Source organism: Vulpes lagopus, chromosome 18, assembly GCF_018345385.1.
Source record: "Vulpes lagopus strain Blue_001 chromosome 18, ASM1834538v1, whole genome shotgun sequence".
Taxonomy (NCBI): domain Eukaryota; kingdom Metazoa; phylum Chordata; class Mammalia; order Carnivora; family Canidae; genus Vulpes; species Vulpes lagopus.
In genome coordinates this window covers 7,658,379-7,730,467 of record NC_054841.1, presented here as the reverse complement: position 1 = coordinate 7,730,467, position 72,089 = coordinate 7,658,379, and the positions used below count along the sequence as shown (strand labels likewise).

The window sequence follows — 72,089 nt, the reverse complement described above, 5'->3', positions numbered from 1 at the left end:
CTCTGCATTTCTAAAGAGATGCTGAATTTTTGTTTGTCCCTCTTGGACACATTGAGCATGCTCCCATTGTTCTGTCTGCCTTGCCATACGTTGTTTGCCATTCCCCCAATTAAGACTTAAACATAATAAAGCAGAAGAAATCTTGCAGTTAGGGTGAAGCTGCCAGGCCGGTGACAGATTTAAATGTCAGTACCTCCAATCAGAATCAGTGAGATCTTCCTCCCTCCGTGCTAGTCTGGAAAACCTTTCGCTACACATTACTAGCCAGTATCAGATGAAATCAGAACTCAGTGTACTGATACAGTTCCTTTCAGACTTATAATGGATTTAGTCAGGGTAATTTTTGGAATGATCTGTAGGCTGCCAATGAATGAATGACGCAGTGCAAATGATATGACTTGAGCTTGTTTATCAATGTGTCAGAACATCAACACATTGCATTGTAAATCTGACATTCATAGGCGAAATCTCTGCCATCCACTAGGCTGCCTCGAGTTGCCATAACATTTTTGTGAAAAACACATTCATTTGTCTGAATGGAAAGGATTTCAGGGTTGCTGCATTCATTTTTTTTTTTTTTACCACAGTCTGAGTACTTAATCATATGGACATTGTTCAGCAAGAAAATGATCTCTTCCTGTCTACCCCATTAGCAACATCCTTTCAGTCTTAAGAAATATAAATATTGCAGCATATTAATGAAAATGACATCCAGTGCTGATATATTAGCACTCAAGAAGTGTGATTAAGTATGCTGTTAATTAACTCTTTTTGCCAGAATAATTGTAAATGCATTCTCATATTTTAGAGCTATTTAAACTGCTGAGAAAAGGTTAGCAGACTAGCCAGAGATAGTAGGAAGTCAGACATCATTAGTTTAATTAAATTCCATTAACATAACAAAAACAGAGTTGGACTCTTCAGTGTTAGAAAGCGTCCTACATGGGGAGAATCATAGCGACAGCACTTGGAAGCTAGGAAAACTCTTGTTGTTGAAACAACTCCATCACTCCTGTAGTGTACTTGCTGTCACCACTGTTGTGTGTACATGCAGTAGATACCTACTAATATGCTGGGTTTACGTGTCATTCTAGGTGCTGGAGATAGTGCAGTGAGTGAAATATACGTGGCACTTCCATCCTAGGGTGGGGCGATTATGAGACAGATAAACAAGATCATGATGGGCAATGGTATATGCCATGAAGGGAAAAAGCAGGTGTGTGATAAGGAGGATTTGGGAGGCATGAGAATTAACTTTTAGATTGGGTAAGTGGGTAGCCACTCTCTGAGGAAGTGACATTTATGCTCTGACTCAAATGATGAACTGAATGAAGAGCTTTGTGAGAGAAAGGAATGGTTGGGAAAGGGCCCTGTACCAGGGACAGGATGGGGGTTTAAGGAAGAGAAAGATCAGGCCAAAGACTGGAGCCTATTGATGGGGGAGGGTATTGAGACAGGAGTTGGGCCAGAGAGGAAGAGTCTGGATGTATAGTGACTATGGTAAAGACTTTGGATTTTGTTCCTAGGGCAATGGGGAGCCATTAGGGGTGAGTGATAGGATTTAGCTTATTTTGTTTATATTGACTTTACTGCTACTGTTTGGGGAAGGGACACAGAGAGTCAAGAGACCAAATGGGAGGACCACTTAGGAAGCTAATGCATTATTGCAACAATCCACAATGCAAGCCCCAATATGGAAATGCCTGCCTGAAAGCTGAGCATGATTATCATACTGGATGCACCTTATTACAGTGTGAAGTCTTGTAGTTTGACCTCTACCTCCCTTTCAGCTTGATTTCTGGCTGCTTCTTATCATTGCAGTCATTGAAGGCCACTCAACACTCCCTGTCTATCCCACGCATTTGATCCTGCCTAATGTGTGCCGCCTATCCATTTTCCAGGTTGTTCACACCCTTCAGATTGGAGTTTGGCCCTGTTACCTCCAAGAAGCCTTGAGGGACCAGGCCAGCCTCCAACCTCAGATCTGAATCTGGATCAATCAAACTGCAAACCAACTTTCAACAAAAACTCTGGGATGCTTGTTCAAATTGTACATTTCTGCAGCTAACTCTTTTGTGCCAAATCAGATGTCTGGGTGGGGATTAGGAATTCATAAGTTAAATATCCTAGATGATTCAGATATCCACATAGGTTCTAGAACAATCTTCGGCTTCTTGTCTGTTGTTTTGCAGCTTGGGCTGTTTCTTTGATTAATGTGTTTTCTTGGGAGAAGTTTATGTTCTTTGGGTTTTAAATGATCTGGGTTTGTATCTCTGCTCTGCAGTTAGCAGCAGTATGTTGCCAGGCAAGTCCGTGTCTCAGGGTAGGGACAATACCCTCCCCGTTCTTGGACTGTTGAGATTAAATGAAATGGTGTATGTGGAATAACTGGCACTGTACCCAGCACTGAGTATTTGTCATAGTAACAACAGCAACACTGAATAATTAATATGTATTACACAAGTGCCAGCAATATTCTTGGCAGCATTTTGATGCCTTTGTATGAAGGAACTCACTTCATTCTTTGTGGTCAGCTGTATCGCTGTCTATCTCCATTTTGCAGATGAGGAAACCGAGGCACAAAGGAGTCAAGTAACTAGCCCAATTGCACATAGCCGATAAATGATTATAAAGAACTATAAAGTGTAAGTAACCATAACTAACAGCTTTTGTGCTTAGCTCATTATGCCACTCATCTTTTACTAGGGCAGCAGAGAAATTCAGGTAAGGCTCCTTACATGGAAGCCTTCGTTTATGTGCTACAGCTTTTCATTAAGGTGGGAGAGCTTTTATGATCTGTACCGAATATATGGGAACTCTAGTTATAACTCCTAAGAGTCCTTCTCTACCTCTTCCTCCTCCTCCTTAACATGCCCTTGGGTTCTCCCTTCCAAAGCTTTATTTTCCAAGGAAGCTCGTATGGTCATCTTACACATGAAAAGAGATCTACAATATTTGTTGAAAAAGAGGATATGAATGAGCCTAGGATCTAGTATAGTCCCTGAGATGAGGAAGGAGGCCCTCAGTGAACATATCCTGAGTGAGTGAATGAAATCAGCCTTTTCTCTTCTGTTTACTCTTGACCTTCCTTAAGACTGCTTCATCTCTGGTGTTGGCACCATCATCCATGAAATCAATGAGCAGGACATTGCATTGAACTTGAACTTGCCATCTTTCCCTCCAACGCCTACCCCTGTCTCTCTCTCTCTCTCTCTCTCAACACACACACACACACACACACACACACACACACACACACACACTAACTTATCACCCATCCTCCAATTTTTCATTTGCTAAATCCAAACATTCCAATGTGGTATGTATTTTGGAAGGTAACAGGCTGTATGGCAGTTGATTTTTATGAAGGCACCAAGATGGCTTTATTTTTTTTCCACGATGGCTTTAATTCTCTCTCACACACTGAATATATCCACCAAGAAGACTTAATTTGTGTTGCTATGAAGTTCTGAAGTCCTGCCTAAAATATATCGCCTCTAGCAGATGGTGGCTGCTATTTCTCTATAAAGAGAAATGGAATCTCTGACGTACAGATGTATTTAATGGGAAATAATGGTTCTGAGATTTGCAGCAGCTTTGGTGTCTCTTTTAGTTGTAAATGACAGAAAGTATCACATATAAGCTTGAGTGAGAAGAAGAGTTTATTGTAAGGACTCTGAACTATCTCCCCCAATCTCAGGCTAGGGATGTGGCTACAGGATAGGGGTAACTGAACTCAGAGACATACACCCTGAGCATCATTGTCTTGTTCTTTTGTCCTGCTTCTCTTTGTACATCTGGTGCATCTACTTTAGTCTTCTCTTGGTCTTCCTTTCGCTAGCTAGCCCTGACCTTTTCTATGTTGGCCTCTGGGAGCTTCTCTGGCTTTAGAGTTTGTGGTCGAGAACATGCACCTGGCTTCTTTTTCTCAGTTCTAGCTCTCACTTTCCCAAGGAGGTCTCTGGTTGGTGGATTCTGGATCAAGAGCCCACCCCCTGAACCCATGAACCAGGGGATGGGCTACTGGGGTGCTGCTGTTCCTATTGCAATCACACAGCTGGTTTTAAGAAAAGATAGCTTTTAGAAAGAGGCAAGGGGCAGCTTGCAGAAGGAGGCCAGAGCTAAAACATGATGCAGGCAAATTAGACAGTTAAGTGTTTCCTAAAATCTACAAGGAAGATCTAATTTGTGTTGCCATAAGGGTCTGAGGTCATACCAGAATGATGGCCTCTGGCAGATGAAGGCTGTTGTTTTCTCTGTCAAGAGAAATGAAATACTTCTGTGTTACAGATGCGTTTAATGGGAAATGTTAAGACTGAGGTCTTAGAAAGCTGGAATGTCAAAAATCATCCTTTCACTTTCAGGGAGTCTTTATTTCTTGCAATAAAGAGTCATCTTGAGTCTCAGTTTCCAGGACATAACAGCAACAATAACAAAAAGTAAACAGAGTGCCAATTATTTATTTAACATACATCTTAGCTGTCTTATTATTTGATCTTTTCAGCAGCCACTAGAGTAAGTTTCATTCTGGTTCCTATTACACAGATGGGGAAACTGAGACTTGGAGAGCTTACACTGCCCAGAACAGGGAGCTGAGAAGCCAGGATTTGAAACTAAAATGCTAGTGTTCTGTGGAAAGGGGATAGCTCTTGGGGTCACTCTTGTGGGCACTGGGAAAGATCTAAGGTGGCTGGAGCCCTTGGGGTGCTCAACACCAGCCATAGTAGTCTCATGCAGGACTTGAAATCCCCTTTAGTTTGCCCCAATGTGCCACCCCAAAATTATCACTTTCTAGTGTACCATGACATGCAGATATTTGGAAAGCACAACTTGATCTCTGGTAAGATTGCATCCTTTTTATTTTATTTTTTAAAAAAGATTTATTTGTTTATTTTAGAGAGAAGGAGGGAGGGAGAGACAGATTGATAGAGAGAGAGAAGGAATGTGAGTAGGGGGAGAAGCAGAGGGAGAGAGAGGGGAAGAATCTGAATCAGATTCCCTGCTGAGTGTGGAGCCTGACCTGGGGCTCAATCCCACAACCCATGAGATCATGACCTCAGCCGAAATCAAGAGCTGAGACACCCAGTTGCCCCTATGTTATTTATTTATTTATTTTTAAAGATTTATTTATTTATTTAAGAGAGAGAGAGAGAGAGAGCAAGCATGGGGGTAGGGGCAGAAGGAGATGGAGAGAATCTCAAGTGGACTCTCCACTGAATGCAGAGCCCAATAAAAGACTTGATCCTATGACCTGAGATCATGACCTAACCCGAAACCATGAGTTGGATGCCCAACCAACTGAGCCACCCAGACGCCCTCTAGTTTATTTTTTTAATGTCAAAGTAATATCATTAAAAATTTTTTTTCCAGGTGCTAGTATTTAAATATTTAAATATTTTGGTTTGTGCCAGCCCAGTTGAGGGTAAGCAGACCACAGTTACTCACTCTTGCCACATCATTGTCACAAACTAAAATCACCATTTCTAAAGGCCACTGAGTGAAGTGTCGGCAACCACACTCACTTTTTGACATTCCTGCCTTCTACTCATTCATACCCAGTGCAAACTAGCCTTTACCTTCACTTCATTTCTGAAACTGCTTCTACAAAAATGAGACTCATGTATTAGAAAGTCCCTTGGAATCAGATTCATGTGGAGTTAAGCAAAGGCTCCTGTGCTTTCTAATTAAGAAAGAGATGGGTCATTACAGAGATGGTGGTAAGGACAGCAAATAGGACAATTAAAGGGGTTATAATAAATTAGGCTTTTGGAGAGAATGACTAGGTCAGGGAGATATTTCTCAAATAAACATTACAGGGACCATGAGAAAATACACCACCATGAAAGGCACTCAACAATTCCTCACAGTGGCAGAACTCACAACTGAGGAAATAGAAATAATGACTTAACTCGAAAGGGCTTATTGATTTAAGTGTGTTTAAAACAATCAAATAAACAAAGGAGGGAATTAACCTTCTTAAAATGAGAAGAGGAATGGCAGGCAATTTCCTTTTCTCAGTGCTGATGAAACCTCTAGCATTGGGGAATGGATGAAGTCTTGGAAAATTGTCCCCTTTGTGGTTGGTGGCTTTAGATGGCACATATCAGAAGGCTCAGCATGGAAAGGGTTTCTGAAAAATACTTTCTTCCTTGATACAAGAAAAAATAAACATGAAACATGAGTTCAATTACTGTCCATTCATACACTCCACTTTGAACTTAGTCATATGAGATTTTGAAGCTTTGAGTTATGGCAGCCATGTTGTATAGATAAGCAAGAAACCCAAGGCTGAAAATCCAAAACTCACAGGATAACAGAGGGGAAGAAAGAAGAGCTCATGTGTGCTTGAGGACATGTTTGGTCCACCTTCTACCACAAACAAACCCTCAAACCACCTGGCTACAAATTTTTTGTTACTGAAATAAAAGACGGAAGGAAAGGAGGAATGAAAAATTGGTTGGATATCTCCTCTTATTTAAGAAACTGTTGGTAGCGTCTTTGCATTTATTGAAAGCATCATAACTGAAACAAGTGGTTTACTAAATAAGGGGTGCCTGGGTGGCTCAGTCAGTTAGGTGTCAGACTCTCAATTTCAGCTCAGGTCATGATCTTGGGGTCCTGAGATCAAACCCTATGTTGGGCTCCATGCTCAGCAGGAAATCTGCTTGAGATTCTCTCTCACCCTCTATCTCTGCCCCTCCTCTGCTTGCTCTCTCTCTAAAATAAATAAATAAATCTTTAAAAGAATAAGAAGAGGCAGATATTTTAGAGATGAAAAATAATGAAAAAATACAGCTATTGAAATAAAAATGCATGTGTGTAATAAGAAATTCATTGCTAAGATTCATAATGCAGAATATGATAGTCTCTTGTAAATACTTTCCAAAGAAGATCATCAAAAATAGTGTGGTACATACATTTTCTTTTTTCCCCCCTTATAATTATTAACTTTTAAATTTCTTACAATAAGTATTATATACTCCTAATAATCATCGACATCTTTCTTTTTCACTTGGTAGTATGTCTTTGTCCAAACTGTGGATCTTGACCAATCTCTGTAATGACTGGGTGATATTTTCTAGTTAATGTCTCCTTTAGGGATGGTAATTAGCATTAACTGTTAATTTCACAGAAAATAGAATGAAAACTTCAGTTAATTGTAGATTTGATCAGATTGCATTTGTTTTGTTTTGAATTCCTAACTACTGTAGACACACTGGTAGTTGTAGGAGATTGCCAGATGAAATTTAGTTTTAAAAATTCCTTTGGCCAAGGGCACCTGGCTGGCTCAGTCAGTAGAGCATGTGACTTGATCTGAGGGTTGTGAGTTTAAGCCCCATCCATGTTGGGTGTAGAGTTTACTTTTTTAAAAAATCCCTTTGGCCAAATATCTTACACTGTATTAACTTAAATATTCCACTTTCACTGTTGAGTTTTGCTTCCTCCTGGAGGGCAAGAGTTTGTATATTATTAAGCTTAGAAAGTAAATTAAGATGATTTTAAGTGGTCTGTTTTACTTTTCAGATTGTTGAATTAATATTATCAAGTATTGTACAATGAAATTATTTCAATTTTAATATGGATTAAACTTTTTTAGAAAGTAAAAAAAATGGCAAATGTCCAAAATCTGTTTCTCAAAGAATAGTCCTATAAAATATCACTAAAACAATGCAAAAAATGTGTGTAACCTAAAATAATTGTTGTATCTTTGTGTTTATTGTAACAACAGCCATGACAACACATAAGAAAATGGAATATGACTATTTTAGCTCTTGATCACATCTTTTAATTATGTGTTAGTATTTTTCTGGATGCAATAGCATGCAAATAACTAACTGTAAGCCAGATTTTTTAGCTTTCTTTTTTAACAAGTATTCTGGTGTTGTAGTTACTGAGTATTTTGTCACTTTGATAAGTAAATGCTTTCACAAAGAAAGCGATGTGGAATACTGAATAACCTATACATCACTGTGTTTGCACCCTGTGATTTTTAATGGGCTAATGAACTGTACGGTTTTAATGACTAGAACATAGACGCAGAGATAGAAAAAGATACTCGCTTTCCTCCCCAGAGTGATATACCTTAATTACGCCCTACTCCTCAGGTTATTAGCTGTGTAACTACCTGTAGAAGAAGTTATAACCACTATGAAACCAATGAATTTGCTTTTACAGATCGAATATCATTTTATCACTCTCCAGACAAAGAACTGATGGGAAATGCTGTGAATTGATAATTTCCAGGTGTTAATTAATTAATTTATTATTATTATTATTTTTTATTTATGATAGTCACACACAGAGAGAGAGAGAGGCAGAGACACAGGCAGAGGGAGAAGCAGGCTCCATGCACCGGGAGCCCGACATGGGACTCGATCCCGGGTCTCCAGGATCGCGCCCTGGGCCAAAGGCAGGCGCCAAACCGCCGCGCCACCCAGGGATCCCCCAGGTGTTTATTTAAACATTAAAACACCAGTCACATTAATTTAGTAAGTATTACATTCTTGCTTTGTGCCAAGCACTGTTCTAGGTTATGGCTGTAAACAGAACAGACAAAAATCCCTATCCTAAAAGAAATTGCTTTCTAGTTACACAGGAATTAAAGGAAAATTCCATGTGAACTGCCCTCCTTGAAATGTAGGGGAGAAAATTGATGTTTTACACCAACCTGGACTTGACTCAATGGCTTACATTTTTATTGAAATGAGAATTATTTTACAAATAAACGAGAAACATCAGTTGCAAAATCAGAATTCACAACTATTAGCTGAGTGATTAGTTGGAAACTTAGAAACATTTCTATAGTAATAGACTAATGTTTGAAACTTTAGGTAGGAGAACTTATAGTAGGGTTATGTTGAAATTGACTTAAAATCTACTTTTATCAGTTACCTTTTGTTGTATAACACACCACCCCAAAATTTAACATAGTGGTTTTTTTCCCTCTGTATTCCGTGGGCTAGTAATTTTTGCTGGGCTCAGCTGGAATGGTTTTCTTCCATTCTACATGGTGTTGGCTTGGCTCACTGAGGCATGTGCCTTTAGCTGGCAGGTAAGCCAGGCACTGTTTGCTCCTTGACTGCCTCATTCACATCCTGGCAGTTGACTAGGTCTCAGTTGACTAGGGCTCCTCCAATCTCATCTGTTTCCTCACCTACAGGCTTTCTTGGACTTCTTCACACAGCAATAGTATTCCAAGAAAATGAGAGCAGAAACTGAGTCTTCTTTGAGCTCAGGCTCAAAAGTCAGGCAATTCTGTATCAGCTCTATTCTGCTAGTTAAAGCAAGTCAGAAACAAGCCACATTCAAGAAGGTGGGGAAAGAGACCCATGGTCTTGATGAGAGTTGCTGCAAAGAATGTGTGGCTCTTTTTCATATATCACATTGGATCTTATTTTGTTATTTAACAACAAGTAGATAGGTACTAAATATACACTAGCTCCTAAATTTGATCCTAATTTGGTATGGTTACCTTTGTCAAAGGTAAAGCTAAATTCAAGCTCACCTACCTGGACATCACCATCATGAAATAGGGGATAAATTCTCCATTCCCTTCAATCCAGTTGAGCACAACTTACCAGTACTAATAAAATACCTTCTCTTTCTTCCAAGATGAGTTCTTCTAGTCTGTTCCTCTCAGAAAGACACACGAGGAGCAGCAGCTCACCAGGTGGCTAGGTTAATTTTTCATTGTCATATTTATTCCAGTGAAAAGTAGATTTGCCTGATGAGCTGAGAAAAGTAAAGGCAATGTGAACATGGTAGGTTGAAGTGTTAGAGTGCTTGATTTATTCTCTTGGAAGATGTGCAATTGTTGTGTTGATGAGGGTTTGGAAAGTGGTACTCATATATCCTTGTGGTAGGAACATAAAATGACAGTGTCTTTTTGGAGATTTTTCTGTGACATCTAACCATATATCATATCTTAACAACCCTTATCTATCCCCCCCCTTTTTTTAGAGAGGGAGAAGGGAGAGAGTGGGAAGGGGTAGAGAGAGAGGAAGAGAGAGAATCTTAAGCAGGTTCCACATCCAATACAGAGCCCAATGTAGGACTCGATCTCACAACCCTGAGACCATGACCTGAGCTGAAATCAAGATTCAGTACTTAACCAATGAGCCACCCAGGTACTCCCTTACCTGTTTCCTCTTATTGGGTATACTGAGGGATCTTTTCCTAAAATGTGTTCCAAAGGACACTAATTCCAGTGGAAGAAAGTTAATGAATGGCCCCAACAAAAGGTTCACAGACCAAACTAGTCTGGGCAGTACTTGGTATCCTAGTCCCTTTTTGAGATTTGTGCAGCCTGTTAACAATTTAAAGGCTCTGGGGAGCTAAGCAGTAGACCGATCTGTATAACAATGTGTCACAAGACATATTGAACTTTCCCAACTTGAGTACAAGTTACTCTTCTTTACCCTTGCCAATATGCACACCCATACACATAGCACTTCCTACAGCCAGTCTCCTAACTAACCTGGGAAACTACCATAGGAGGAATTTCTGCATCAAAATACTGACTAGAGGGCTGCCCGGGTGGCTTAGCGGTTTAGCACCACCTTAGGGCCTGATCCTAGAGACCCAGGATGGAGTCCCACATCAGGCTCCCTGCATGGAGCCTGCTTCTCCCTCTGCCTGTGTCTCTGCTTCTCTCTCTCTCTCTCAAATAAATAAATAAATAAATAAGTAAATAAATAAATAATCTTTAAAAAAATAATGGCTAGAGTAGGAGCACCTGGGTGGCTCAATCAGCTGAGCATCCTACTCTTGATTTCAGCTCAGGTCATGATCTCAGGGTTGAGTCTGCTTGTCCCTCTGTCCCTCCCTTCCACTCAGGCTCTCTCTAAAATAAATACATAAACAAAATCTTTAAAAAGGTAATTACTAGTGCGGTTTCTGGGTGGCTCAGGTGGCTAGGTGTCTGCCTTTGGCTCAGGTTATAATCTCAGGGTCCTGAGATCCAGCCCCACGTTAGACTCTCTGCTTGGCGAGGAATCTGCTCTCTCCCTCTGCAGCTCCCCCACTTGTGCTCTCTGCTCCCTCTCATGCTCTCAATCTCTCTCTCTAAAATGAATAAATAAAATATTTAAAAAAATAATAACTAGACTAGAAGATTTCTGTTGGTCTATGATTATTTCCTTAGCCTAAGCTAGAGTTTTGAAATATTTTCTCCTTAATTTTCTAACCCTTAAGGTATTGATTTTTGTCATACATTTTTTCAAAGATTTTATTTATTTATTCATGAGAGACATGGAGAAAGAAAGGCAGAGACACAGCAGAGGGAGAAGCAGGCCCCTCGCAGGGAGCCTGATGCGGGACTCAATTCCAGATCCTGGAATCATACCCTGAGTCAAAGGTAGACGCTCAACCTCTGAGCCACCCAGGCATCCCTGTCATACATTTTAGTGACTCAGTTGTTACAGTTTGTAAATTCCAGGACAGTATAAACTGGCATTTGTGTCAGGAAATATTTCTTACTTTCAATGTAAATATTGAAGTTAATTCATTACAATTGGGCCATGCAAATATCATCTGAAATCTTGTATGGAGACAGTACTTGGCCCATCCCCATCGAATTCTGCTGCATCTGTTTGTGCTTAAGTAGTTCGTATGGGTTGTAAATGAAGAGCATTCAAGCTGGGTAATTTGTCACCTAGTTAGGCATTTTAAAATACTAATTATAACATCTAACAACTGTGTCCAATGATAGGCTACTTAATAGGAAACACTACCAAGCCATGTCTGAGGAGGTTGAGAGCCACCTGAATTTTTTTCCATTCTTGAGAGATCAGTGGTCTAAAAATACTTGACTGTTAATGAGCTATGTTTGCTTGTGGGTGCAGAAAGTAATACGTTCATGGAAAGAAAACTATTTTTTTGGGGCCTTACAGGGAAGGGAGGTGCTGCTTCTAATAGCTCAGATTGCTCAGATCTTTAAATGGGCCAAGGAAGCAAAGGCATTCTAAGGGATATTGCTGTACTGTGGCCCTTTAACTTGGAAGATCTCTTGCCAAAGCCATACTGCAGGTGGGTGTCCATTGGGGCAACACCAAACTCTGACCTTCACTAGCATATTGCACACGTTCCTTGTATTCTAACAAGATTTAAAAAGTAAATGGAACTGAAAGGTGTAAGCTAACTTGGGAGTTTCATCATGAGCAAAGCATGCCACCAAGAACAGTTAATTAGAAATTTGCCACTAATTAATATGTGAGCCAAAAATATTTGTGAAGTTGCCAGTTATGCACAGTTTTTCCATCACCACAATTACTGTTTCCTTATACCCCATCCTGGAGCAGAGAGCTTATAACTTGGGGTATTTGGTCAGTCACTTTCTGAATTAACAAAGCATCATCAGTGGGTATCTATGGAGACCTCAGGTTGCACAGTCCTGCTTCACCATGTGCTGGAAACAGTCTTCCAGATTGAGAACGTTCCCATCAGAATTCTGAGCTCTGTATTCTAAATATGTGCCACTTTGTTTTTTTACTCTCTTCTTCAGAGAGACACTTTATGGCAATCCGATCATTAGTATAAGGAAAATTGTAAAAGACTGAAATTTAGTGGGTGTCCCAATAAGCTCATCCATCCAGGTTCCCTGCTTTTGTCTGCTCTTGTGTTGTCAACTTCCCTTCTCTGCAGGAAAGCTCATGGCAATGCAAATACTTCCTGTCCATAGAAGAGCCGAGTTGTATTTGGTGGAATGTAAATGATTATTGCTCTGTGGATATTGGCTGGTTTTGCTAGCTTTGCAACCATCTATAAATTCATTTCTGCTTTCCTTATCTGACTATAAATGTGTGGTACTTTGTTTTTGAACCATTGTAGAACCTAATGGTTCTCTCCTTAATAAGTTAAATAAAATCTTTGATACACGTTCATTTATTCATTGTGTGTCACAATTACATCTCCTTTAGAGGTTGTCCTTGAACACTAGCATCAACTCTTGAGTCTAGTTGCCTGGATTTAAAGCTAGTTGCCTGGGTCTCCCATTTACTTAAGTGGGCTTAGTTATCGAGCTGGAATCTACCTAAATATGAGCCTCCATTTCTTCATTTGTAGAACAAGGATAATTAAAGTATCTAACTAGTAGGGTTATTGTGTGGATTAAATGATATATGGTATATAAAGAGTTAGAACATAGTAAGCTCTGAAAAAAATAGGTGCTATTGTCCTCTTAATTATCAACATTTATGGAACTACAACCCTGTGTTTGACATCAGGCAGGGAACAAAATATACATGATCTCTGGACTCATGGAACTTATAGTCTGGTGACTACTCTGGGAAATTTTCCACTTGCAAATCAATTTGAAATACCACAGTTAAGCAAAGAAAAAAATGCATTTCATGCTCCTCTTAGTGTTTGTTTCTTATAAAGAAGTGCTTAGCATGAGAATTATATTTAGGTTTCTATCTTCCCTGTAAATTTATTTCCAAGCTAATACTCAATCATGACCTATTTGAATTAACTTCTCATAGATCCTAATCTCATCCTGCCCAGTGTTTTTGATAATACAGTGGCTCTTCCTAAAAACCAAGATTAACTATGTTTCCTTGGGTGAATATAATTAGCTATTAAAGACACAGTTCAGAGGACACTTGAAGCCTTAGTACTCGAAGTGTGGTTCAGTTTCAAGAGCATCAGCATTGCCAGGGAGCTTGTTAGAAAAGCAGAAGCGCAGGTACTGGCCCAGACTTACTAAATCGGAATCTGCATTTTTCACATGATCCCCAGGTGATTTGATTGTACAGAAATGTTTGAGAAGTACTGCTCTAGAAATCTTTCCTGATGACCCTTCCCTACGTCACCTCCAACCATCTCTAGCTGTGTTAGTTGCTTGTTGTATACATTAGCTCTGCACAGCACTCAGTATTGTGGATATGTACATGTCTCTTCCCTTTTGCAATCTCCTTGCGAGGGAGTGGGTGGAAGTGGAGGGCACCCTTCATTAATTTACCCTTAGTATTAGCACTGTGGTGAATAGCGTGAGCTCTTGATAAATATTGGTTGACTGAATGGATCTGAATTTCCTAACATCATTAGCTCTATAGACCCCAACATTGAACTGGATTTTCCAACAAGGCAAGCAGCTTCTCACAAAGCTCCTCAAAGATATAGACGGGGAATATATGAATTACAGCACAGGAACTTAATGAATTACTATCTTTTTTTATGGCTTATTAGAGAAAGTAGAAAGTGCAAAGTACAGGGTTACTGTGTTTCAGGAGGCAGCCTTAGGCAGGGGTGAACACAGAGTATTTGGTTTCTCCTGGCTTTAAGCTCAAAACTTTGGTAGGATCCCCCCCCAGCTTTGTAACATCGGACTGGATTTCTCCGAGGCTCGGTGTTTCCAGCTGTAAAGTGGAGGCTGTAATAAAATTCTATCTTAGCTTAGATTCCCTTGGAAGCAGAGCCTGAGGCACAGACTTGGGTGAAGGTAGTTTATGTGGGAGTGGATTCTTGGTATTGGAAATGAGGCGGTAGGAAAGTAAGCAGAAGAGTTCTTAAAGTCATTAGAAGTGTGTTTGATCAAGGATCTCCTGAGAAACACAGGGGATAGCTCCCAGAATTGTTCACTGGAAGGATGGGAGGCTGGGTCTCCGTTGGTTGAAGGGTGTCTTTAGCAGTGTTAACTCTTTTGCAGGGGCTTACATTAAGATGAGCCCACTCCCAAGGGGCAGCAGTGAAACCTGTGGTGTGCTTCAGGTTGGACTATTGGCACAAGGTGAATCTGGGCCTGAGTAGAACTGGCCATTGCAGCTGCCTGTGAAATCAGAAGCCAAGGGGATGTGACATGGAGCACTGGCAACATCTGTCACAGGTTGCCATGAGGATCCAAAGAGTCATGCTTACAAAGCGGGGTATGTAGTAAGCGCCCCCAAATGCCAGCAATGTGCCTGCTCAGTGCTGCCTTGGCAGCTTCAGTTCCACTCCCCTATTTTTGAGAAGCACAAACAATTCTGTTGACTCTTTCTCATCTTTGCATTCTATTCTCCTTTCTCTTCCTTCTCTCTTCGTGTTCTCCAAAATAGGACTATTTCTCGCTAGGGGTCTTGGTAAGAGGCAGGCATGGTCAGCTTTGGGAGATGTGGTCAAAATTCAGAGAATAAATAGTTATAGAGCTTCTCCCTCCCTCCCTCTTAAACTACCTTTTTAACCTCCATGCCAAGAAAAAAAAAAAAAAAGGAATCAACATAGATACATACAAAGAAATCTTTTTTTTTTTTTTTCGTTCTGTAGGCACCTAGTAAGAATGGAAACTATAAATTGTTATTGTCAGGGGCAATGTGTATTTCCAGATTTTGTTCTGTGAATTGAAACTGATCTTGCTGTTATAAATGCATCACTATGATTGCCCTGATTTAGCGTGGCACTTATAGTTCCAAATCTGAGCCAAATACCTCCTAGCCAGGATCCAATGAGCTTGCCAAATTGTTTCACCTTTTATTGTCAGAACTCATTGGCCCTCCTTATGTTGTTGTGCTTTCCTGTAATATTTTAGGTATATTAACCATAAATCCTAGTATCGTTTATCTATGAAAAATTGAAGTCAGGAAGTCATAGAATAGTCATTTATCATGGGCTTTGGCTCAGTGACTTGAAACTGAAAGTATAAGAACAACAAAAGCACTGATTGTGTAGAGGTGGCCAAATGCCTGGAGGTTAAGTGAAACTGAATTAAAGAAAAAAGAAGTCCTATCTAAACTGTGCAGGACTTCAGCAGAGATTCTAAGCTTTCCAAAAGAAGCCTCTTCTCTCTCAAGACTTCTAGTTTGGAAAGGACATCGTGGATGCTTTATTTTGGTCTGTTAATCTGCTCAATTATATTCATTTAATAATCATAAGACAATGTTTAATGATCACAAAACCGTTGCCTTCTCAGATAGAGTTACATTAATTTATGAGATTCCACAAATGTGTTCTAACACTAGTAGCTGGTGTTTGGGAATGGGGTTGTTAAACTAGTGGGTGAGACATAAACCTGGAATTGCTGGCAAACTTATTATTTCTAGACAGAAAGAGCCTTCTTGTGACTGAAGCCAATGTAAGCAAAGCAGAGCCTTGTGATAGATGATACTTGATGATGAAATTTAAGTCCCTGGATATAACCATGCCTGAAGCCGACTGTTTCTTGTACATGAGCCCAAACATTCCAGTCATACTGCTTTGGCCACTTTAAGCTAGATATCTGTTACTTGCCATCAAGAGTCCTTCTTAATATGCTTTTTAACATATAACTTGCTCCTGTCATTTTACACACATAAGCTAATTCAGCCCAAAAAGTCAAATAGTAAAAGAAATGTTGCATATGTGCTGTGTACTTCCATCATTAAAAAAATCCACTTGAAATTTTAATTTAAATAATATTTAATATTTAAAATAACATTAATTAGTATGTAAACATCATATGCTTTGCAAGATTATGTAATGCAAACAGAAACGGGACCATTACTTAAAAAGACTGGTAATTTGTCAGTTTATTTAATATTTTAATTATCCCTCCCTGCCTTTTTTCCTTAGACACTTCCATATTGCAGAAAAGACGTAAGGTAAAAGGGCAAAGAGCAATACAAGGTAGCAAAACCAAAAAGTCTATGGTAAAGACTAAGCCAGAAAAAAAAAAGGGAAAAAGCCCTAGAACATGTTGTTTTACATACACTTACTCAATTATTATTATTGATCAATGTACTTGCACAAATATGGAGCCAAGGTACAAATCTGGCTCTGAGCTTCCAGCAGGCAATGAAAAAAAAAAAAGAAACAAATTACCTTAATATAGAAATTATCCAATGCTCAGGAATTGGATTGTTGCATCTCTTTTGATAGTAAGAGAATACAGGAGATTTTGTATAAGTACCGTGTTCTCATAAAAAAAGAGAATGTTATCATAAATCCAATTCAGTATTACAACTTGAGGTGTGAGAAGAGCGCAAGAAAGGTAAAAATCAAAGGTTCTGAGATCACACAGCACCAGCCTATGTCGACCTGATTCAGGAGAAGGTCTTGAAAAAAACCAGAAGACAATAATTCAAGCATATCTTTGCTGCATGTCATGATTATCACATTTTTAATACATAGATTTATAATCGGCTATGATCCACATTTCTTTATAACCCATTTCTTTATACCTATACTATATAGATACCTATGTTCAGAAATTCTAGCAAAAACACTGTGGCTGGAAAACACACTAAAAAGTTGTCATGGGAATTTTAACGTCCTTGCAGGCTTAATGAACATCTGGTACATGTCAAGGTGCTTCTGAAGTCATCTCTAAAAAGGTAAAACTGGAAAATCATCCTATCTCAGCAGGGTCATTTACATGTTACAGGTGCTGGTCAGGAAAGCTCACTGAGCGGAGGACACAAGGTCGAGTGAGCGTGGAGCTGAGAGGGGGATTTTGGTTATCAAAATGTACCAAGCATCTTTTATTCATCACTTTTTTTTTCTCTGAAAACTGAGAAAGGAAGCTTGAGTGTGTGTGTGTCAACAGCCTTCTGCATGACCATCTTCCATAGACACTGCTTTCTGGGAGTTTGCACACATTTGTTCTCGTTATGTTTTTCATGTACTCTGCTGAGTCCCTCAAGAGGGGAAAATGGGGAGACTGCGTGGTGTGGATAGTGAGGAATGACTGAGCAGTGGGGTGCAGACACAAAGCATCTCCCGCAAAAGGGAATGTCGTGGGGTTGTTGCATCTTTGCTCTGCAGTTCATACCTTTAACAAAGACCAGTTTACAGAATGCTCTCGGGGTTGCTGGTGTGCTCGGTTCTAGGATTAGCTGTGCGGTTGTGGGATTGGTTTAATTAACTCCAACAATGGAAGCTGGGATTGGGTGACAGGTTGAATGTTTGTTTGATGGCATCTGATTCTCCTTGGGAGAGTGTTTGTGCTATTACAGGATGGTGTCTTGAGAAGACAAAATCTTCACTCTCATTCGAATATAAGATGAAGATGTGTCAAAGATTTTATTTTGTTTGTTTTTAGATTCTATTTCTTTAGTTGAGAGAGAGCGAGTGAGCATGCAGTGCTGGGGGGAAAGGGCAGAGGGAGAAGGAGAGAGGGAATCTCAAGCAGGCTCCGTTCTCAATGCGGAGCCGACGCAGGGCTCCATCTCATGACCCCTGAGATCATGAGCTGAGTTGAAATCAAGAGTCAGGCACTTAACAGACTGAGTGACCCAGACGCACCTTTTATTTAACTGATTAATTAATGGTTCAAAGGAGAATCCAAAGGCCAAATACATGGTCCATCAGAAATGCTGAAATGAATTTGCTTCCTAGATGCAAAACTGGCTGGTATCCGCAAAGCAAATTATTGATTGTACATCACCAGGCACAACTGACATTTCTATGGACAAGAATCATTTACGTTATTTTCAATTTTTGGCTCAAAGACAATTAAAGGTGGAGACAATCCATATGCATGACTTAGGTAGGGCACCCACTAATCTGTTTTTGTTCTTGCTTAGCAATCTTTCACTTTTCTTAATTATGCCTCAGCATAAGACACATCCTTTATGGGGAATGTTGGCTTGCTATCATATTCAGCATAAAAATCCTACCACCTTAGTGTGGCCACTAAACCTTGTGATGTGTGCCTTTCCTTTCTCCCCAGTTTTATCTCCAGTATATGCGTGTTCTGTACTCAGTCACACACCCCTTCCTTTTTTTTCTTTGTCTTGATTATGTCAGAAACCTCCCAAAGTAGAGCATTTGTTTCCCCCAGCTTTATGGAGATACAATCGACATGTAATATTGTGTACGTTAAAGATGTATGATGTGATGGTTTGACACATGTATATATTGCTATCTATTCACCACAACAGTTGGTTAACACTTCTATCACCTCACACAACTATCTTTGTGTGTGTATGTGTATGCACATGTATGTGTCTGTGTGTAGAAAACAGATGACATGAGGGTGACAAAATGTGACCCTACTCCCACCTAACTCTGGGAAACGAACAAGGGGTAGTGGAAAGGGACGTGAGCGGGCAGTTGGGGTGACTGGGTGATGGGCACTGAGGGGGCACTTGGCAGGATGAGCACTGGGTGTTATGCTATATGTTGGCAAATTGAACTCCAATAAAAATAAATAAATAAAAAGAAAACAGATGACATCCACTCTTTAGCAAATTTGAGATATATAGAGTATTGTTAAGTATAGTCACCAAACTGTAATAGTATCCCCAGAAGTCATTCATCTTATCACTGAAAGTTTGTACCCTTCAACCAGCATCCCCCCAGTTTTCTCACCCCGAAGTCTCCTGGCAACCACCGTTCCACTCCATTTCTGTGAGTTTGGCTTTTTAAGATTCCACATATAAGTGGTATCATACAACACTTACCTTTCTCTGACTTATTTCAAGTCTACCATAGTCTACCCATGATGTCACAAACGTCAGGATTTCCTTCTCTCTCAAGGCTAAATAATATAATATTTCATAATTTAGCCATTCTATTATAATATTCTGTTCTCCTCCTCCTCTTCTTCCTCCCCCCTCCTCCTTCTTCTTTTCTTCTCTCTTCTCCTTCTTCCTCTTCTTCCTGTCCTTCCTCTTCCTCCTCCTCCTCTCCTCCTCCTCCTCCTCCTTCTCCTCCTTCTTCCCTGAAATAATACTATTCCATTGAGTTATATCACATCTTTCTTATCCATTTATCTGTCAGTGGACACCTAGGTTGCTTCCATATGTTGTCCCTTGTGAGTTATGCTGCTGTGAACGTGGGAGTGCAGATGTCTCTTTGAGATCCTGATGGCATTTTTGGGGGGATATATACACACATATACACTATTTTCCCATAGTGGCTGTACATATTTGTATTCCCTCCGATAGTACACAGAGTCCCCTTTTCTCTATACCCTCCCCAGCTCTTCTTATCTCTTGTCTTTTTGATAGTAGCCATTTTAGCAGGTGTGAAGTGATAGTTCTTTGTGGTTTTGATTGCATTTTCCTGATGGTTATTGGTCTTGAGCATCTTTTCATGTACTTATTGCCGACTTGTATTTATTCTTTGTAAGAATTCCTATTCAGGTCCTCTGCTTGGTTTTTAAATTGGAGTGTGTGTGTGTGTGTGTGTGTGTGTGTGTGTGTATTTTGCTATTCAGCTGTATGAGTTCCTTATATATATTTTGGATATTAACATCTTATCCCATAGATGGCTTAAAAATATTTTTTCCCATTCCAAGGTTGCCTTTCCATTTTCTTAATTGTTTCTTTTGCTGTGCAGAAGCTTTTTAGTTTGATGTAGTCCCGCTTACTTATTTATTTTTGCTTTTGTTGTTTGTGGTTTTAGTGTCATATCCAAAAAATTGTGGCTAAGACCAACATCAAAGAGCTTTTTTCCTGTGTCTGTCTCCTGTAAAGTTCTAGAATTTTACAGTTTTAAGTCTTATATTCTACATCTTTAATTCATTCTGTGTTAATTTTTGTGAATGGCATAAGATGAGGGTCCAATTTCATTCTTCTGCATGTAAATCTATAGTTTCCTATCACCATTTATTGGAGAGAGTATCCTTGCCCCATTGAGTATTCTTGGCTTTCTTGTCAAATATCAGTTGACTGTATATTCATGGGTTTATTTCTGAGCTCTTGATGCTGGTCCATTGGCCTATGTATCTCTCATGAATAAATAAATAAGATCTTTAAAAAAAGAAAAGACACATAGGCACAGAAAGAGGCAGTGACATGGGCAGAGGGAGAAGCAGGTCCCCTGTGAGGAACCTGATGCAGGACTTGATCCTAGGATCCCAGGATTATAACTGAAGCCAAAGATGCTCAACCACTGAGCCACCCAGGTGTCCCTCAAAAGATCAACTTTTTTTTTTTTAAAGATCAACTTTTATAAGCTGTCATGAGTCTGTTTATAGAATGTCCCAAACTCTGAGTTTTTTTTTTTTCAGAACTAAAGCTTTTATTAGTATAAGGATAGGTTGTTTTGGACAATAATCCTTATTAAAAGGGTTTTAAGAGGGCTACGTATTATTGAAAAAGTGGAAGAGGATATGGGACAAAGTTTTGCAATTTAACACCTGAGAATAATATTTTTAGGCCGATCCTAAACAAAGGATTTGAAAAGAAAGTACAGCAGAGGGAATTTGAGAGCAACAATATGTTGGATTAAAGCAGCTCTTGGCTCTAACAGCTGAAATCAAATACAATGTTTTTTTAAATGGTTTTTCAGATAAAGGTGAACTTTGAGAATTGAAATATGTGAGTTATATTCTCTTTCCTGTTTGTAGATACTTTTAAAAAAGATTTTATTTATTTATTCATGAGATACGGAGAGAGAGACAGAGAGGCAGAGACACAGGCAGAGGGAGAAGCAGGCTCCATGCAGGGAGCCCGACGTGGGACTCGATCCCAGGTCTCCAGGATCAGGCCCTGGGCTGAAGGCAGCACTAAACCACCGAGCCACCGGGGCTGCCCCTGTTTGTAGACACTTAACTCCAAAATGATATTTGGATCTGATGGGATGCAAAAACTCATTTTACCTTATATAAAGTCAATCTTATAGGTACACATTGTATTAGATTACTCTATTAGAATAATGACATGATTAAATTGCTCCTGTTGATTCTTTTTCTTAGCACCTGTTTAGATGCACATAAGTAAAGAATTTTGTCACCACGATATTACCTAACACCAGTCAGAATGACAAGTATCAAAAAACAAGAAACAACAAGTGTTGGCAAGGATGTGGAGAAAAGGGAACCCTCATGTACTGTTGGTAGGGATGTAAAGTGGTACAGCAACTATGGAAAACAGTATGGAAGCTACCCCCAAATTTAAAAATAGCTACCATATGGTCAAGCAATTCCATTTGCTTCACTTGAAGAAAAAGAACACACTAATCCAAAAAGACATACATACCACTATGTTCAGTGGCAACACAACAGCCAAGGTATAGAAACAACCTAAATGTCTGTAATAGATAATGTATAAAAAAGATGAAATAGTTATTCAGCCATAAAGAAGAATGAAGTCTTGCCATTTGGGACAATGCAGATGGACCTATAGGGTATTATATTAAGTGAAATAACACATATGGAAAAAGACAAATACTTTATGATTTTACTTATAAATGGAATCTAAAAAAACAATTGGACAAAGAAAATAAAACAGACTCATTGATGCAGATAGCAAACTGGTGGTTACCAGAGGGACGAGGGGGATCAGTGAAATAGGTGAAGGGGATTAGGAGGTAGAATATTCTGTTATAAAATAAATAAGACATAGGAATGTAATATACAGCATAGGGAATATAGTTTAGTGACAGATGGTAACTAGACTTATTATGCTGATGATTTCATAATGCATATAAATATTGAATCATTATATTATATACCTGAAACTAATACAATATTGTATGTCAATTAATAAGATTAAAAATAAAAAATGTCAATAAGAATGCATTCACTCAGTTAATTTCTAGTTCTGTAGGACATTTTTTTTTCTCCAAGAGAAAATGCATATATCCACTCAATATGGATCTACTATGACAAATTAGCATTTATCTTTTGTTCACGGCTCACAGAAGAAAAATGTAATCAGGTATTAACCACACTTGTTCCTCCAATAGAGTATAATTTTAATGTCTTGCAATTTGAAGACTTTAAAAAAGAAATCACACCAAAGCAAATCATTCCTTTCAAAATCTAGTAATAGAACTTGCCACGAAGGTCAAAATTATCTAGGAAAGAGAGAGCTAATTCATGTGTGTAAACGAAAAGTGGGCTGTGGGTTAATACTTAGGCTTAGTGAAATATTGACTTCTGGTTTCTGGGTTTTTATAGATTATTAAATCAGCCTGGAGAATGATTTATTGTGCTCAAACTGTGCTTGGGAAGCAACACAGCAACCAAACCAAGCTTAACTTTTCAATATCAATTGAGTCTCTAGTTTTTGGTTTGACTATCTTGAAATGCTTGAAAAACAATATTTTCTTAAGGATTATAGGAATTATAGCTACTTTATAGTTAGTAACAAGAATTTAGTCCCTGTCAAAGAGGGAGTCATGACAAGTGCCTCTCTTCTAAGCTGCTTATAGTGTATTATTTATCTATTGATCCTAACAAATTACAGTGCCTGAAAACAACAACAAACATTTCTTATCTCACATGATTTCTTGAGTCAGGAATGCAGGTGCAGCTCAGCCAGATGGTTTTGGTAAGAGTCTCTCTTGAGGTTGCGCTCAAGATGTCAGCTGGGCTGAGTCATCTGATGGCTTTTGTGGGGCTGGAGGATCCATGTCCAAGACGACACACTCAAGTGTTGTTGGTTATTGACGGACGACCTCATTCCTTAACACTAAGATCTCTCCATAGGCTGCTTGGTCATTCTTTGAGCTATTACAGCTAGCTTTCCTTAGAGCCAGTGATCCAAGAAAAGAAAATGGCACCCATAATGTTTCTTATGACCTAGCTTTGGAAATCACACTCTGTCTTTTCTGCGATATCCTGGTCACCCTATTCATTGTGACAGGGCATGACATGCTAGAAGGCAGGGATGACTGAGGGAAGATATCTTGGAGACTGGCTACTACAAGTTTCTTGTAAAATAGGTTATAAAGCATATCTCAATTCTGAGGATCTTTAAATTGGCAATCAATCAATTCTAGAAGAAATATGGTATCTAAGTATTTAAAAGTAAACTGGTTACCATCAGACAAGCTTTTAACTGACCTTGAAATGCACCAATGCTAGACATAATAAAAGCAATTACTAGTTCTAAATAATCAATGTGCTGGCTTCAGAAAAACAAGTACCTAATTCTGGCCAAGAGAATAAAACAGAAAATAATCACTCTAGTTTTTCTGGAATGCACTGGCAAACGGGTACTTTTCTGCATTCTCAATTGGTGAGCATCCAAGAAGCCATTTAATTTTCTAAGGATGGCAGATTACGGCAACCATCTAATTCTCGACATTGTTGTTTGTTACTGGACTGTCTAAAACTTTCCCTCCCTTTAACATTTGGGAATATATCTTCTGAAGCATTAAACATGAGCTTTGTTGAATTATCCACAGGCAATTTGTGCAGTCTGTACATGGAACCACTAGGTGTGGATATGATCAAAAGATGCAGTTATTCATGGGCCATTAATATTTCCATTTGCTACTGTAATAAATTCTCTATTTTACTTATAGTAGATTAATTAAACCCAGAGTCATAAGACTTTGTTTCAACTTAAACGGTCTTGGACAAATCATTTAAACCCCTCCAAATCTGTTTTCTCATAAGTGATGTCCATTCACTTGTAGGTATTCCACAAATATTTACTCATGCCCATGGGTTTCCTGCAAATTCTAGAAGCTGACGATGCAGAGATATCTGAGTGGGACAAAGTGTCCTCTCTCATGGCTTTTACATTTTAGTTGGGGGGGGGGCACAGAAAATAAAGACAGACATGATACATAGCAGATGATAGCGATGCTAGGAAGTAAGATAAGCAGGGTCACAGGAGGTGCAATTTCAGATCAGAAATTAGACAAGGCTGTCCTGTTGAGAGCATAGATCTGAGGAAAGGAAGGCACAGAGCCATGCAGAAAACCAGAGGAAGGGTGTTGAAGGAAAACTCATGGTGGGTGCAAAATTCTGAGGCAAGGCTGTCCCTGATGCATTTGAGGAACAGAAGGACCCCAGTGTAACTTGAATTGAGTGAGTGATGTGAATGGAAACAGAAAAGGGGCCTGGGGATGAGATCCTGGGAGCTTTTTGTGTTTCATCATGAAGTTTCTGAATTTTATTATGAGTTATATGAGAGGACTGGAGGACTTTGAGGAGAGAAGTGGGATGATCTGATTTAGGGTTGAAAGGAATCACTGAGGATGCTGGGTGAAAAGAGGGTCCTAGGGAATCAAGCAGGGCTGAGTTCAGCCCAGCAGTAGGTGGAACAATATTCCCACATTAGCCTGGGAGAAAGGCGATGGAGATAATGTGTGAATGTGTGGGGGATGCAAGTGGAGAAAAATGTTCTCAGTCTGTCTACCTTTTCAGGGTAGTGCTTGCTTGTCTCCCAGATTTGTCAAGACTCTTAAATGAGATCAGGTACATGAGAACATACCTTGGGCTCTGTGCTGTCAGAAGAGCCGTCTCATACACCTATTTATCAACCCCCTCATAACACTCATCTGGTCTCCACAAACATAGTTTTACAAACTACTAACATATATTCAGCTTAATATTGAGCCAGATGTGCAAACCTGGTTGACAAGCAAACACTTCATAATTTTCCACCCTTTCCTGTTTACCCAGGGGACTTTATAGTTACCTTAAAGGCAGAACAGCATAAATACCCAGACATCTGCAACATTTCTTCTTGCTTTTTGAGCATAAGAATTACTTACTATATAAGGAAAAATGCTGTATCTTATGGGTGATTTAAGGGATAATTTAGGGTCATTTTTTCTGTGCTGGATCAGTACTATCCAATAGAAACATAATACAGGCCATCTATGTAATTTTAAATCTATGTCTTAAAACGTGGACCCCGCTGATCTCACGTCCTAGCATTACCATTATCTGCTCTGAATATAGTTTCAAAAAGTAATGCATACAAAAATATTAATGAAATTATCTACATTATTTTTCGTCCATAGTAAGCCCTTAGAGTCCAGTTTATGTGGACTTTGCATTTGCAACACATCCCAAGTTAGATTAGCCACTTCTCCACTGCTCAATAGTCACATGTGGCTCGTGGCTGCCATTTTGGATTTTGCATCTGAAGAATTTTGACTCTAACCTCACTTTCAGAGGAAGGATGGCCTGATGGATTCACATTACCTTCATCGGGGAGATTTTTGATAGTACTAAAGCTCTGGCCTCACTCCTGATCCATTCATTACAGTCCTTGGTGCTGGTAGAGGCCAGACAATAGTACTTTAATTTCTCCCAGTGGTTCTAATTGGGCAGACTATGTTGAGAAGTCTGGCAAAAGAATGGGGTCATTTAAAGAAAAAGTCACCAAAAGGGGTTAAGGGGCTCCACAAGGCATTTGTATGCATGGCTACTTTTAAGGGAATCTTTTTCAAGGATTCCCTTCGATTCTTCTCTTTCTTACAACTAAGAAAGTGCCTTCATTCAAGTGTCATCCTTGTTCTTCTTTCTGGCCTCTTTTACAAATCACCTTTTACCAAAGAAAGGCCTAGCTCATCCAGAATCTTACTCTTATGTATTGCGCTGCAGAATAAAATTCCACACTTCTGTTTTTTTTTTTTTAAGATTTTATTTATTCATGAGACACACACACACACACACACACACACACACACAGAGGCAGAGACACAGGCAGAGGGAGAAGCAGGCTCCATGCAGGGAGCGCGACATGGGACTCGATCCCGGGTCTCCAAGATCACACCCTGGGCTGAAGGTAGTATTAAACTGCTGAGCCACCTGGGCTGCCCCACACTTCTTAAACAAACACGCAAACAAACAAAAGGAACAAAGAAAATCTGGGCACCTGGGTGGCTCAGTCCATTAAGTGTCTAGTCTGCCTTTGGCTCTGGTCCCAGGATCCAGCCCTCTGTAGGGCTCCCTCTCCCTCTGCCTCTCCCCCTGCTTGTGTGCTTTCTCTCTTGCTCACTCTCTCTCTTAAATAAATAAATAAAATATTTAAAAAAAAGAAAAGAAATGGAAAATTGGTATAAGGGGAAGCAGCCTTTAACCAAGTCAGGGCCAATTGTCGTCACCATGTATTCAGCCATCGATCCCATTAAAGAGATGAATGTGGAATAAATTTCCTACTAACATTTGCCAAACATATATGTTTCTTTGCTTGGTCATGTGCTAATAATAATTGTGATAACAAATCAACTGGGTGAAGCAGTTTAATGCCAAGGGGCTTATGGTCCCAAGAAATTTAAGCAAAGCATTAATACTTTAGTTTGCCTTACATATTTTTGTTGCAGAGAAATCGGTTGATCAATAGACTATTTTGAAGCATCGGAATATCTTCTTTTAGAGTAAGATTCTGTGGTGGATGTGAAGTAACAACAATTTCAAGGGAAAACACAAGAGGACATTTACAATTTCTGACTCCAGAGGCATGTTCTTGTTCTTATATATTTGAAGTGGATGATGGTGGATGTCAAATTGGAATGATATTTATATTCCTTCAAATAAATATAAAAGAGTGAAGTAGCTTTTTTTAGAGTCAGAATGTTCAATATTGCAGAAATTACTTCCTTTTCAACTTGCGATGAAAAAGTGTAGGTGTCAACTTAATATGTCAAGGTATATAGAGATTTTCAAATATTTCTTAGAATGTTAGGGAACAAAAAGCAATCGAAGACCATGATTTAGTATACTTGCCAACCGGAGTTTGAATCAGTTCTTCCTATACAGTTCTTTCATTTCCTGCTTAAATGCTCTTTGCCAAATTGTTTATCTTCCTTAAACCTCAGTTTCTTTATCTGTAGAAAGGGAACAATAGTAGCTGCCTTCAGGAGGCTGGTGTAGGGATTAAATGTGCTGAAAATTGAGATGTAGTAAATACAAAACATTGATGTCCTTCATCATCATACTAACAATTATTCGGATGAGTGGAAGAAATTGTGCTATTTGTAATTGTAAAACCCATGAGAACTCACTCAAGCTTCCCAACAGCAGGTACCAGATCTTGTCAATGCTGCCCATCCTTTGCTTTTGGTATGCTGGTATGTAGTAAGCATCCACTAAAACTGATTGGAGTGATTAGGGATTAGCAATAACTTGTCATAAATATTGATTCAGCTGGAAAGCAACCCCCCATTGACAATGTATGATATCTTCACACTCATAATCCCTGACGTGGTTGCAAATCTGGGTAATTCTTATAAGAAAAAATAAACACAAACAACTGAAAATGCAATTGTTAGATCACAGTTGCTTATAGATACAACAGATATTGCACCTACACTTGTCATTTCTAAGAAGGGAGGGTCCTGGAACCTCTAGGTGTCTGCTTCTGGCTGAGGGGTGTGGATCTCTTCCTACTGACTGAATTTTGTCTTGACTCTGTGGACTTGTCACTTCTTTGCATGTATTATAAATTTTTAAAATGGTATTGAGGGTATTGGACCTAGAAGAACAGTAGAGGCTGAAATGCCCTTTCCTTTCTTAGCCAGCTAATGTAAGGTGTTCATCAGTGGGATTAAATCAAGTGTTGAGTAGATTTAGGGAATGTTTGTGACTTTAATCATCTATCAGCACCTTAGGATTAAAGTACTTAGAGGCAAAATACTTTTGCTTCAAAAAAAAATGTGGTAGAGTAGACACAACATTTACCATCATAACTATTTTAATTGTTGAATTGATCGGTGTTAAGGACATTCACATTGTTGTGCAAATCTCTAGAACTTTTTTCATCTTGCAAAACTGAAACTTCCTGCCCATGAAGTACTAACTCCTTACTCCTCCTCCCTCAGCCCCTGGCACCCACCACTCTCTATCTCTATGTTTCTGACTACTCTAGGTAAGAGTAGAATCTAGAGCATTTATCTTTTAGTGACTAGATTATTCATTCAGGACAATGCCTTCAAGGGTTCCCCATATTGCAGCATTTGTTAGACTGAATCCTATTCCACTGAATGTAAAGACCATTTTGTTTATCCATTCATCTGTCGGTGGCCACTTGGGTTACTTCCACCTTTAGGTTATTCTGAATAATGCTTCTATGAATGTGGGCGTTCATATATCTCTTCAAGTCCTGCTTTCAGTTCTTTGGGATATAGACCCAGCAGGGAATTGCTGGATCATATGGTAATTCTATTTTTTAATTGAGATATAATTGACATATAACATATTTTATTGGTGTCAGTTGTACAACATGATGATTTGGTATTTGAATACGTTGCGAAATGATCACCACAGTAAGTCTAGCAAACAACCATGGTCACATAGAGTTATAATATTTTTTTCTTGTGATAAGAACTTTTAAGATCTACTCTCAGCAACTTTCAAATATATGATACAGTATTAACTATAGTCACCATGCTGTACATTACATCCTTGGGATGACTTATGTTACAGCTGGAAATTTATACTTTTCAACCTACTTCACTCATTGTGGGCCCCTTCCCCGCTGCCCCCCACCCCTACCCCGTCACAGCCTCTGGGAACTACTGATCTGTTCTCTGTATCTGTGAACTTGGTTTTTGTTTTTCGGTTTGTTTGTTTTTTAGATTCCAGATAAAAGTGAGATTATACAGTACTTGTTTTTCTCTGACTGATTTCATTTAGCATAATGCCCTCAGAGTCCATCTGCGTTGTCACAGATGGCAACATTTCCTCCTTTTCTAAGGCTGAATCGTATCCCACTGTATGTATCTGCCACTTTTGCTTTATCTATTCATCCATTAATGGGCTTGCATATAATGACTGTTGTAAATAATGCTACTGTGAATGTGGGGGTGCATGTATTTTTTGAGTCAGTGTTTTATTTTCTTCAGGTAATACCGAGAAGTGGAATTGCTGGATCTTAGGGTGGTTCTATTTGTAATTTATTGAGGAACCTCCATAGTGTTTGCCATAGTGGCTGCACCAATTCATATTTCCATTAACAGTCCCAAAGGGTTCCTTTTCTCCACACCCTGCCAATACTTGTTGTTTCTTGTTTTTTTGAGAATAGACATTCTATGGCAATTCTGTTTTTAATTTTTGGAAAATCAGACTTTTCCACAGTGGCTGCACCATATCACATTCCCACCACTAGTGTACAAGTTTCCAGTTTCTCCACATCCTAACCAACATTTGCTATTTCTTTTTTTTTTTTTTTAAGATTTTATTTATTTATTTATTTATTTATTTATTTATTTATTTGAGAGAAAGAGAATGAGCAAGCACACAGAGCGAGAGGGAGAAGCAGACTCCCCGCTGAGCAGGGAGGCCGACATGGGGCTCGATCCCAGGACCCTGGGATCATGACCTGAGCCAAGGGCAGATGCTTAACCAACTAAGCCACCCAAGTGCCCCAACATTTGCTATTTCTCTTTTCTGTTTGTTGTTATTTGTTTGTCTAGTGGCCATCCAAATGGGTGTGAGGTGGCTCCTTTGCTTTTGAGCCCAGCACTCAGCTTATTGGGTAGCCAGAGTGGTGATATCTTTGATCTTATCAGAAGTTTGGTCAGACTCAGTTTACCTCAGGGTTCAAATAGTTTGAAGCTGAATTTAGGCCACTCCTTTAAGTAGAGCACAGATCAGACACTACCAGAATTCTAGACCTCATCTCTGGTGGACCTCAAAAATCCAAGACATTCTGATGACAAGATCCAGATTCAGCAACACTGGCAGGTGGCCAGAAAGGGAGACCATGAAACTGTGGACAGTAGGACTGGTGTCACCAGTCAGCTGGATGCTGAGGTTGGGGGAGCATGAGACCATGAGGACAAGAGACTACAAACCCATGACCCTAGAAATACTAACATTTCAGGATGACAACAGGCTCCAGTGTAAGAACATGAGATTTCTTATTGAGTCCAACTCTACCTTTCACCTGTGTTTACTCATCAAAATTTCCAAGAATATGACTTGGGTGAGGGAATCATCTCTGCATTTGTGGCTCCTCCTGACTCCAATTTAAGAGTCAGCCCACAGGTTCATCACAAGTTTAGCTGTTTTCTATTTGTTCAAGCAAAACTAGTGTACCTACAGTATGATCGTTCTCCTACCTGCCCTGCCCTCAACCTCAACAACTGGCCTGTGGTACGAAAACATCTGCTGACCCTTGCTCACCTGGGAGGAGCTTATTCCCCTGGATTTTTACTTCTAGATTTCCTTGTATCCACATCCATTGGATGGCTTTAAGCACAAGTTTGACTTTTTTTCTTTATGTATCCAATGTTTCTCTTTGATTGGTATCAAAGTCTTCCCTATCTTGCTCTGTTTTTGAGTTGGTCTTGTTTGTTTGAAAGTAACAGATATCCTTTCAAATTAGTTTGAGATGGAGGGGGTAGTGAATTTGTCATACTACCCCTGGCTGTCTCAGACTTCAAGGGAAAGGTAAAGCTATGTTTCCTGAGGAACAAGAATAAAGAATGAGAAAACTGTCAAGAAACAGGGAAGGATGGTTATTCTTATTTTTCTGTGTCTCCTCATGGTGGAATGAAATCATTTCCCAGCTCTTGCTCTCAAATTGAGCAACTCTTCCATGCCCCTTTCCAGATCCTCAGGAAGGAGAATCTGATTAGCACAGTTTTGGTAATATGGCCACCCCTGGACCAATCTGTTATGCTGGGAGGCCAGGGTTTTAATCTCACTTGAAGGTAAGATGGCTCTTTCCAAACCTGAAGGATGTGACATGTACTACCCAGATACTCTAAAAGGTGATTTAAAAATCAAGCCCTCAGGGTGCCTGGGTGGCTCAGTCAGTTGAACTACCAACTCTTAATTTTGGCTCAGGTCATGATCTCAGGGTCTGAGATTAAGCCTGGTGTCAGGCTATGCACTTAGTGTGGAGCCTGCTTGAGATTCTCTCTCCCTCTCCTTCTGCCCCCTTCACTCATCCTCTCTCTCTCTCTCTCTCTCTCTCTCTCTCTCTCTTTCTCTCTCTCAAATAAATAAATAAATCTTTAAAAAAAACTAAAAATAAAAATCAAGCCCTCCAACCCACTTATCTCCAACCACATGCCCCCTAGACAAGACCTGAGTATAAAATCTTATTTGGACATTATTGCAGGAAATAATGGTTATATGCCTATAAACTGCCTGACATCAATTGGCATATTATTAAATGTCGATCTTATTTTAAAAAACTAATTTGGAACCGTCTAACCAGTTATCTCTTCCAATAACAAAAAATACCTCTTACTAATTTTATTGAATAATCAGAAAGGAATTCTCATTTATTGCCTAATGATTAGTTAATCAGACACAAGTAGCAGTAGTCTCCTCCTGTGTGTGCTTGTTGAGGTTTATAATATTTTTCACTGATTAATTTTTAATTAAGAAAACTGTGGAGAATCTATATTAAATAATTATTATAGGTATATTATTAGGGCCCCTGGGGCAGAGAACAAAGTTTGTAAGGGTGGTGGGGTGAACAGGGAATGAGTGAGTGAGTTATATTCCTTCCAGATCTCAACTTATGTTTGGGAGGATCCATTTAATAATTTATTAATAAAGAAGTTTGCTTAGATGTGGCTTTCATCCTCAGCTCATGCAATGGTCCTACATCTAGGGGTGAGATAGAAGGCCCTGTCTTTTCAGGGATAATCAACATAAAATAATTATCTGTTTACCTTCTCTCAAAACACTTGGCAACATTGAGTCCATGGGATCAGTAACTAGCTTAATAGTACCTAATAAACTTCCATACAGGAAGGAAGAGATTTATGTCCATTTATGCCAGCAGCAAAATAATGTGTCTTTTCAGTCAAATCCTTCTGGAATTGGGAAGTTTCCTTCTGGAATTTGGAATACCCCATAAATCAATTCAAGGCCCCAAGTACTGAGGTCACTACAGAATTATTGGTAAAACATTGCATTTGAATTCAACAAAACACAAGCCACATGCATGTCCATAAAATGGGGCCCCTATAGTTCAGCAGTTACAAGCCTGGAGTGCTATCCATTCAATGACAGTTTTCAAGATGAAGAGCTGTATAACTCAACGAGGTACTAAATATATCGAAGATTTAGAACTGATCTATAGTCCACTGAGGCCCTTTGATTACTCACTTATGTCAGCATCGTCGGTGAATTATGTGTCTGTGTGTTCCCCATGAATATAAATCCCAATCTCTCTGGTGTAGTTATATGTAGTTAGATCATTTATGTGATGACATTCCCCATGTGCTAAAGGGAGAAGGGAGACACTTTACAGTGTTTAAAAAACATGAACGGTGTTTTGGAACCAAGAAAATTACCAAGGGCCCAGAAAAACACAATGTGCTTTCCAACTCCTGTTAACATACAATATGTCCACTTAAACCCTAACAATAATTTTATTTCAGGTCATTTTTGCCTTCTATGCTTCTCACCTTCTACATCATTTTATGCTAAATTTAGGGGTGGGGAGTAGTAGTATTAATCAAGGTAGTTTGCTAACAGTCTATTTGGAATGTCTAGCTTATCAGTGTAGACTATTTGGGCTCAAAATTAATTGACTTGTTTTTCTTTTCTATCTTTAAAAATTGTATTAGGTAGGATCTATATCAGTCATGGTCTTCCAGAGAAACAGAACCAGTGGGAGGAGATACAGATAGATGATGGATGGATAGATGGATGGATGGATGGATAATTATTTCAAGAAATTGACTTACATGATTCTGAGGGCTGGAAAGTCTGAAATTTGTACAGTAGGCCAGCAGACTGGAAATTCTGGGGCTGATGTCTTGAATCTTGGGGCAGAGTTTCCTCTTTTGTAGGGAAATCTCAGTTTTGCTCTTATGACCTTTCAATTGATTGGATGGAGTTCACCCAGATTATTAAAGATAATGGTCTTGACTTGAAGTCAACTAATTGGCAACGATATAAGCACATCTACAAAATATCTTTATAGAAACACTCAGATTAATGTTTCATTGGCTAACTGGGAACTAAAGCATGGCCACACTGACACATAGAACTAAGCACCACAGGATCTTTGATTTTTAAGTTACAAGACAACTAATAAAACTAGTTTCATAATAATGGCTGACATGCACTGAGGGTTAGTTATATGGCACTTATAAGTGTTATCTCATTCCAGAACCTCACGGCTAGTAATGGCAGAGCGGGGACTTGAAATCAACTGGTCTGACTCCAGAGCTTAGATTTTGAACTGCTAGGCTGTAGTGACTGCAAATATTTCAAAAAAGAATTTGTTGAATCATATAGTTGGATAATCAGAGGGTAGCTCTAGCTTTAGGCATGGCTGGATCCAGGGCTCAGAGATGTGATTAGAACGCCATCTCTTTCTTCTTCTGCTTTGGCTTTATTCTCAGGAAGATCCTCTTCAAGTAAGTAACCCTCTGGGTTTATCTTGTCTGAGCTCAGTAATTCCAGTGGGAGGAGAGAGAAGAGAACTTCCCTTTCTCAATAGTTCAAAAAGAGGTCCCAAGATTCACTCTGAGATGCTTACTTGCGTTGTGTACTAATCCCTTACTAGATCCTCAAGGTGAGAAGAATGGAATGTGCTGAGGTCCCAAGCCTGGTCCCTGGTCTACCTCTGAGCTGAGCAGTGGTGCCCTGATACCACCTGACTCACTTAGAATGAGTGTGGAAAAAGCTTGTTTCTCAAGAAAAACCAGGGCATCAAAATCAGAAAAGAAAATAGTGCTAGGCCAGCAAGAAAAACAGCTGTTCCTCCATCTGCACTGCAAGCTAGATTTTTGCCACTACAGGTGAAAAATGTCTTACTTTTATATTTTCCTATTTCCTAGAAGGGCTCAAAAGATCCTTCTCAGTCTGAACCAAATTGCATCTGCAGCCTTGTTGCCCACCCATCTATTAGTTTTCTCCCATTGGTGTGATTTCCTTCCCCGTGTTCCTCATGATCCTGTGCCTTCTGGCAGCCCAGGCCTATGGATGTGCCCCTGCCAGGAGTGTTTTTGCCAGACACACCGTCTTCGTGTTTGCAGACCCTGACCTTTCATCTCAAATCCTTTGTGAAGCCTCCACCATGCTTGTTTTCATTACTGGTTCATTCCTTCATTAATTCATTGCTGAGCACCTGTTGTATTCCATGCAGTGTGAAGAGTCGAGGACAGGGTAGGAACACAGAACAGGCTTCTTCCCTTGAGGGGCTCATCTTCTTTCATGCCACTAGATCATGAGTTTCTTAAAGGTAGAGTCTGTGTCTGGTTCATCGTATCTCTAAAATGTATGGTGTGGCCCCAAAAAAGAGGTCAGAGCAGAGGGTCCAATTTAGGCAGAGCTGGATTCCACTTCAGTTCTGCTGTGGGCACTTTGGTGAGTTGCTAGACTTCTCTGTTCTTCAGTGTCCTCATCTCTACCATGGAGATCATAACTCCTATCTTCTTAGCTGACTTTGAATATCCAACAAGTTAGTGTATGTGAAGGGAGCATCATTGTATCTCTTGTATCATAAGCACTAATAAAATAATCAACAGCTATCATTATAGTAAATTCTCAACCTGTTGCTTCAGTGAACCCGATTAAATTAACCATGTAATTGCCCTGGTGCCGCTTCTCTTGAGGTATGAAGGAAACAGGTTCCATGGTATTGCCCTCTTTCAAAGGGAAAGCCCTGAATTTTAACACAAAGATTTTTTTTTTTTAACTTGAATTGGGATGCCTGGGTGGCTCAGCCGTTGAGCATCAGCCTTTGGCTCAGGGCCTGATATTGGATTCTCAGGATGGAGTCCCACGTTGGGCTCCCTGCATGGAGCCTGCTTCTCCTCCCTCTGCCTGTGTCTCTGCCTCTCTCTCTATGTGTCTCATGAAGGAATAAATAAAATCTTTAAATAAAAATAAAAATAAAAAAAGCTTGAATTGTTATAATAACACTATACTTTAAAGACATTAACTCTTATCCTCATAAAGCACTTTCTTTAATGGGAGATGCTTGCAGCTTTGGTGAATTTCGTAGGAAATCTCACTATATTTTGCGATTCAGATTCCTAGCGTCAGTTTTCCTTTGCTAATGGAGTCAGAATCTGTGACTCCTTTGGATAATAGGTAAGAAAGTTGAATGTTTTCTCCCTCCAGGAATGTAATGATTAATGGAATGTTTAACTGCCTTCTCACATTATCAACCCATTTGCCCAAGGACTCAGTACCATTTTAATATGATTTCCTACTAAATGATGCATGCCACCCAACATCTGGAGACTTGGATTCAAATCTGAGCTGGAATTACAAAAAAAAAAAAAAAAGTGGATTTAATAGTCTCTGTCTAGATCCTATCACCAAATTCATCATAGGGTTGACACTGCCGCCAAGGGAAAGCAGAGGTGCTCCCAGGGAGGCAGAGGGGAGGAGAGTTCAAAGCAGAAAGTTGCTTGTGTGCGAGGAGATGAATGCAGAGATGTTTCTTGCCGCACTTTGTCCTCTCTAAAGAAGTGAAACATCCTCATTTTCCATCAACAAGAACTGATGAGTAAACCACAGCGGATTCGTGTAGTGGATTATGCTTCAGCAGATCTGAGTGAGTTCTGCATGTGCAACAAGGATAAATCACAACAATGTAACATTTAGGGAAAAAAAGCTTACCATTTATTTATGTATTTATTTTTTCCATTTATCTATATTTTTAAAGTACAGGAAACCATATTATATGTCCTTAAGGATATGGATATATATATAATATATATATGAGAGAGAGAGAGAGAGAGAGAGAAAGTGTATGAAGGTGTGTGTATGTATGTATGTATATATATCAAAGTCTAAAAATATGCATAGTAATTATCTCAGGGGAAAGAAGGAGGAAAAAGATAAAAAATAAGACAAGACAAATCTATCACTTAATTTCTGTATTTTTTTCCATTTATTTTCTTTAAAAGAGAAAGATAAAAAACTGTAAAGAAAATATAAAAATATATTAACTGCTATTAAATCTTGGTTCTGTGTATACCGTTACAAAACTATTTTCTGAATCAGCAGCATTTTTATAATGAAGACTTTTTGAAAAACCCAGCAGTTTGCAAGGGAATTTTGTGAATGTTGGAAGACTAACACACATTATCATTACAGAACTTCTGGAAAGTAGACAGTTTACCCCCAAACTTTCTAATAATTGTAGTCATAACATGAAAGAATGTTCTGTAAGCTATTGAATTTTACATCAGCCATAAAAATAATTTCTGGCCCAGCAGGAATTAGAAATTAGGAGTAATCATAAAGAAAAGCAGCTGGCAGCTCTCAAATATCTCATCTCTCCTGTGCTTCACCACAAGGCCAATGTGGGGGTGGAAGTCTGTACACCTCCAAGTGCTGGTGGATCCCTCTCTTCCCTCACCTCTGTTTCACCATCCTGCCTGGTAAATGAATTTCCAAATCTGGTCGTTCCTCAAAATTAGTTTGGCAGGCTGCTGTAAGAAAGAACCACAGACTAGGGGAACTTACACAACAGAACTTGGTTTTCTCACAGGTATGAAGGCCGGGTGTCTGAAATGAAGGTGTGAGAAGGTTTGGCTTTTCCTGGCATGTAGATGGCTATCTTCCCCCTGGGTCCCCAGTGGTCTCTCCTCTCTGTGTGGGTCTGTGTCCTACTCTCTTCTTATGAGGACACCAGTCATATTGGATTACAGTCCGCCCTGATGATCTTATTTTTACTTAATTACCTCTTCAAAGATTGTGTCTTCAAATATATCCTATGGTACTAAAGGTTAGGACTTCACTATATGGCTTTGGCGGCTGGTAGGGGGACACAATTCAGCCTACAACATCTAGGTTTCTAGATTTTTTTCCTTCTATTTTTATCCTACCATTCCATCTTACACTCGTTCTCTGCTTCTTATTTTTCTCTCTCTCTTTTCCATCCAGTTCATGTTTTGCTGTTCAGTTTATTTCCCCAAAAACACTGCTCTGATTTCCCAGTGGCCCAGGGCTTGGGGTCAGTACTATCTGCATTTTAGATGTGTGACCTGGGAGATTTAATTATGCCTTTCTAGGACTTTCCGCCTGTAATTGGAATAACACATTCTATGTAATAGGTTAGTGCTTCATGGATGGTTTACACAACGATTTTTCAGGTAGAGTGTCTAAGTTAAATGTTTTTTAAAACTGCTATTTATGACCAGAGACCCTTGTTTTCCCTTTATGGTGTTAATTCAGAATTTCCCTTACCAATTAAACAAGAGTCATTTAAAACGATTCTGACTGAAGAATCACTGAACTCTACCTCTGAAACAAATAAGACACTATATGTTAATTAATTGAATGTAAATAAAATTAAATGAAATTAAATAAAATGACTCTGACTTTCTGTGAGGGTAAAGTATGTAGGCCAACTTGAATGGAGCACAGGGTGCCCAGATATTGGGTTGGACATTATCCTGAGTGTGCCCACGAGTGTGTTTCAGGGTAACAGTAACATTCGAATCAGTAGGCTGAGGAGAGCAGATGGCCCTGCACAATGTGGATGGGCCTTGCCAATCTGTTAAAAGTCTAAATAGAACAAAAAAAGGAGAATAAGCAAATTATCTCTCTTTGCCTGTCTTTAAGCCAATCTTTTGTAGCCTTTGGACTCAGGTTCAGACTGGAATCTATGGTATCAGTGTTCCTAGTTCTCAGACCTCGAACTTGGACTAGAACTGGACCATTGGGTCTCCAGCTTGCTGATTATAGATCTTGGGGCTTCTCAGCCTCCCTAATTGTGTAAGTCAATTCCAATATATTCCAATATATATTTTATATATTTTTTTCCTTATGATCGACAGATAGACCTACTGGTTCTCTTTCTCCGGAGAATGCAAACAGAGGCAAAGACCAGAAGAAATCAACCCTGCAACACCTTGACTTTGTACTTCTAGTCTACAGAATGGGAAAGGATGAATTTTTGTAGTCCTAAAGTTACTCAGTTTGTAGTAATTTATCATGGAAGTACTGGGAAATCATCTATACATAGAGATTTTATTTTTATTTTATTTATTTTATTTTATTTTTTTGCATATTTTTTATTGGAGTTCGATTTGCCAACATATAGTATAAAACCCAGTGCTCATCCCATCAACGGTCCCACTCAGTGCCCATCACCCAGTAACCCCATCCCCCTGCCCACCTCCCCTTCCACTTCCCTTGTTCGTTTCCCAGAGTTAGGAGTCTCTCATGTTTTGTCACCCTCTCTGATTTTTCCCAATCATTTTCTCTCCTTTCCCCTATAATTCCTTTCAATATTTTTTATATTCCCCGTGTGAGTAAAACCATATAATGTTTGTCCTTCTCCGATTGACTTACTTCACTCAGCATAATACCCTCCAGTTCCATCCACGTTGAAGCAAATGGTATTTGTCATTTCTAATGGCTGAGGAATATTCCATTGAATACATAAACCACATCTTCTTTATCCATTCCTCTTTCGATGGACACCGAGGCTCCTTTCACAGTTTGGCTATTGTGGACATTGCTGCTAGAAACATCAGGGTGCAGGTGTCTCTGCTTTTCACTGCATCTGTATCTTTGGGGTAAATCCCCAGCAGTGCAATTGCTGAGTCATAGGGTAGCTCTATTTTTAACTCTTTGAGGAACCTCCACACAGTTTTCCAGAGTGGCTGCACCAGTTCACATTCCCACCAACAGTGCAAGAGGGCTCCCCTTTCTCCACATCCTCTCCAACATTTGTTGTTACCTGTCTTGTTAATTTTCGCCAATCTCACTGGTGTCAAGTGGTGTCTCATTCTGGTTTTGATTTGTATTTCCCTGATGGCAAGTGATGTGGAGCATTTTTTCATGTGTCTGTTGGCCATGTGGAGGCCTTCTTTGGAGAAATGTCTGTTCGTGTCTTCTGCCCACTTCATGATTGGATTGTTTGTTTCTTGAGTGTTGAGTTTGATAAGTTCTTTATAGATCTTGGATACAAGCCCTTTATCGGATATGTCATTTGTGAATATCTTCTCCCATTGTGTAGGTTGTCTTTGAGTTTTGTTGACTGTTTCTTTTGCTGTGCAGAAGCTTTTTATCTTGATTAAGTCCCAATAGTTTATTTTTGCTTTTGTTTCCCTTGCCTTCATAGATGTATCTTGCAAGAAGTTGCTATGGCCAAGTTCAAAAAGGGTGTTGCCTGTGTTCTCCTCTAGGATTCTGATGAAATCTTGTCTCATATTTAGCTTTTATCCATTTTAGTTTATCTTTCTGTCTGGTATAAGATAATGGTCTAGTTTCATTCTTCTGCATGTAGTTGTCCAATTTTCCCAGCACTATTTATTGAAGAGACTGTCCTTTTCCCAGTGGATAGTCTTCCTTGCTTTGTCGAATATTAGTTGACCATAGAGTTGAGGGCCCATTTCTGGGTTCTCTATTCTGTTCCATTGATCTATGTGTCTGTTTTTGTACCACACTGTCTTGATGATCATAGTTTTGTAGTACAACTTGAAATCTGGCATTGTGATGCCCCCAGCTCTGGTTTTCTTTTTCAATATTCCCCTGGCTATTCGGGGTCTTTTCTGATTCCACACAAATTTTAAGATGATTTGTTCCAACTCTCCAAAGAAAGTCCATAGTATTTTGATAGGGATTGCATTGAACGTGTGAATTGCCCTGGGTAGCATAGACATTTTCACAATATTAATTCTTCCAATCCATGAGCATGGAATATTTTTCCATCTCTTTGTGTCTTCCTCAATTTCTTTCAGAAGTGTTCTATAGTTTTTAGGGTATAGATCCTTTACCTCTTTGGTTAGGTTTATTCCTAGGTATCTTATGCCATCAGCGAAGAGGGAGAGTTTGACTTCTTTGCCAATTTGAATGCCTTTAATGTCTTTTTGTTGTCTGATTGCTGAGGCGAGGACTTCCAGAACTATGTTGAATAGCAGTGGTGAGAGTGGACATCCCTGTCTTGTTCCTGATCTTAGGGGAAAGGCTCCCAGTGCTTCCCCATTGAGAATGATATTTGCTGTGGGCTTTTCGTAGATGGCTTTTAAGATGTCGAGGAAAGTTCCCTCTATCCCAACACTCTGAAGTGTTTTGATCAGGAATGGATGCTGTATTTTGTCAAATGCTTTCTCTGCATCTAATGAGAGGATCATATGGTTCTTGGTTTTTCTCTTGCTGATATGATGAATCACATTGATGGTTTTACGAGTGTTGAACCAGCCTTGTGTCCTGGGGATAAATCCTACTTGGTCATGGTGAATAATTTTCTTAATGTGTTGTTGGATCCTATTGGCTAGTATCTTGTTGAGAATTTTTGCATCCATGTTCATCAGGGATATTGGTCTGTAATTCTCCTTTTTGGTGGGGTCTTTGTCTGGTTTCGGAATTAAGGTGATGCTGGCCTCATAGAACGAATTTGGAAGTACTCCATCTCTTTCTATCTTTCCAAACAGCTTTAGTAGAATAGGTATGATTTCTTCTTTAAAGGTTTAATAGAATTCCCCTGGGAAGCCATCTGGCCCTGGACTCTTGTGTCTTGGGAGGTTTTTGATGACTGCTTCAATTTCCTCCCTGGTTATTGGCCTGTTCAGGTTTTCTATTTCTTCCTGCTCCAGTTTTGGTAGTTTGTGGCTTTCCAGGAATGCGTCCATTTCTTCTAGATTGCCTAATTTATTGGTGTATAGCTGTTCATAATATGATTTTAAAATCGTTTGTATTTCCTTGGTGTTGGTAGTGATCTCTCCTTTCTCATTCATGATTTTATTAATTTGAGTCTTCTCTCTCTTCTTTTTAATAAGGCTGGCTAATGATTTATCTATCTTATTCATTCTTTCAAAGAACCAACTCCTGGTTCTGTTGATCTGTTCCACAGTTCTTCTGGTCTCGATTTCGTTGAGTTCTGCTCAAATCTTTATTAACTCTCTTCTTCTGCTGGGTGTAGGATCTATTTTTCTGCTGTTTTTTCTCTAGCTCCTTTATGTGTAAGGTTAGCTTTTGTATTTGAGTTCTTTCCAGTTTTTGAATGGATGCTTGTATTGCAATGTATTTCCCCCTTAGGACTGCTTTTGCTGCATCCCAAAGATTTTGAACGGTTGTATCTTCATTCTCATTAGTTTCCATGAATCTTTTTAATTCTTCCTTAATTTCCTGGTTGACCCTTTCATCTTTTAGCAGGATGGTCCTTAACCTCCATGTGTTTGAGGTCCTTCCAAACTTCTTGTTGTGATTTAGTTCTAATTTCAAGGCATTATGGTCTGAGAATATGCAGAGGACAATCCCAATCTTTTGGTATCGGTTCAGACCCGATTTGTGACCCAGTATGTGATCTATTCTGGAGAAAGTTCCATGTGCATTTGAGAAGAATGTGTATTCAGTTGCATTCAGAGGGAAAGTTCTATATATATCTGTGAAACCCTTCTGGTCCAATGTATAATTTAAAGCCCTTGTTTCTTTGGTGATGTGCTTAGAACATCTGTCATTTGCAGAAAGTGCCATCTGAAGTCTCCTACTATTAGTGTATTATTATCTAAGTATGTCTTTACTTTGGTTATTAATTGATTGATATACTTGGTAGCTCCCACATTAGGGGCATAAATATTCATGATTGTTAGGTCTTCTTGTTGGATAGAACCTTTAAGTATGATATAATGTCCCTCTTAATCTCTTACTACAGTCTTTGGGATAAACTTTAATTTATCTGATATAAGGATTGCTACCCCAGCTTTCTTTTGAGGACCATTTGAATGGTAAATGGCTCTCCAACCTTTCATTTCCCATCTGGAGGTGTCCTTAGGTCTAAAATGAGTCTCTTGTAGACGGCAAATAAATGGGTCTTGCTTTTTTATCCAGTCTGAAACCCTGTGTCTTTTGATGGCATCCTTTAGCCCATTCATGTTCAGAGTAACTACTGAAAGATATGAATTTAGTGTCATTGTAATACCTATTCAGTCCTTGTTTTTGTGGATTATTTCTTTGGGCTTCCTCTTTCTTTTACAGGGACCCCTTTAATATTTCTTGCAGAGCTGGTTTGGTGGTCACATATTCTTTCAGTTTCTGCCTATCTTGGAAGTTCTTTATCTCTCCTTCTATTCTGAATGAGAGCCTTGCCAGATAGAGTATTCTTGGCTGCATGTTCTTCTCACTTGGGACCGTGAATATATCCTGCCAGCCCTTTCTGGCCTGCCAGGTCTCTGTGGAGAGGTCTGCTGTTAATCTAATATTTCTCCCCATATAAGTTAAAAATCTCTTATCTCTTCCTGCCTTAAGGATTTTCTCTTTATCTTTGGAATTTGCAAGTTTCACTATTAAATGTCGAGGTGTTGAAAGGTTTTTATTGATTTTGGGGGGTGACCTTTCTATCTCCTGGATCTGAATGCCGGTTTCCCTCCCCAAATTAGGGAAATTCTCAGCTATGATTTGTCCAAATATGCTTTCTAGTCCTCTTTCCCTCTCAGCGTTTTCTGGAATCCCAATTATACGTAGATTCTTCCTTTTGAGGCTATCATTTATTTCCCTTAACCTTTCCTCGTTGTCTTTTAATTGTTTTTTTCTTTTTTCCTCAGCTTCCTTCTTTGCCATCAACCTTTCTCCTACATCACTCACTCTTTCTTCCACCTCATTAACTGTCATCATTAAGACCTCCAGTTTGGATTGCATCTCATTTAATTGATTTTTAATTTTGACCTGATTAGGTCTAAATTCTGCAGTCATGAAGTCTCTTGAATCCTTTTTTTCCAGAGCTACCAGTAGCTTTATAACTGTGCTTCTGAATTGGCTTTCTGACATCGAATCATAATCCATATTCTGTAACTCTGTGGCAGAGAGTACTATTTCTGATTCTTTCCTTTGTGGTGAGTTCTTCCTTCTAGTCATTTTGCTCAGTGCAGAGTGGCTGTATGAATAGGTTGAGTCAAGAATATCCACCATGACCTAAGTAAATTTCACCCTAAATGATTCTTTTTCTTTTATTTCTTCCAATCTAAACACCTGATGCCCTTCTGAGTCTAGAAAGTGAAACTGTCTATACATAGAGATTTTTAAAACAAGATATTATATTGTGTAGGGTGGACTGTTTTGTAGCTTATTTCTTTTAGTTAAGACATTTAAATCCTCTTTCAGTGTCACCTAATCTTCTTATGTAATACAATTTTAAGTTTCATAATACTTCCTTTGATGGGTGTGCATTATTTTATTGTTTGGTCTCTGATTATGGTTTTGGACTTTTAGGTTTTCCTCCAGCTTTTGATTATTAAATATACTGTCATGGTATATGTTCTCATAGCCAGATATTTGAGCTCAATATTCATGAAGTTTTCTTTAGGATAAAGCCTTAGATATTAGATTCTAATAAGAACCTGTTATACAGGGGACTGGTCTAATTATTTCCTGCTACATCCATAATAGTGCTGGGTACATACTAGGAGCATTGTGCATTTGCTTAGACTTGCTGAATAAAGTAAAATTGAAAGGGCATGTCCATTTTTACATCTTTGGGAATATGTTGCCAAAATGTATATCAGACAATTTTTAAGTGTCAGGTACAAGAGAGCTCATGCAATCTAATTCCAGAGATTGGGTTTGTTTTATCCTAATGTCCTCTCACGTGTAATAATTACTTTATGAATCCAGAAGTCATTTGACATGCAAGCTTCCTGATGTAGTTATTTGAGACTAGCCATGATGTCATCAGGTTGGTTTTTTTTTTTTTTTTTTTTTATCTTCTCCTCTGGCACAGATCATATCTCATACCATTCAATTAGCTCGCAGATTAGAAAAGACTCAACGACTTGGCACTTGTTTTGATTTGAGTCATATTTATATTTTAAAGGAATTATTGTGGATCATGATTCAATGAATATTTCTGTATGTTATCAGAAATATTAGTAAGAAAGGCAAGAGGCGAGAAGCTGTGTAGTAATAAGGATGAATTCATCATCAACTATTGAAAACCATTTTCAGTAATTTTCATTTCCTCCCTCCCCAATAGCAGATGGCTTAATTCCTTCAACCAGCTGTTGAGGAAAGAAATATATTTGAATGATAAGGAGCATAAAATTAAGTTCACCCTTGTAACACATACAGCAAGAAAATCTTAGCAGTGCTTACATTTTGTTTTTGCTACATTATCAGATAAAAGAAAATAAAATCTAATCAGTAAAGCCCACATGTGGAAAAAAATTTTCATGTAATTTCTTAGTGGTTGTTCTAGGAATTGCAATATATATATATATATATATATATATATATATATATATATATATATATCTTAGCAATCTACTTAAAGTCAATTTTTACCGCTTTACATGGAATGTAGAAATTTTGACACCTGTATAGATAGATTCCTGGACCTCCTCATTTTAGGTTTTGGGTGCCTGATGTGTAGGATTTACAGACATTAAAAACCGCATCAGACAATGTCATAATTTTCTTCTCTTCATTCAGACATACTTTAAAGAGCATTAGAGGAAAAAAGTAGTTATATTTACCTAAATATTTATCATTTCTGTTCCTCTTTCTGTAAAAATGTACTTTTAATAGATATTAAGAAGTTGGAAGGAATTAAATAGGTAACCCTCAAATGATACTGAGCAAGCATTAAGAGCTGTTATCACTCTGGATTTTTAGTTGCAAGCAACACAGATTATCACTTATTTGTTTCAACAGAAAGGCATTTAGTAGGAGACACTGGATAGCTCACAGAGTTCCTGAGAGGGTCAGAGAAACAGGGCTGGAGACTATGCAGTCAGAAACAGTGCCCCCAAAACCAGTTTTTTGGAGACATACTTGTCATAGCTGCTTGAGCAGGGGTTTAAAGCCACTATTTGCTGCCCCCTGGAGGATGGGTGTTACTACTGCTCTTTAGCTCACTTGTCTTCCTTGTGTAACTCTTTCTTAATGCTACTATCTTAATTCAAAATCTGGACTAGATGTGCTTGAATGGCAGAGCTTAGAGCAGGTGTTCTAGTACGTCTTAGCTGCAACAGAATCTGAGAAAGTGAGTATTTGGCATTTTCAGTTTCTATAATGGAAAGAAAGTTCTGGCTCATAAGGTGGGGAACATTTCCTGAACCAAGGAACTGAAGCTAAAAAAAATATGACAAATTTCATTAGATTCAAGCTTTGAGTCACATATCCTACTACTTACAATCTTTGTGGTCTTCGTTGGATGAGTGTCTTTTCTACAAGTTTTATTAAACATTAATATTCTATCAGAGGGTAATTTTTACAGTGGATCTGCTATGAGTAATTGAGATAAGAATTGCCAGATGTTTATTACAGAACCTTGCACAGAATAAGTAATTATACATTATTATTACATATCATCCAGTAGTGTCATAATTGTTATTGAATGAGAAGTCATATCAGCAGGAAACGAATTTGGTTTTGAACTCTTTGAGCTTGAAGTATCAGAAAATATAGCAAAATCTCCAAGAAGATGGTGGCTGTACAGGTCAGGGTCCCCAGAAAGTTCAAGACTAGAGATAGTAAATAAATTTTTCGCTTCGTGGAAGTAGATAAACAAAGGAGAAGCTTCTGTGAAATTCAGCCATTTCCCTTTTGCCTGAAAGGACCAAATGAGCACTCAGAGAGCCCCTTTATTTCCTGATTAAGATTTGGATTCAATATAAAAGGAGGATGAAGATAATACATATTTTATGCCCTGGCCTCTCTGATAGTGATTAATAATTTTTCATGCTCTGGGGATAAAGCAGAAGCCTTTGTTTTATAGGCATTTGCATCGAAGAAATAAAGCACCCAAAGCTGTAATAGATGGGCTATGTATGTTTATGGTTAGTGTCTACTAAGTGTTCTTTGAGAGTACTACAATTTTTTGATATGTGTATATATATATATATATATATATGTATATATCGCAATATATTGATATAAATATTAATATAAACAAATATACATTATTCATACTATAAATATACATACCGTTGATTTATGGAAAGTTATATGTGGACTTTCACTTGGAGAAGACTGTAAAATTTTCTTTTCAAACCTATTTATGTATAAAACAGGATAATTTAAAAAGAAATCTTGGGGCACCTGGGTGGCTCAGTCAGTTGAGCATCTGGCTGGTTTTGGCCCAGGTCATGATCTCAGGGTTGTGAGATTGAGTCCCGCACTCAGCATGGAGTCTGCTTGGGATTCTCTCTCCCTCTCCTTCTGCCCCTTCTGTTCATGTTCTCTCTCTCTCAACTAAACAAATAAAATATTTTTTAAAATATCAAGTAAGCAACATTATAGATAGAGGTTAGGTATGTCACAATGCTACAGATACAGTTTAGAAATATGGCAAGAGTTAAAAAGGAGATATACTATAATTTAGTAATGTATGAATACAGCAAAAAGCTGCAAATATAGTGTTCATATACCTACAGTAAAGAAAACTGAATTATATGGTAATGTCCAAGCTCCTTTATTTTTATTAGCCTTTGGCTGTACCCTAACTTCATTGTGGCAAAGCCACTCTTCACCTTTATCCTCAGTAATGGAACCCTATCTTTTCCTTCTACCAGTTGACCACGCCCATTAGGGGAAGCTAAGCCAAGCTTGACTCTTCCAAACCAAGTGTGATGTGATGGTCCCACTCCTTTTGCTGGATGACTAGGTTTAAGCAGCAGGGTGTAACCCATTCCACCCAATGGACACAAGGTTAGTCTACTTGTATGGTTCTTATCCATTTAGAGAAGTTCTCCTATTTTCCCCTGGATATAGATATGAAAGGTAGGAATGCCTGAAACTGTGGCAGCTATCTTGAGACCTAGAAGTATAAGGCCAGATGACTAGTATCTTGAGGGCCATGCAGAAAGACAGTAAGAAACAGAGTCTTTGAAGACAATTTTGGAACTTCAAGTTAACCATTCATGGAACTGCTCCACTTTCAGACTTTTTGTTCAATGAAATAATAAATTCCTTATGTATGCCCCATGTTTGATTAGGTTTTCCTTGTACTTTTAGCTGCATGCCTCCCCAATGATTCATTCATCTCCTGTCTCTTCTTGTCTCATGGTTTACACTCTAGAAGCTCATCTGCATGTCATTCCTCTTGCTCTTTGGTATATTTCTGACTTCTGAGCCTTTCCCCATGTGGCTTCCTTTGACTGAATGCTTCCTCCTTGTTCCCATTGCATATGGCAAGGGTCTTTAAAAACTCAACTCAAGGAGTACCTGGGTGTCTCAGTGGGTTAAATGTCTGCCTTTAGCTCAGGTCATGATTCAGGGGTCCTGGGATGGAGCCCCACATAGGGCTCCCTGCTCAGCTGGGGGTCTGCTTCTCTCTCTCCCTCTTCCCCTTCCCCCACTTATAGTCTCTCTCTCATAAATAAATAAATAAATACATAAATAAATAAATAAATAAATATTTTTAAAGAAACTCAACTCAGAAGTTACTGGAAGAGTCTTTGATAATCCAGGTTACGTTACTCAGTTCTCACCATGGTCTTGCTATACTGGCTCTGATTTTCTGTTCATGTGCCTATTTTCTCACTAGGCTCTGCTCCTCAAGGATAGGAGGGATGGTCTATTTAAGTTGGTGTCCCAAGACACCCATTACATCTGTGGGCAGAGCAGATTATTGGAAATATTTAGCCAAAATATTTCTTCTATGGGGCAGCAGTGTGTAGTCACCAAGAGCTTGACATTTAGAGTGTGTGTTCTAATCCTTTTTCCATTATTTACACGATATTGAGCAAGATGCCACAGGCCTGAGATCCCTCATCTGGAAAATGGATGCAAAAATACTATTTACCTCTTGTCTATTCAAATTATGTAATGATGTACATAAATTGCCTAGTTCATGATAAATTCTGTCATCATTCATAGTTCATTAGCTTTCTCCCATGTGTTTAGGGATGTGTGTCTGGAGAGATGATAAACAATTGCATACTTAAAAAAAATCTTCAATTTACCTCTGTATCTAGCTTTTGACAAAAGAATTAGGATCCCACAGCCCCCTGACACTGTGTTGTAGAACTTCAATTGTAGCTTAGTACATGCCTGCTGTACTTGAGAAATATACCTCATCTGGTGTGTAGGCCACAAATGCGTATTTGTGCGTTTAAAATAAAGAACAAATGTTTGTGATGGTGGATGCATAATTTAACCTTTTCATCATTTGATGTGAAGTCTAAATTAATCTAAGAGCACAATATCAACATGAGGTAAAATGTTTGACCTTTAATGATGCTTCAGTATCTTGACATTCTTTATTCATCTCGAAACCTTTTGCTAATTTTAAGTGGCTCCCTCTAATATACGTTCAAGAGGACTTACTGAAGCATACTTTGAAAGGGCAAGAAGAAAGAAAGAAAGAAAGAAAAGAAAAAATTGATCTAAATCTTCATCATTAAGTAAAATGTTTGAATAAATTGTAAGATATCTTCATGTGGAATATCATGCAAGTATTTACAAGAGTGATGTGGAGAGGGAGACAAACCATAAGAGACTCAATCATGGGAAACAAACTGAGGGTTGCTGGAGGGGAGGAGCTGAGGGATGGAATAAGCACTGGGTGTTATATAAGATTCACCTCTACCTCTGAACCAATAATATATTATATGTTAATTAATTGAACTTAAATTTTTTTAGAAAAAATTAAAGAATGCTGTAGAGCTCTGTAGATTCACCTGAAGTTGTGTCCATGACATTTTAAATGACAAATACAAGCTCAGAGTAGTATGTATAGGATATACAAATATATCTTCTCCTATCTGTATGAGCTACGAATGTATTGAAGAAAAGACAAACCGTGGAGTAACATCGTTTAACTCAAAGACAAAGGAGACAAAGATGCTCAGTGTTTTCTCCTATGTCTATATTACTTGACTTGTTGCAATGAGCACATATTTTTTAACATTTTTGAGACATAATTGACCATAAAACCCAAGTATTAATGACATTAATGACTATGCTATGATCACCATATTCCAGTTCAAAGACATCTTACCATCCCAGTAAAAAGCCTGATTACAATGTATTCCTATACTCCTACCCTCAGCCCCAAAGCAACCATTAATCTATTTTCTGTCTTTTGCAAATTTGACTTTTCTGGACATTTCTTATAAGTAGACCCTCCCACTAATGTGGTCTTCTATTCTGACTTCTATCACTTAGTGGAATGTTTTTCGGATTCATCCATGCTGTAGCATGTGTTGGTGCTTTATATTCTTTCTTTGGCCAAAGAGTATTCCATTGTATGGTTAGAATACATTTTGTTTATCCATCCACCAGTTAATGAATGTTTGGATACGCCTGCCAGATTCAATGCAGAATGCCCAATTTAATTTATCCCAAATAATTTGAGATATACTCATGCTAAAAAAATTAAACATTGTTTATCTGAAATTCAAATGTAACAACACATTTTATGTTTTTATTTACTAAATTTAGCCACTTTACATTTGGAGTTTCCACTTGTAGGCTATTAAAATAATTATTATAATGCTGCTGTGAACATTTCTTTGCAAATGTTTGTGTGGATGCACATGCATTCTGTAATTTTGAAAAACCTTTAAAAATTAAATAAAACCTCCTTTTCTGAATGGATGCCAATAGCACCCGAAATGTAAGTCTGTATGATAGCTTAAGATACTGTTAATGAATCTGTTGCAGAGAAAAAGCACATAAATATTGGCCTCTGCTTTAATTATATGCCAACATTTCCTACTATGGCAACTCTATGCTGCCTTGTGTTGTTTTATTACTTGCTGGATTGCCTATGGTTATTTAAGAGGATCATAAAACTTGGATACCAGACCTACTTGACATCTAAATAATCTAAGTCCAGCTCATTAAAAGCTGAGATCAATAGCTTGGTACATGCTTTAACACAGATTTCCTGTTTTTGGTTTAGGAACATTTTGGATTTCAGGAGACAATGAGATTTGCTATCTTGCTGTCTGTATTATTGAATAAAGCTGAATAGAGCCAGCATATCCCCACCTTATACCTTTGCCCTTCCTGTTTCCTGGGTCTGGGAGACTATTGTCCTAATGGTGGCATGACTCACTTTCCTATTTCATGCAGCTCTCTGTTCCAGGATCCCTCATCAGAGAAGCCTTCCGCAACCACGCTGATTAAAGCCCTTCCCCACTCAGGCCTACCCAGAACTTGGCCTATGCCCATCTTTCTTGGTAACTCAGATTGAGAGATTTAGCAAATAAAAATACAGTTAACTCTGCATGTTAGACAAAGCACACATAATTTTTTGGTAAATGCATGTTCCATGCAATTTACTTGTTGTTTATCTGATACTAAAATTTAACTGAGTGTGTTCAATTTTATCTGGCAACTCTATTCATAACAGCACGACAGGACATTATATAATACATTTATCTGCTTATTTATTTTATTGTTGGCCTCATCCTAAGAGCACATGACCATATTAGCTTCATAGGGCTGTCCTAACTAATTACCGCAAACTTGGTGGTCTGATACAACAGAAGTTTATCCTCTCACAGTTGTGAGGGCCAGAAGTCTGAGATAAAGATGTCTGCAGACCTGTGCTCTGTCCCAAGACTTGAGGGGAGAATCTTTTCTTGTCTCTTACAGCTTTGAGTGACTCCTGGCATTCCCTGGTTTGTGGTCACATCACTCCAATACCTGCCTATATTGTCACATGGCCTCCTTCCCTGTATCTCTTTGTATTTTTTTCTTTTCCTTCTTCAATGGCTACCTGTCATTTAACTTAGGACTCACCCAAATCCTGGATGTCTTATTTTGAGATCTTTAACTTGATGATATCTGCAAATATCCTTTTTCCAAATAGGGTCATGTCTGCAAGTTTGGGATTGACACATCATTGAAGGGGCCATTATTCCACCCACTACGGCAACTCACTGGAGTTTGACAAATATCTGTTGAATGGATGAGTGGGAAAATCAGTGGAGCTGGGCATTTTGGGTTTCAGTTCTATTCCCCAAACATCCATGCAGAACCTATTGTGTACTGAGGTTAAGAGGGAACTGGGTACACATTTTTGCTTTATAGTTTCTGGGGGACATTCTGGTGGAGGTCTTCCAATGCTGAGAAATCAAGTTTTGAGCTGTACCACAGGCACCACAGCATATGGATGATGGTCGAGGTATCTCAGCCTGCATGTGAGGAAGCTGCAGAAAATTCTAGGAGCGGAGCCTGCAAAAGGCCCTCCAGCAGCAGCAGTCACACGGGAGTAAAGAGAAAGAGAGCCCATGGGCAGAGATAAATCCACGTGCTCACATGCCTTCTTTCAATGCCAAGAGCCAATAGCTTATATATTCACAGGCAGGGATCAATCCAACAGCCAAGAGCTGTAGCACGGCAGCCAAGAGAGTCTGCTTGTCAGGAAGCTTTACCTCCTGGTTTGGAAAAATTATTTTGACACCTGCTCAGGCCTGAGGAGTCCATAATCAAATTTTCCTGCTTCCTCTTATGAACTGGAAACCAAATGGAATTTGCAGGAGCCTAATTGCCACAGAAAGGCTGTGCCTGAAATCACTCTTCAGTTATGGCCAATACGGCCATAGGGCTAAGGAGAAAACACAGTGCAGAGTGTTATTAGGTGGACGCTTGCTGAATTTCTGATGAACACTCCCAAACTAACAAGAGAATCATCCCTTCCAAATTAATCACCATGAAAGTATATATTCATGTTTCCAGGGCTGTCTTCCTGGGATGCAACGTGGATGGTCACTTAGGCCTCATTCTTAGAAGGGCGTGGGATACTCCTCAATGCTTAGTTTAGTGCCCTGTTGCCACTTGCTTCAAAGTTTTAATCACCTTTTAACATGGGACTTTATTTTCATTTTGCATGGGGGCTCACAAATTATACAGTCATGCTTGTTTTAACAATGTAAGGGTTGTTCAAAATTATTTTGGTATTTCTTTTATGGAATTTCTTCTAGGGGAGAGAATGAACTTTGTAGGACCAGTAGGATTGTTTATATAGGATGCAGAGGCAGAGCCAGTGGGATTTGACTTCAAACCCCAGGATTGCTTCTTACTAGCTGCCTCTCCTTCTGGTCTGAATTTTCTCATCTATGAAATGTGGCTAATATATCTACCTCGTGCAGTTGCTGTGAAGATTAAAAATATCCACATAAATGTGTAAAGCCCCTGGTTCTCTGCCTGACATGATAGGTTTCCACTACATGGTTGTTGCTTTCAGATTCATAACCTGTCCAGAGAGGCCAACTAAACAAAACCTTTAGTGACATGGGCATCTGACCTTTATTCAGCAAGTGTTCATTGTTTGCCTGCTGTGCCCCAGTTGAATAATCAGATTAAATCCCTGACTTTATAGGGCTTTCCTTGCAGTATAAGGGAAGACAATAAAACAAGTATGCCAATAAGTATGTAACATAATTTCAAGTGGTAATGAATGAGAGGGAGGAAAATAAAATAGCTTGCAGGGATAGAGTAGGCCTGAGGCAGAAATAGGGGAGCTCCCCTAGATACAGAGCTTGGCAAAGATCTCCTTAAGCACATGACTTGGAGCAGAGACCTCATGATGTGATAGAAAGACCCAGTGGATCATATGGAGGGAAGATTCTTGTAAGCACAGTGAGCCAAAGTAGAGGTATCAATGTGGAAATGAAGGTGGAAAAATTTGGGCATCTCTCACTCATAACTGTGGCCAGAATATCTGCAGCAAAATATGCTCATGGGTATAATGAGTTGATTTAATACATGTTGCTTGTGTGACAGTGAACGAGGCTGAGGGAAGAGCTACAGTCCTGTTCAAAGGAGAGGCAATATAATTGAGGAGATCAATGTATATGAATAATTCAAGTGAGCAAATAAAGGAATGGTCTGGGGAAGGTGGAATAAAGTGTTTATTAATGTCAACAGTTCAAATACAAATGTTGTTTACACGGGGTGGCAGAGCCACTTTCAAGTTCTCTGGATGAGGTTGATGAGATCACTTCCTCCAGGGTTTGGGGTAAACAAATTGGATAAAGAAAACCCCTCTAAAAATGCTGTCCTCTGACACCATCTTCCATAATTTAGGAGTAGGTGGAAGGAGATCAAAGATTAATGTATTCCAAAAATGTAAATCCAAATGTGTAGAACCCAGAAGTCAACGGAAGTCACTGTGTTGCTTAAGATACAGATAAGATGGGCTTCTACCCACCACGTTGTCATTCCGTGTGATAGAAGGAGTTTGTGCCTGCACCTGACTCTTTTTTCTACTAAAGTTCCCAGGAGGCCCTGTTTTTTTCAGTACCTGTACCAGTCAGCATTCTCCAGAGAAATAGAACCAATAGGATGGATTTCTACACCAGTCGGTTTTTAAGTAAGATATTTCCCAAATCCTATTTTCTCTTTCTTTCTCTCTATGTGTAGTCATCTTCCTATAATTTGTCACTCATGATTTGTCACGGAACAGCTAGCATTGTTTATGTGAAGTCCAGAAAGGCAAAAGGAAAGTTAGTCCTTAAGCCAGTGTTGGTGTTACAGGTTTTCATCAAGTAATATAATGAAATTTTACAATATGAATGCATGACTACATCTTTATATTCATACATTGCTTCATCTTGCATTTGTTTTCATAATTGGTGATCTTATGGCTCTCCATTTTTTATTTACTAGAAATTTTTGGATCACCCAGGTATTCAATTTTGTATTTTCTTCTTTTGGGGGAACAAGGCCAATAAACAAACAAAATGAAAATGCCATTGCTTATTGAACTACAGATATAAATCTCAACTCCTATGAGATTCTGGAATTAGAGATCTAGTTCAGAGATTATTTGCTCCAATAAACTTTTTCTGGGGCTGCTATATGTAAATTTCTCTTCAGCACAGATTTGAAACATCTACTGCTCCAGGAAATAAACTGGATGGTTTTTTAAAAAATTAAAAATATGTGATTCCAATAGCTGATAAGATTAACAAATGAGCTTACAGTGATCATGTTAGAAAAACAACCAGAATACTTTGCAAGAACCTTGCCATTTGTAGAATCTAGCATCATTTTCAAATGAATAAAACTATTATCCCTTAGCCATACATTTTCTTTTATTTTAAAGTAGTGATTGCCAAGCACTGTATCTGTTTACGTTTATAGCTATGTTTACTGCTGAAGAGGTCTAGATGTCTTGTCTAATCCCTCCTCCTTTTGCTTATAATTTAACTTAAAGGAAGCTAAATTATAACAACTCAGATCCCCATCTCACTTCAGACATTTATCAGGATAGTAAGATATATGTGTAGCAAAAATTTCTTTGACGATTCCTGTTGTTGACTTTATTATTGCATTGTATAGTGCACATGTCTGAATAATGTTTGTTTTAATTTGTGATAACAGGATTTAATTTTTGGATGTAGTGAGATAGTTGATAGCTCTACACACCTGAAGTTAATCAGGAGAGAGATCATGTTTATAAATGAGAAACCTCAGTATTATGAAGATGCAAATTACCCCGAGGGAATCTATAAATTGACATGTTAGTTGGAATCACATGAAACAGGGTTTTTCCCATTGAACATGTTATAAAACTCGTTTGGAAGAATAAAAAAGGTCCTGAACAATTTGACAAAGAATGAGAAGGGAAGCATTTCCCTTACTTGGACTCAATCTTGTTGCAAGGTATAGTAATTAAATGGTTAAAACTAATAGCTTAATGGTCAAATTTTCCAAAATTGTTCTTGCAACTGGTTTATGCTGTAGATGCTGGAAGGAATAGGAGGAGCTATATGAGGGTTTGAGGACATGAGTAGAGCAGAAAATAATTAGAGGCAGTGGACAGTTGAGGCATCCCTTAGCTCTCTCCTTGTCCAAGGCATTAGCTCCCAGATGTATACAATGAACTTAAACTTATCGATGCTGGAAGTGCTGTTGGTGCCAACTGGATGTGCCGTGTGTTGGGATGGGCAGGGAGAAGATGCCCGTCTTCCCCTGTTAGTTAAGATTCTTGATTGTGAACAAATAGGATGTCCTTGGACAAATCCTTAGACTAGTACTCCCTTTATCACAACCAGAAGAAAATGAATCTTCTGTGGGATCACAGATTTAGTTTTGCACCTACAAGGGAGCCCCCTCCCTAGCAGTTCTCCAGGAGCTCATGCACCCAGCTGGACTCTCCTTCTCCGAGATCAGCAGGTCTAACCTGTCTAGCCTTTGAATCTGGCCAAGAATTCTGATGATGTGCTGAGCAACATGCAATCCTGCTTGTTCCTGCACAGTTTTATTGGCTCTGCAAGTTTTAAAACTCATAAAAGATGTTTTATCAGTAAAAGGAGCTGGCCTACAGGGAACAGATGATTATGTAATAAGGCATCATCTCCCGTGGTCTAATAACCATAACCGGTTTTAAATATTACACATCATAATATCAATAAAGCCTTGGTAATTTATTATCTACTTTTCAAATCTTCTTCTTTCAGTAAGAGATATTAGGAAAGGTCAGAGCTGCTGTCAGGCCCCAGTGATAAAGAGCAGGATGGTGTTTTGGAAAATGGTAGTTCTCACAGCGTTCAGGACTATAAACTTTTTAAATTGAATTGTAAAAGTTTATCACTAATAAAGAAACTCTTTTAGGTGATTTTAATGTTATTTGGTCGTTTGGAATATTTCACAGATGGAAACAGATGGTAAGGTCATGAAGTGGGTGAGCATTCGGCATCATAAAATGCAAATGCATTTTCTCCATGTTAGAGATGCAGCAGTGTAGTCCTGATAACGTTATAGGTCATTATTTAGTTTCTACGAAGATCAGGTATTTTAACATAGCAACATAAATAGGGAAGGGACTGAGGCTTCTGCTGGCAGGAAAGAAGCTGAGAACAGCCAGCAAAGCTCCTTTTGGTAAAATAAATATATATTTCCTATTTTCTCCTTCAAATGACCTTGGCCAATTCCTTTCTTGTGATGAGCAAGAAACAGTCCACCCTGGATGACAATGGAAATTCATTATTAGCAAAGGGTAATTTTAATAAGAGGATTGGTTTCTAGGAAGGCAAATATACTAGATCACAAATTCCTTGAGGGTGGACTCTTAGTCTTTGTTTTCAGAGTCGTTCATTCATTCAGCAAATGATTAGCGAATATCTACTCCATGTGAGGCATTTCTCTAGACACTTAGAACAAAATCAATGAACAAAATAGGGGGGAAATTCCCTTTAGGGAATTCACATTTAAACAGGATAGGTCAAGCAAAAAAGCAATAGATAAAATAGGTAAGTAAACTAGTATGTTATTGTAAGAAGTATGTTCAAAAGTGAAAAGTACAATAGGGAAAAAGAAGAGTAAAGCAGATTCAATGTGATCAAGATGGCTGGGGTGAGGCATGGGGTCCTCTAGAAAATAATTACTGTTATTTTATTTATTTGTTTTAAAAAAGATTTTATTTGTTCACTGATGAGAGACAGAGAGAGGCAGAGACATAGGCAGAGGGAGAAGCAGGCTCCCCGTAGGGAGCCTGATGTGGGATTTGATCCCAGGACCCCAGGATCATGCCCTGAGCCAAAGGCAGATATGCAACCACTGAGCCACCCAGGCATCCCAATTCCAGTTATTTTAATATGCATCTTGCAGACCTTTATTTTACAGTGCCTACACATGCATATATATATTTTTAAAGATTTTATTTATTCATGAGAGACACACACAGAGAGAGGGGCAGAGACACAGGCAGAGGGAGAAGCAGGCTCCACACAGGGAGCCCTAAGTGGGACTTGATCCCAGGACTCCAGGACCACTCCCCGGGCCAAAGGCAGGCACTAAACCGCTGAGCCCTCCAGGGATCTCATGCATATATTTTGAATAATGATAGATTCTGGTGAATACATAGCATTGTTGCTTCCTTTTAGTCAATCAACCCTATGTCATAAAAAATTTCCTTATCAAGGACTACTTTTCCAAGATGTAAATAAATAAACATGGTAATTAGGGAGGTCCTCTTGGAGAAGCGGCTACTTGAGGGCTACTCGAGTGACTCGAAGGGAATGAGCCATGGACATAGGGAAGGGCGTGTACCTGGCATGTCTGAGAAACAGCAGGGAGGCCAGGATGGCTGTAGAGGTGTGAGCAAGCAGGGGAGGAGGGAAAGAAAGCAGAGAGGAAAGGCGTAGGTGGTGCTGAATCATTTAGGGCACCGAATGCCATTGTCAGCGGTTTGAATTTTACTTTGAGTGAAATGGGTACCTTGTAGGGTTTTAAGTACAGAAGTGACATGGCATAATTTATGACTTAAACTCTCTTAAAAAGACATCTGCACCCCCATGTCATTACAGCATTATTTACAATAGCTCAGACATGGCAAAAACCTAAGTGTCCACCAGTGGATGAATGGATAAAGAAAATGTGATATATATCTCGCATATTAGTCACCTACAGAAAAGAAGGAAATCCTGCCAACTGAGACCATATAGATGGATCTTGAAGACATTATACTAAGTGAAATAAGTCAGATTGAGAAAAACAAATACTGTATGATCTCAGTTATATATGGAATCTAACAAACCAAACTCATAGAAGCAGAACAGATTGGTATTGCTAGAGCTCAGGGGCAGGGGGTAGGGAAATGGGTGAAGGTGTTCAAAAGTCCTAAGTTAAAAAGACAAATAGTTTCTGGAGATTTAATGTACAGCATGGTGACTATAGTTAACACAACTGTATTGTAAGTTTGAACGTTGCTAAGAGAGTAGATCTTAAATGTCCTCATCACAAGAAAAAAATTGTAAGAAGTGCATGTGTGAGGTGTTGGATGTGCAACTAGACTTATTGTGACCATTTCATGGTATATACATGTTTCAAGTCATTATGTTGTACACCTAAAACAAACACAATGTTATGTGACAATTATATATCAATAAACCGGAAAGAAAACCCCCTGGACACTGATTGAAAATATACTGTTAGCAGGCAGGAGATGAAGCAGGAAGACCAGCAAGGAAACTGTGTTGGCAGTCGTGGAGAAATGAGGATACTTGGACCAAGTGGGGCTTTGGAGATGGTGGAAGGTGATCAGACTGGCTGTGTTTGACCCTAGAGCCAACAAGACTTCCTGCAGAGTCTATGAGCACTGTCACAGAAAGGAGGAGCCAGGGAGAGCTCCAGGGTTTGTGGCCTGACCAACTGAGGGATAAAGCTATGGTTTCCCTACAGGGGGAGGGCTGCAAGAGGAAATGGCATCGTTTCCATTTTGGACAAGTTGAGTTTGAGGTGTCTATTAGTCATCCAAGCAGAGATGCCAAGTAGGTAGTTGGATATTTGGCAGAATCTTGAATTTGAGAGAGAGGGATCTGGCCTGGGGATATGAATTTGGAAGTTATCAACACATCTGATATTTAAATCTAAATATCATCTGATATCTGATATTTAAGCTATGAGCCTGGATGAGATCCCTACAGGCGTGAGTGTAGATAGAGAAACAAGAGGTCTCAGAAGTGATTTTGTGACTAGCTCAGTGAAAGTGGAATGGGTAAACAAAATGAATGAGTCATAACAGCATTTAGTGCCCACAAAATGGTAACTCAAATAAATAGCACTAGACACGGAGTTCATGAAAGCAACAATCTGGAGTTATTTACAAATGAAATGTGGCTTCTTCTAGGTCCAGGATGGAAGTGATGAAGAGGGTCACAGTGAGAGGAGAGAGTAATCACAACTGTACTATGTTTATTCACTCGTTCATGTGTTCATTCCTCCCAACAGATATATTTTAATTGCCGAATATGTGCCAGGCATTAATTGCTCGTGTTGGGCACTTATAGTTTTTTGCCACCCAGCATCAATTTCTTCTTTCTGACCACTTTAATTTCCTTTCAGGTATTTCTGCTCCCAGCTGTGGGCCACCCTGCAGGGACAGTGAACCCACAAGCTAGTACTGCATAGGGTACTGCCAGGAGACCAGGCATGTGACCGAAGCTTGGCCAACTAGACTTGCTACACCAGTGTTTTGGCCTTTCAGCAAGGAAAGAGGAAATGACTAGTGGCCCAACAGAATATAATTCAAGTCACCATCGCAAGCTACACATACAACTTTGAATTTTCTAATAGCTACCAAAGCAAGGTAAGAAGAAACAGGTTTAGCTAATTTTAATTATATATCTTATTTGACCTTACATATCCAAAATACCACCAAGATGTTATTATTATACAAATTATTCACAAAGTATTTTACATTATTTTCCTTGTGCTAAGTCTTTGGAACCGGATGTGTGTTGTACACTTACAGTGCATCTTTTTTTGGATCAGCCATATTTTGGCACCCAATTGCCGCAGGTGGGGTGTTACTGTGTTGGAGAAGGTAGGATGCGAGTTCATTCATTTTAGCAGCAGCGCACTGAGCTTCTGCAGGCTCTTAACAGCAGGGCTTGCTTCCTGACCCTTCAGAGCTTCCCCAGTCTTTGGGGGAGTCCTCTCCACTGTGTCCCCCCCTCCTGACAAGAACAAATCAGAAAGTTTCCAGCAGCCTGGAATGCAGTTTCTTTTGCTTAGGCTGCTACTGTAATTTCCTGTTACTTGCACTCAAAGAAACCTCAGGGCTCTACCCCTTTTTCACTGGAAAACAAAGAAGGATGTGTGCTGGATCAAAACCTTTCACAAGGGTTGAGTCAAGAAGATTAAACCTTCAAAAAGGATGACATGAGTCTGCATGTGTTTAGACAGGACAAACCTCCAAAATAGAGCTTTCAGTAAAAAGACAAAGATGCATAGAATGTGTATGGTATGGTCCTGTTTGTATAATTTCTTTAGCAACCACACATGCGTGTATATTTTTGGACATATACACCCATAATTATTAAATGGAAAGGAACAAACTTGTAGAGCAGAGGGGACCTTTAGAGACCATGGATGGGCAATGGGCAACAGGTAGATTATGGGCTGAGTTTCCCCGCATTCATGTGTCAAAGTCCTAACCCCTAGTACCTCAGAATAAGACCATGTTTGGAAAGGGATCTTTGCAGAAGTAATTAAGTTAAAATGAGGTCACTCGAGTGGACTGTAATCCAATATAACTGGTGTCCTCGTAAAAATTGGAGATTTGGATGTGCCCCATATGATAAGAAAGAAGGTGATGTGAAACCACAGGGAGAAGATGGCCATCTCTAAGCCAAAGAGCGAAGGCTGAAGCAGATTCTTCTCTCATGGTCCTTAGAAGAGCCCAACCCTGCCAGCACCTGAATCTCAGACTTCTGGTTTCCCCATAACCGTGAGAAAATAAACTTGTTGTGGAAGCCACCTCATCTGGGATCCTTTGCTGTGGAAGCCCTAGAAAACTCATGCTGGGAAGTAGTTAGAAAGAGGGGTGGACTTTTACTTATTTAAAAGGTTTCTGTTCTAATATTTTTACAAAGTGTACTTCTATGTCAACACCAAGACGTGGAAATATTACAAAAAGAAGAGTCAGGGCCCTCCCTTACCTTCCTGCTTCCTTCTTTGCACACATTCCCTTCTTGGAGTTTCCCCACACATGAAGCAAGCTCCTCGGACTTGCCATGTCCAAAGGGAGGAAGGTGGAACTCATGACTTAACTCCTCCTTGCTCAGTTAATGTACTTGCCTGCTTGTGTAACTGTGGGTACTCTATGATGCTCATTGGAATGATTATGGAGGCATCTTTGTTTTATTTCACTCTGGTCTTTCATCAAGTTCACTATTAGACTTTTATGAAGTTCCTCATCTGGAACTACACCAGTTACAGGTCTTTGCTTGTAGGCAACAGAATGTATGGCTTATAGTCTTAAGCAGAAAAATAATTCATTGAAAGGAAAGAAGGGACCTAACAGATTCCAAAGGAAAGCTCTAGGAATGGGTTTGGGAAAAACAAACAAACAAAAAAACCAAGAAGGCAACAAAGTTCATGGGGAGAGGGGAGTCATAGCCAGAACTGATGGGCTCTTACTTTAGGATGCCACCAATGAAGTTAATCAGCTGATGCTTGCTCTTTTTTGTTTGTTTCGGAATCATTTGCTTTAGGATTCCATACTCAAAGGAAAAAGTGTCTAATAAGCTTATGTCGGCTCATAGGCCCATCCCTTAATCAAGAAAGGCAAGATACTCTCTCCAGCAGGGTAAGTGCTCTCTGCAAGGCAGGCCCAGTTCTCTCATGGCCAGAAGAAGGGGATCCTAAGTAGCAAAAATAACACAACATTTCTCTTGGATTCTTGGATGATAATTGGTTTGTTTATTCCACAATGTAAAGTTATCTGACCAGGGGCCATGTTCTGCAGGAAGATCTTTCCTATAGCATCATCTCCCAAAGCACAGAGTCGGATTTACAGTTTTCTTACATGACATCCAAGAGGATGAGTGATTGATAGGTGTCTAGAGTTATAATGTGAAGTAAATTCCATTACATTCTGCCTAGTTAGCTTTCTTTATACTTGTCATAGGGGTCCTTTTCCAGGTTTTGCTTCATACTAAAAAGTTGGTCTCCCATTTCAAGGCAGTGATCACTGTGTTGGCCAGACCTTCTTTCATTTTTCAGGTAGTTGAAAAGTCTATCCAATACCCTCACCAGTGGGGGAAAAAATGTATACTATTGAAATCACTTCCTTTCATCCATGTATTTACAGACCCAGGGAAAGTTTGAGTTCATCTCTTTATGATGCAAATCTTAGCAACACATTTCTTAAAGTTTAGAATCAAGTTATTCAAAGGCACATCTAATTATGGCCCAAACACTTGATTTCATTAACTTCAATAGCACATTACATGGATTTGGGCTGTGGTTATGAGATCATGATTTTATTTTTACCTTATTAATTAAAATATGGATGTTTAGGTCTAGCTTTTAGTCATATTCCCCACGAGTGACTTTGGTTGAGATTTTGTAATGCAGTGGAAACCACATGAGCTCCTGGGGTTGGGCAGACCTGTGTATCCTCGGTGTGAAACCAGTTCTCATTCCAGATGTGAAATACATACCAAATGCAAACTGCAGTGTGCAAACCTTCTGGCAGAGATCGCGTGGGCAGCATTCAACAAATGTGAGTGCTTTTCATTTATGCTCCCTTTAAAAAATATTTTAATTTCTTTTTTAATTGAAGTATAATTAATATACAGTGCTATATTAGTTTCAGGTGTACAGCATAGTGATTTGACAATTTTATGCTTTACTCCATGCTCACCATGATGAGTGTAGTCACCATCTGTCCCCATACAGTGTTATTATAATATTATAGACTGTTTCCCTCCGCTGCATTTTCGTCTCCATGACTTATTTAATTGAGTGGCAATGGTAGGCAGAAGAGAAAAGGGCAAGGCAGTTGCAGGCTGAGACCTGAAGTTCAAACCTGAAATCTGCTGTATTCCAGCCACGTGACCGCAGGTAAGTTGCTTAAATTCTCAGAGCCTTAGTTTCTTCATCTATAAAATAGGGCTTCAATATCTATTCCTTACTGTGATCTTGAGGATCAGATGAGACACTTGAGGTGTCTATTTCCTGTACATAGTGAGTTCTCAATAAATTGTAACCATTAGGACTTGGCAACTAACGTTTTATGTGGTTGACTCATTTGTGCTCCCTAAAACAAATACTCTATAATGCATTTACAGCAGCTTAATGATTACTGGTTTGTTTAATCTGTAGGTCTGTTTGGTTTGTATGAATATGAGAGTTGGACCAGAAAGCAGAGCAAATCATATAACCTACAATTTCCTAAAATGCATCTAGAGCGCTAGCCCACCATACAAATGTAACAAAATGGGTCATCAGGAACATGTTTTCTAGTCAAATTGAATTGGGGAAACCTTTTTTTAAAAATTACTTATTTATTCATGAAAGACACACAGAGAGAGGCAGAGACATAGGCAGAGGGAGAAGCAGGCTCCATGCAGGGAGCCCGACGTAGGATTTGATCCCCAGACCCAGGATCATGCCCTGAGCCACAGGCAGATGCTCAACCACTGAGCCACCCGGGTGTCCCTGAATTGGGGAAACTTTAACAAAAGTCAAACTGCTATGGTTTTTTTTTGCAGGACTTTTCAGAGCCTTTAACATACATACACAGAGGATAACCAAGTCATGCATTGTGACTTTCCAGAGGCAAATAGTGTAGCAGAATTTTCTAATTTACTTGAAAACAAAACACATTAATATGAGGTTAGGATTATTCAGAAAACACTGTGGAGAACTGATGGCATTGCTGTGTTACCAGCCACTTGCCAAGTGGCACAGGAAGTGATCACGGCAGACAATCCAACTTGCCCAAAGCGGCCATTGGGGATGTAATCTACTTGCTCTTGAAAGCAGAATTTTTCCCCCAAAATTGAGTTGCAGCCTACGAGGGAGAAACAAATTGCCACCCCACTGTTCACACTTCTGCTCTGTCTGTAAATGTTAGCAACTACCATACAAAGAAATTTGAATTCCTGCAGCAATAAATATGCAAATACACATTTTCTCCAAATATGGCTGGGGCATCATTTTCCCCCTTTTACCACCACAGAGTCCCTAAACAGGTTTGAATCTGTTGACAAAGCTTTTTAAAGCCATCTAGCTGACTTTTTCTTTTGTGTGCTTGCAATCTGTTAACTATATTCCCAGGGAACTCAGATGGAGCACTCTCTCTCCCTTCTCACTCTCCCTCCCTTATTCCCTCCTTCCCTGGCTCTCCCCCCTTCCCTATTTCTGAGCAGTCTTGCCTCTGGATGGACAAATGGCAACTCATTCAGTCACTGCCATGTGAAGCACCAAAATCTAGAAAAATCCTGTTCTATGTCATTGGCTAAGAAATTACTTGAAATGCATTACCCACAGTTTAACTCTTTGACATCAAAGGAGTTTTACCTGCAAATGGACGAGGTCCTATTCTTTATGTCCAAAATATTCTGATTTTCTCCAGACTCCTGTGCCTGAGTGAATCTCAGGATGGATGGATGGATGGATGGATGGATGGATGGATAGATAGATAAAGTTTCACACATCCATCAACATTTAGAAGTGCAGTGATGTTTCCATCTATAAATGAAGCTGGAAATTGAACATGAAGGAAAAATAAATCTCATAGAGTATAAAGAATGGCTCGAAGCTTACACTTTAGGTCAAGGAGGACCATTTTCTAAGGCTTACATCTTGCTGCTTGGGCAAGATTTTCTTTAGCCTCTTGGGCAATCATTAAATTAAATGATAATATGCACATTTGTAGGGTCCTAATGGTGATGGGCATTAGGGTAAGATATAGTAATGTCTTCATATTTAGGGGGAAAATAATCGGTGCCTTACAAAAGTGAGGCATAATTGGGGGATGATGCCAACAGGATCTATGACGTAAAAGCAGATTCTGCGCCACAATGTGAGCATCTGTCTATGTGGCCCACCCATGTGGTTCCAGTGCCTAGGAGGATGGTGGGCACACAGTAGGTGCTCAGTCATTGCTCCTTTGAGGAACAAATAGATACCTTCAAAGAGGTGGCTTCAACCATGGACACATGTCCCCTCTACCTATGGAGTTGTATTCATTTATGTCATGACTCAGTGGCACAGTGTCATAGTTAACACTGGCCACAGAGTCAGGGAGCCTTGAGGGTCAGGGTCAGGCCTGTCCCATCTGTGTGGCTTTGTGTAAGTTACTGAGTCTAAACCTCACCCTCCTCATCTCTACAGCGGAGGCAGTGATCACTAAGACAGATTGGGAGCAAAGACTGGTTAAGACAGTGTGTGTCAAACACCTTTGCACAGCACCTGGCATGTCGTAAGCATTCACTAAATAGTAATATCATGGCTATAAACTTTGTGTCAAATTGGGTCAAATAGAATAAATCCTTGGGTAGAGTAGTATATAACAAGATGCTCTGCAGTGTAAATGGTATGTACTAACTTATCAATGTGGGCCCTGGGTCGAAAATGCAAACATGGCACTAGGTCACACTGTTGATAAATCTCTGTCCCTCGGGATCCCTGGGTGGTGCAGTGGTTTGGCGCCTGCCTTTGGCCAAGGGCGTGATCCTGGAGACCCGGGATCGAATCCCACGTCGCGCTCCCGGTGCATGGAGCCTGCTTCTCCCTCTGCCTGTGTCTCTGCCTCTCTCTCTCTCTCTGTGTGACTATCATAAATAAATAAATTAATTAATTAAAAAAAAAATCTCTGTCCCTCATCCTCAGCCCCGCCCAGCATGGCTGGAAACATCAGGGCAATAGTGGAGAGCACATCCCAGAGGGCCCTAGAGATGATCATTTCAAAATGTTGCCCTGGATCTGCGGTTTTCAACCAGGAACAGTTATACCACCCACCCAACCCAAAGAACGTTTAGCAATATCTGGAGTCATTTTCAGTTGTTACAAGTGTGGGGATGGTTGGCAACAGACTACAATTCGGGCTTCTGTGGGTAGGGGCCAGGGGGGCCGCTGAGCATCCTCCAGTACAAAGGACAGCCCGCAGCAGAGAATGATCAATAGCATCCCAACTTTGGAGTTTGGGCTTAAAAAATATGTGACTTTTTAAAGATTCTGTTGGAGTCAATGTTTCTTGAGGATAAACGATTTATAAAATTATTTTCAGAGTTTGGAAAGGGGGTCAGTCAAGTGGCTCGGTTTGGCTGTGAGAACTGGGGAGCGAGATCCTTTCGGGGAGTCCAAATCTGTTATACTTCCTGGGGTGCGTTGGCTGCACAGCAGGGCCAGTGCAGACGGGTGCAGCCTTATGAAAATATGCCTTGAGCCAATATTCTGCTTTGGAATGTTTTTAATGAGTCGTTTTAAAATACTTGAATGCACTGACTAGCGACAAAGATCCTAATTAACCCAGATTCCACTAAAAATAAGAAGAGCCCATTGCATTTAGGCAGAATTATTTCATCAGTTGGTAAAACAACCCTGCGAGGTAGGCAGAGAAAATAAATTCTGGGGAATAATGATACGAACAACAACATCTCTTGTTTATTAAGCTTGGGCTCTGTGTTACATGCTGCCGTAGAGCAAGATGAGAAGGAACTTTGGGTCTGGAGTTATACTTCAGCCCTATTGCCTACCAGCTGTAGGATTCTGGGAAATTTATTTTTCCTTCCTGCCACTTATGTCTTAATCTGTAAAATGGGAACCGTAATAATATATGCCTCATGGGATTGCTGTGAAAATTCAAAAGAATAAAGTCTCCAAAACATTCAGCGCAGTGCCTGGTGCATACACTTCCAGGAGATGTGAGGTCATTCAGTTTGGAATAATCCCCACAAAAACTGTGTGGAAGGGAGATATTTAAAGACGAGAACATTTAGAAATGAGAAAACTGTGTCAGAAAGAGATTAAGTGAGTTGTCTAAATTCCCACAAATCGTGAGTAGCCAAATTGGGTCGAATTCCAGAGCCCACTTGGGAAGCCTCGTCCTGGAAGCGTGTCTGGCATATATAAGGACCCAGTACCTATCTGTTGAAGAAGGCTTCCCCTACCTACACTGTATCTTCAGTGATCTACATTTTGGGCTGATTTTGCCATTTATTACACTTCCACTCTTGCTGACATCACAGGAATGGGTTCTCAGGTCTCCAGTGGGTGCATCAGGTTATTCAAATACCATAAATGGCACATTTCACACTTGGAGAATTGCCCTCGGAGAAACAGCAAAAGGTGTGTCAGTGTTTCCACCAAGAACTAGTTCTCAGCAGACAGGAGTCACGAGAAGCCTGTGTGCTCTGGTCACATTGCCTGGACCTTCTTATTGGAGCTTCCTTCAAGTGCTCCCTGGAAGAGGCCTCCGGGGAGAGACAAGTCTGTAGGCTGCTTAGCACAATTAGGAAGAGCACACAGCATGTGTGTGTGTGTGTGGGGGGGTGCTCACATGTGATTGTGTATGTGAGTGTGTGTGAGTGTGTATGTGCCCGTGTGTGTACGTGTGCCCATCTGTGAGTGTGTATGTGTGTGTACTTGTGTGTATGTGAGTGTGTGTATGTACCGCTGTGTGTGCCCATGTGTGTATACGTGTGCATATGAGTGTGTATGTGCCTGTCCCTTTGTGTGTGTGTGAATGTGCCTGTGTGTGAATATGTGTATGTGTGCACCTGTGGGTGTGTATGAGCCTATGTGTGTATGTGTGTGTGTGTACCTGTGTATGTGCCCGTGTGTGTGTGTGTATGTGAGTGTGTATGTGCCTGTGTGTGTTGTGTGCCTGTGTGTGAATATGTATGTGTGCACCTGTGGATGTGGATGTGAATGTGTATATGCCCGTGTCTGTATGTGCCTGTGCCTCTGTGTGCACCTGTGCATGTACATGTGTGTATATGTCCATGTGCGTATGTGTGAGTGTGTATATGCCTGTGCCTCTGTGTGCCTCTGTGTGTGTACATGTGACTGTGTATATGCCCATGTGCATATGTATGTGGTGTGTGTGAGTGCGTGTGTGCTTGTGGGTGTGTACTCTGGTCACAGACCTGAAGCAGCCCTCATCACACAGTCACCTTGACCAATGCCATGGCAATGACGAGGCTGACATTGGAGTCGTGGGAATAGCTTGGAGTTGGGCTCCTCCTAATTCTATTTAATTGCGCAGCCCTGGATTTGACATCAGTTGCTTGGAAATGGAAGGTGCGAAGGGTGGACCGTGTCTTCCCAGCTTGGCAAGATTGAGATGGAAACAGCAGCTGATGGGCATGGCCCCACCACAGCCCTGAGAACCTTCTGCGGGCACCTCCCTGATGGCTCCAGGGTTCAAAATCACAGCGCCGCTCACCTCTTGGCTGTGGCAGCCTTGCCCTCAGGACTATGCCCACCCCTCCTTCCTTCGCTGCTTATACTTTTTCACCATTTGATTTTTTTCTGGTTTGTTTTTTGGCCCGGTCATCTGATATTGGGCGAATTGAGGAAATGAATATCAGAAATGACTCCTGCTGTTAAACTCATCAGGGTCCTCCCCAGGATAAGAATTCGATTACATAATTTGATTCAATTGTCTACCCTGAGCACAGCTGGGGCGCCTCACCAACAACCATTCCTTACATGTCCTCATGCCACAACTTTTCTCAGGCTCACCCTGGTTTTAAAATATTTTAGATATCTCTGATATTCTTTGGAGTCTTTATATTCTGTAAATATACAACAATCTACCCTTTGAACTAGCAATTCCTTTTCTAAGAAATTATTCCACTAATTTTTATTTTTGCCCAAGCAGTATAGTAGAATAGACTATAATGATATCTATTTCATCATTACTTATAACTTATTTGTTCATTTCATGCATTTTTAAAGTATTCACTGTTCAAAGCCTTGGGAATCAGTTGTAAACAAATACTTAAATCTGTTTATCTTTCCCTTATAGGGCTTATGCTGTCCTTGGGAATGACCCACCATAAACAGAATAAGTAAACAAATAATATTAAGTTGTGAGAAGGGAATGGGAAATTTGCAGGGGATATATGTGTGATGTAAATATGGTTGTGGGAAAGGCTTTACTGAGGAGCGACATCTGAGTCAAAAGCAGAAGGAAGTGAGGCAGGGGTTCATGTGGACATCTAGGGAGGGATGATCTCAGCAGAGGGAACAGCAAGTGCAAAGGCCCTGAGGTAGGGTGGTACCTAGCATGTTCAAGGAACAGCAGGGAGGCCAGTGCAACTGGAACACAGAAAACCAGGGGAAATGAGGAAGGTGTACAGAGGCTGGTTGGTGATGATCTTGGCTTTTACTTGGAGTGAGGTGAGATAGAGAGGAGGGTTCTGAGCAGAGGAGTGACATGATGTGCCTTGCGTTTTAATCAGATCACTCAGGCTGCTGAGTGGAGATTGGACTGCAGGGAGGCGAGGGCCAGAGCTGGAAGACCAGAGAGGAGGCTGTTGTGAACCTCCGGCAGGGACGGGACAAAGATAGGAGAGTTGGAGGTGGCAAAAAATAGTCAGAACTGGATGTAACTGTAGGTGGAGACCCCAAGGTTTATAAAGCACCAACTGTCTATCTGGAGGGTAACCGTTTAAAGACAATTACAGCATACTCGTTCAATAAAATAACAAAAGTGAGCTTTAAGAATATTTCTTTTTTTTAAAGATTATTTATTTATGATAGACAGAGAGAGAGAGAGAGAGAGAGGCAGAGACACAGGAGGCGGGAGAAGCAGGCTCCATGCCAGGAGCCCGACGTGGGACTCGATCCCAGGACTCCAGGATTACGCCCTGGGCCAAAGGCAGGCGCCAAACCGCTGCGCCACCCAGGGATCCCTAAGAATATTTCTATGTTACAGAGTTGCATGAAAGCATCAAGATGTATAGCAACAGGATCGTAAAATTCCTGAGTTATAAAAATGCATATACACACACAAATACGCTATTTTCATATTTTAAAGAAATTTAAATATATCAAATTAGAACAGTTGTTTCCTCTGAGAAGGGAAATTGGAGTTGGGGCGTGAAAGGGAAATTTCAGGTTTTAACTCAGTTAGTTTTTGCAGTTTTTTTGTTTCCCAGGAAACATTCCATTCACTGCTTTTCATTATTATTATTATTATTTTTTTTTTTTTTGTAAAAGGAGAAGGGTGAAATATTCAGAAAAGAAAAATATTCACCTTCTTGAGCTTCTAAAGACCTTTTAATAAAGACCTTAACTGGGGATCCCTGGGTGGCTCAGTGGTTTAGCGCCTGCCTTTGGCCCAGGGCGTGATCCTGGAATCCTGGGATCAAGTCCCAAATCAGGCTCCCTGCATGGGGCCTGCTTCTCTCTCTGCCGGTGTCTCTGCCTCTCTTTCTCTCTGTGTCTCTCTCATGAATAAATAAATAAAATCTTTTTTTTTTAATAAATAAAATCTTAAAAAAAAAAAAAAGACCTTAACTAACCCCATGCCCCACAAGGCAGGCGTCTGTGCTTAGAAGGGTCATTGTCAAGGTTTACTTCAGAATTTGGTTTCCTGTTGCCCAGTGTAGGATGTTTGGGGAAAGGCAATCTTTTATCTCTATATTTGATCCAAAACCTTCACCGTCTCTGTGGTCACCGAGAACAAAATTGGGTGCTGTTGATTTGCAGTTAGAGCCTTGTCCTTCAGGGGAGCAAATTCCAATAACTCTTCCCCTGACAGCAGTCAGAATGGAGGTAGAAGATGAAATACTTTCAGGATCTCAGAAATTGCCCTTCTAGTGTATGTTGGGGGCCACGTGAAATGAAATTGCACTTTCTCAGATGTATTTACACGTTCTGTTCTCCAAGGATTCACAGAGGTCCCAGTGACAGCACATGAATGGATTAATGCAGGATGCTTAAGAAGAGATGGTTGTGGGGTGCCTGAGTGGCTCAGGGGGTTAGCGTTTGTCTTCAGCTCAGGTCATGATCTTGGGGTCCTGGGATCCAGCCCCACGTCAGGCTCCTTGCACTTGGTGGGGAGCCTGCTTCTCTCTCTGCCCCTCTCCCTGCTCATGCTCTCTCTCTTTTTCTGTGTCTCTCTCTCAAATAAATAAATAAATAAAATAGTTTTTAAAAAGAGAAGAGATGGTTGTGTCAAAGACCTAATCCCCCTAATCTGATCAGATCTCCTATAAAGTCCTACCCATACCAAGAAGGTAGGCATTTGAGAAAGAAGCAAGTTTTATAATTTCAGGGAAATCTATAATGTCCAATGGCACATCTGGGCTTTTTATCTGACTTCTTCTAAATATTAAATTAATAAGAATAGCTGCAATCCTACTAGACAGAGCTCTCCAATAGTCAAAGATGATCTGTATAATGGAAGTTGTCATATTTATCAAGAGTAGCAACAGTTACCATATAATTATTTGCCAACTGTGAGTCCACTGTGACTGACTCTTTTTAAAAAATATGTGAAATCAGACATTTGAGAGACTGTCACAAAATGCCACCAGTCTAAATTTTCTTTTGCTTAAGGGCACTAGTAACAAGGCATGGTGCCACATATAGATTTCTTTGAGTTTGGAAGTCTGCCACCAGCAAGGATAGGGCCACCCGTGGATTTGCTGCTGCTGCCTCAGATTGAAAAAAAATTGAATTATAAAGAACATTGTTTGCAAGTTGCACCTTCCATTGAAATGGTGACTGCTTGAAACTTGTCAGAGTGTTGAGTCCTTCAACTTTTTTTTAAGGCACTTGCCATTTTTACAGATTGAAACATCAAAGAACATGAGTTAGCTGCAAGAAGATATTAACTACACTGGTGTTCCCCAAAGGGGTTGATGCCAGGAAAGAGTTTAGATCTGTGGTTCTCAACCTAGTACAGTTTTATCCATTCAAGGAGTATGGGGCAATGTCCGGAGATATTTTTGCTTATCCCAACTTGAACGAGGTGGACCACTGGAATCTAGGTCAGGGATGGTGATAAATATCCTACAATGCATAGAATGGCCTGGCTACAACACAGAAGGGTCCCTCCCCAGGGGTCCTTGTGATCTGGAATTTATCATATATACTTGAGATGCCAATAGGACTACCTATTCACATAGCTAACTTAGGGCCAAGTAATACGTACTGTGTATTAATTGGCTTGGGCTTCCATAACAAAATATCATAGACTGAGTAGCTGAAGTAATGGAAATTTATTTTCTCACAGTTTTGGAGGTGGGAAGCTTGACATCAGAATGCTAGCATGGCTGGATTCTGGTATGAGCTCTCCTGCTGGCTTGTCTATGGCTGCCTTCTTGCTCACTTAGGTGTGTGTACTCAGAGAGAAAGAGAGATGGAGACAGCAACCTGTCTGGTATCTCTTCTTATAAGGGCACTAATTCCATCATGAGGACCCCACCCTCATGACCTCATCTAACTCTAATTACCCCTCAAAGGCCCC

General features: G+C 39.6%; 1 long non-coding RNA gene across 1 annotated transcript; it reads left to right on the top strand.

Annotated features, from left to right (window-relative positions):
- Positions 1 to 35,795: 35,795 nt before the first annotated feature.
- LOC121478394 lies at positions 35,796 to 62,378 on the top strand. Its single transcript, XR_005984465.1, has 4 exons — positions 35,796 to 36,071; positions 59,213 to 59,456; positions 61,366 to 61,460; positions 62,302 to 62,378. It is a non-coding gene; the product is annotated as an uncharacterized LOC121478394 (long non-coding RNA).
- The last annotated feature ends 9,711 nt before the right edge of the window (positions 62,379 to 72,089 follow it).